General features: G+C 35.4%; 1 pseudogene; it reads left to right on the plus strand.

Moving 5' to 3' along the window:
• Window positions 1-33,235: 33,235 nt before the first annotated feature.
• LOC124520157 (ATP synthase subunit ATP5MJ, mitochondrial-like) lies at window positions 33,236-33,410 on the plus strand (annotated as a pseudogene).
• The last annotated feature ends 38,679 nt before the right edge of the window (window positions 33,411-72,089 follow it).

Here is a 72,089-nt window from a genome sequence, read left to right on the forward strand (position 1 = left end):
GGCATGTTGGGCTAAGGCCCATCCTGATGACTTCATTTTATCTTGGTAGGCTCTATAAAGACCTTATTTTCAAATAAAATTATACATGGAGGTATTGGGTATAGGGATATCAACATATCTTTTTGAGGGAACACAATTCAACCCACAACAACCTCATAGGTTTGTTGTCAGGCTTACATGAATTAGTACACATAGAATGCAGAGCAGAATACCTGGCAAATGGAAAGTAATTTATAATTGAAATCTTAATATTATAACAAATCCAAGAGTACTTAAGGCCTTATATGCTGGTTTGTCAGAGAACTGAGCAGAACACAGATGAGGATAATAGTCTTTGGTATTGGTGTACCTAGCCACTGAGCAGAAAGTCATGATTGATGAAGTAAATTATAAGTGCTTTAATCTTTGAACATAGTATAAGTGCCCTGGAAATCTGTGGATAGTAATAAGGACAAGGACAGTATATCACAGATGGCAGTGACTTAAAAAAAAAAAAAAAGCCAGGGTGTTTTTACTGGGCTCTTACTTATTCAGTTCTATGAATATCTATCCCATTTTGTTGCAATGCTATATTGTTTGTTTACCCAGGATAAACTGCATCTTCATAAGCATCAGGAACCAGGTCTATCTGAGCAAGTGAGGTACCCCCAGTGCCTGGCACATGGTTGTCACTCAGTCTTCTTTTGAGTGACTGTTTGAATAAATGATAGTCACCAAGCCAGGGATATGACAGACAACAAAAACGTTAAAAGGTAGTAAATGCTGTAGAAAAAAGTGTTAAACTGTATAAAGCCAAACAGGCTTTAGTAACACATGGAGATAGGCAGATCTTTTGTAGAAAATGTCAGAAAATTGTGAGACATACAAAGAAAAATAATTTTGTCTGTCAGCCAGGTCAAGTTTCAAAATTTTCATGGATGTTGAAATTTAAAAGAGAAAACTTAAAGAATTTTCTCATATGTATGCAACTAGTTGTAGTTCCTAGGATTCTCTGTTTAATTTCAGACAAAAAAAATTATAAATGAGAAAAATGCATGCCCAAATAATTTATTTTTGTTTTGCGGTATCTACCTCCTATTTAATCTTGACCATATGCTTTGTTTACATGGATCATAGTCATCATTTTGATTGAGTAGCTTGGAGCAAGCTTTTCCCACTAACAATTGTCTTTCAGCCTATAATTTTAAATCAAGATCGCTAAAGCAAGTTATTCAATATTTATTAAGTGTTGATTACTTGCAAACCAATATACTAAGCTATTTGTGAGATAATCAGAGGGAAAAATAACTAATCCTCCACTTAAAGAAATTTAAATACAGTTATAAATATAAAATATACCCAAAACAATTTGGCCAGTGTTAATCTAGAAAGAATTAACTAGAAAGCAATCATATACTTTGAATGTGTTCCAATGTGCCTGAAGACTTCCCTCTACCATCACGAATGATACAAAGCAAACTTTCAAAACCTAAGTTTGAGAGCCTACAAGCCTCTGTCTCAGTCTGTGATTACCCACTGGATATTTGAAAAATGAAAAAATGGTTCTATAGAAAAAAAGCAATATGCAAATGATAAAGTCAGATGAGGAGGGTTTCAAGAAGAAAACAACACAAGGACGAGTTTTGCAGGCTGTAAAGGGACACACAATTTTTGGTGCAGGTAATTCATTGATATTCAGCCTTATTTTCTTACCTAAAAATAGAGGAGTCTGATTACATACTGTCCCAAGCAAGTCTTCAAAGTCAAACTGGGGCGTATATACCCCCATGAATACTTAGAGTCTCTCTAGGAGATACACAAGCATATATAATTTTGAGGAAATCGTTTTCAGATACCAACTTCCTACCTCAAAAAACCTGGGGTCTCTTGGCTCTCTTTTCCAATATTTCTTTTCACAATCGCCCGTCTGCTCTCATTTCACAACACTAAGGCAAATTTTCCATATTGAATACCATTACAGAGCCATCCTAGCGATGGAAAAACCTTGAAGAATGAAGAAAGAAAGCACAATCTGAGAGTGTCTTGCATATGATTGAAGGTCTAGGAAGAGCAAACAAGACATATAGCAGGGGTCAGTGCCTTAGTTCACCCCAAAAATTATCTCAGCAAATTTCCCCATCAAACTTCTGTAATATTCTATTATAAAAATTCATTCAGAAGATGTGAGATGGTTGTCATGGGAGCATGCATTAATAGGTTCTTTAGAAATAAAAAAAATCAAGTCAGACTTTTTTTTTCTGATATGGCTGATTGACCTTAAGAATTGATTTTTCTAATGAGGTTAGAGTGGTCGCTGTTTATAAAAAGAATTAGTGAACTTGTAGTCCTGAGATATGATAAAAATATATTTAAAACACATAAAAATGTACATTATGCTTTTTGCAAATATCTAAATTTATGATAAAAATTTAGTTCCCACTTAAAATGTGCTATGATTGTATATTTTCCCAGAGTTATTTCAAGAGGTCCAAACAAACGCAAAAAATGTTTGAGAACCACAACATCCAGCTTCTTCTCATAGTAATGAAACTGCTATTGTGTTAAGCAGAGAAGGAATGGATACAAACATACTATAACGTCTTTTACATTGAAAAAAGGGGACAGACATGCGGCAAACATTTGAACCCTAAGCCTGCTTTGTCTCTCTCAAGGCATGTGATCTTTTTCAAGTTTCGGAACCACAGTGAAATATATTCATTTCCTAGGTATCTTTATGTTTTATATATTCTTTTTTTTTCCCTAACCAAAAGATTAAAACTAGCTTTTGAGGTGAGCATCCCCAGCAAACACAGGCAGACAGCTGTTGTACATTGACAGTGTTCACTCATTGATGTGGGCTTAGAATAACAGTGATTATATAAAATTTATTTTTGAAAGATCTTGAACTCTGCCGTGCAGGCTGTGTTAATAATAAAGCTGTAGCTACGGAGGCGAACTCATCTAACTTATATGAGAGCCTTAATGTAAACAGCATACCAAGAGAGATGCACAGACATGCAAATATTTGCAGGAGAATTTATTACATTCTCTATGGGAAAACAGATTAAAGTAGAGGAAAATGTACCTAAGCCTTTCAACAGTGAAAAATATTAACTAAAAAACAAAGCTGTCAAAAACCATATTCCCAAGAACTTCGAGGATGATTTCAGGTTCCCAGAGCTGCAAAGTGAATCAAATAAATTTCATTTTGTTATTTAGGTGCTGAGAATGAAGTCCTTCTAGAAGAGCAGGAAGTATTTCCTTCCCTTCGTAAATGTTACCTTCGTTTATATTTATTTGAAGCAGCTGTTGGGAAACAATGAAATTTGGAGCCTAGTTGAAGATAATAGATGTTATTAACCACAAATTTATTTGCATATACTAGCCTAACAGACCCACAAGGGAAATTAGTGAACTAGAAAAGCTTGAACAAAAGAGTGTGTGTAGACATTTGGCTTTGAGATAGTTCATTTCTAGGTATGATACTTAGCTTTGTCATTATTAACTTTCTTGCTAATATAATGATCCAATTTAATTTCGAACCGTCAAGTTAGATGGATAATTGAACTGAGCTGGTTACTCCTCTCATTTCTCTGGAAGACAGTCTTCTGGTTGTGGTGATGAATTCAGCTATGTTTTTTTTTTTTTTTTTTAAATTCACATTTTCATGTAACATTCAACTCTCAAACATGTCCGTACCGCTTTGATCCTTCCAAGACAATAGACAATATTTCAATGCCTAAGTAAAACAGATTTAATTGCTAAACAAGATTTCAAGGAACTGAACTTCATTTTAATCACAAACAAGCTGCAAGGCAATTTTCAATTACAGCAAGCTTTTTATTTTTCTCCAGCTGTGTGTCCCTGCTGATTCCTGAAATTACATGTAAGTTGTCCCAGATTTTGAAGTGGTCTACCTACTGAGGTTTTTCTTTTGTCAGTTGATGAAGTATCTGTGATTAGAACCTAAATAAATTGGCATTTATAAGATGCATTACTCCACCCTGTATATTTCAGGACATGATGATTGAGCTTGAAGAAGGTCTAAGATATCCCCTAGTGACAACAGTGTTCCTAATTAGGCTTCTGGTGTTGCCAGTACTCACCTCTTCCGCGGGAACATCAAAAGATAATGTGGGAACTAAGCCCTAGAAAAAGTAATCTGTTGGGTATTAAACAATCAGGTCAATAATGCATTGTATTTTCAAAGTTCTACAAAGTTCCAGTTTTTAAGGAAGTTTGCCATGTGAGGCCCAGTTTGTATCACCTAATAATAGTCTTACTATAAAGACTGAGGATAGAGGAGGTGGAGACAGATGCCTTAACTTTGGAGGGTTCAAAGAAAATCTGGCTCTAAAGAGAAATCAAAAATAGTCCCCTTTAAAGATACAAGGGGGTAATGCTAATGGAACACAGGAAAGAAAATTAAAAAAAAAGTTTTATTTCAACTTGCAGGACTGATTTATTTTTCTTACTAACCTAATTCATATTTTTCTGTGGTTTCTTTTGTTACTTTATTTATTCACTAATTATTCATTAAATACATAATTGGCAACTCTTGTAAGAAAATATCTTCTTACTTTTGGTAAGTACTGATCCACAAAAGCATACTTATGGAGATCTAAAGGGATCTCTATAGAAGGGGAGAAGATCAAGAATTCCTAAACAAGGCAGAACATACCAAAGATTTCAAATGGAAACAGGAAAATGTTATTAGATCACTCTGAGTTAAATTTCTATATTTATAAACATATATTGGGTGGGGGAACGGCTTATCCTAGGAATGAGGGAATAGCAAAAGGCATGAAAGAAAAAGAAAACAGCACCTGGGTTCCAGGATTATAAGCAATAACTTTTGAATTCATTTTAGAATGAGAAGGATAGTTTGATGTACAGTTGTGAAAGACTTTTTTTTTTTCCTTAGCAATGAAAGCCACTGGAAAGGCTTAGCGAGAGCACTGCACTAACAACAACAACAACAGTTGGAGAAAATTACTGTGGATACAGTATGTGTATCTATTATAGGAGCTAGAAAATGGGAGAAAGGAAGTCACCTGAGGGAAATTTTGCTAACATTCAGAGTAAAATTTCAAAGTGTATATTTATGGGGCACCTAGGTGGCTCCATCAGTTAAACGCCAGACTTCGGCTCAAGTCATGAATGATCTCCCAGTTTGTGAGTTCCAGGGCCCCATGTGGTGCTCTGTGCTGACAGCTCGGAGCCTGGAATCTGTTTCGGGTTCTGTGGCTCCCTCTCTCTCTTCCCCTCCCCACTCACACTCTGTCTCTGCCTCTCTTTCGAAAATAAACATAAAAACTTTAAAAATAAATAAATAAATATTTATTTATTTTTGAGAGGAGGTGGGGAGGGGCAGAGAGAGAGAGGGAGAAAGAGGATCCAAAGCAGGTTTTGCACTGAGAGCAGAGAGCCCCATGCAGAGCTTGAACTCACTAGCCATGAGATCGCGACCTGAGCGAAAGTCAAACGCGTAACCAATCGAGCCACCCAGGCACCCCAGATTCAGAGTAATTTAATGGCTGAGGTAGGCATTGACTTTAAGACTCACTGGCTGCTGTAACGTCTGTGCGTCGTGAGGATAAAGGTTGCAAATTGGAAAGTGTGTAAAGAAAAAACGAACTGGAAAGATATGTTGACAGGTTGGAAAACAAGGCAAATTAAATGAAATTAAATATTAAATTAGATATGGCATTGGCTAAAATTTAAAACTGCAAAAGCCTTAATTATTTTGTTTGAAATAAACTGTTTTGACTGAAGGTTATGAATTTGATGATTAACAAAAATATACAAAAATACATATAACATCTGTGATCTTTCATATGTCATGAATTTGGAGATGCAACAACAAGTAACGATTTTTCCAAAAACTTCACTTTCTATGTCAAGTTTCCCTACTTATTTACACACCATTGCCACCACCGCCAAAAACAACTTAAGAACTACCTGTATCAGAACACTAATAGCAAGATTATTTGAAGATTTACCTGTTCTAAAGAAGATTTCTTAACACTGAAGCCAGCTCAACTAACTTTGCAGAAATGCTTCACATGACTGTGAATTTTAATTTTAGCCAATTCCCTGGTCTTCAAAATGACCCTGCATCATGTTGCACAATTGCTGTTTAGTTTAACTTCATTCTAATTTCCAGTTGACTCTAAATCTTTTTCCTTTTAAATCAAGAATTAGTGACATATGATGTCATATCTCACTATTTATTGAATGTATGTTGCCGAATATTTCTAACTTCATTTGATAATCTCATTGGGTGGTCAAATTATACAAGAAATTACACTTTTAAAAATGAATAAATGGATGGAATATATACTTATATATACATGATAAATGAATATATTTATATTGTATAAATATATGTATTTATATAAATTCCATGTATTCATATATATATGTATGGATTTAAGCATACAACTATATTACAAATATGTGTATGTTTGCACTTAAGATCAATATAGGATGGCATAGTAAAGAGTGCCTTAAGAAACTAAAAAAAAAAAATCACTCATCACTTAGCATACATTTGAATGTTTCAGCTTAATAGAACATCTATGACAAAGCACCTTTTTTCCATATAACCCTAGTTAATTTCTCACTGTCTCCCTAGATCTTTTCAAGTAATCTTAGTTACTATGAATTAATTCAGCTCACAGGCAACTTTAAGCTGCATGTAAAACCTAATAATTAATAAATTGTGATTTGTAAAATAGTGCTCATGGATATTTTATTTTAAAAAACATTGCCCTTTGACATTACTTCATGATTTTCATTTCTTTATTTTATGCTAAATATCACTAAGTGTTTAATATATATTCCACTTCACTCAGGTAGAAATAATGTAAAACTTTAATAGAATAAATGTATTTTAACTAAAGTGCAGGGATTTTTGTTCAAGATGTTTTCTTCTCTCATTAATTTCTGCTCTCTCTGAACCTATCAATTAGGTATCCTACATTTGTGTAATATATATATATAGAGAGAGAGAGAGAGAGAACAGTTAAACTTTGTGTGTCTATGGTAGATATGAAATTAACCTCACAAGAAATAGCTTTGCCTTGAAATGAATATCAATATACTTTATTTTACAAGATCATATTTCACTGATGGATTTATTATGTTAGTGAATATTTTAGCAGCTAATTGTAGTTATAAGTAGTTATAAGTTCCAGTACTTTTAGTAGTAAAAAAAACTCTCTTATTAGAGGCAGGGTGAATAATGAATCACCTAATTTGTTAATTAACTTCCACTAAATCATAGTGCTTTGTACTCAGTAAATAGTAGGTTTTAGGTATTTTATTATTCCTATCAGAAAAGTAAAAGGTAAAAAAAGAGAAAACAACTATGATGTCATAATGAAGATATCATTATCATGGGTTCTATGTTTTCAGTAGGCAAATATAAAGAAATAATGTTAATGTTTTGAATGGAGGTTTGCTATGTCAGTCAATTTTCAGGGTTGTATGCAAGAAAAGTTAACCCTGATTAGCTTAAGAAGAGAATGAACTTGTTGGAAAGATAAGAGCAAGTTTGAAGATTCACAAACTTCAAAAGTAGTCAAGAGCTAAGGGAAAGTGGCCTGCAACTAAAAAAAAAAAAAAAAAAAAAAAAAAAAAGAGGTCAACTCAAAGTTACTGTTAGGCCCCTGCCTACAGCACAGATATTATTCTCCACTTTATTCCAAACACAATCTTTCTACAAGGGCCATGCAATTTTTCTGTCCTTCCTGAGTATTTGAATCACTGCCTCTAGATTCATAATACCTTACAGGAACATCTTATTGGTCACTCCTAGAACATATCCCTGTGACCAGGCTAACCAGGGAAAGGAAATATTTACTATCTTCCTTTTGAGAAATGAGGTCCAGAAGAACACCATATCTGAAAAGTTATACCTACGTAGCATACAAGGATGTTATATAATGGGACACTGATGAGTACGAAGAAGATGAACATAATTAAGAAAACAGGAAAGACTTACCACTTCAGCTCTTAACCAGAGTGTTATTAAAAGGGTATGAAAAAACTTCTGGTTTCAGCTCCAAGGTGTGAAATGTGTAGTAGTCATCAGTCCCATCTTTACGATAAGTGCTGAACAAAGTCAAAATCGATGACCTTCTCTAAGCCATCAGAGAAAAAGTCACAGGACAAAATGCCACCCTGAAATCTGTAGAGAGATGTGAATCCAGAGAGTCACAGATGAGATCTGTTTACCAGAAGAAACCTCTAGAGCCATAAATTGGTATGGACAATTAAATGGCAATCTGGATGAATTGCTGGAGGCAGAATGTGGACCAACAGAAGACTGGGAAACTTCTGGGGCTCAAGTTTCAGAGGACCTCCCACACTTCTGCAGGTTTTACATGCAGAAACCTCACCAAGTCCTGAGAATGAGGAGCCAAGAAAGATCAAGTCTTGGGATCACAGGGGAAAGGTAGAGTAAGAGCTGTCAAGTAAATTCAGAACATTTTCCATAACAAAGGCCCACTCTCATGCCTGGGCGGCTCAGTCGGTTGAGTGTCCGATTTTGGCACAGGTCCGATCTCACATTTCGTGAGTTCCAGCCCTGCCTCAGGCTCTGTGCTGACAGCTTGGAACCTGAAGCCTGCTTTGGATTCTGCCCCTCCCCCGCTTGCACTCTGTCTCTCTCTTTCAAAAGAGAATAAACATTAAACAACAAAAACAACAAAGACCCACTCTCCAGAAACATGTTACTGGAGCTTATCCCACCTGAGGGAAAGCCATTTTTCATACTCTAGCCCTAACTAGTTTTTCTCCCTCATCTAAGCAGATGAGGGGGAGAAAGGAGGTTAAAATACCATTGTGCAGTTCGCATCTCAGGGACCCAGACTCACTAACTAAAATACGTACTCACATTTAATGGCAAGATTAGAGAAAGTTTCAATTTCTTCAAACTTTAACAATGAAACAACAGGGCTCTGGTACAATAGCAGGAAATACAACAGAAATAGCAGCAAGGTGCAAAAATCTCTCAGTGGAGTAGTGCATAGAGAAGCACAAAGTCAACATAAACAAGGACACTAGAGGAAATTGAAACTTCTGTCACCTATAGCTACAGCAAACAGTAAACACAGTGGAAATCTTCTTCATATCAATATAAAACCTCACAGTAAATGCCTATTTACCTCTAGTGATATTGCAACTTATAAGAAATATATACACACACACACACACACACACACACACACACACACACACACACATTTGGTCATTGCCTTCATTTCTGACACAGAGCTCCTAAAACACTTGGAGTTTCCCAAGTAATAAAAACAATGACAGATCTTGTTTTCTTTACACACACACACACACACACACACACACACACACACGGTCATCAAATAGCTCCAGAAGAAAGCCCCTCAGAATGGGGGCTGATTCCTCCAGGATTCAATCAGGTTCACCCTGTAACCTCAGTGGAGGGGAGAACGGTTAGAGGTTGAATCAATCACCAACCACCAATGTATTAATCAAGCATGCTTAGCAATGAAGCCTCCTTAAAACTCCAAAAGGAAAGCTTCAGAGAGCTTCTGGGTTGCTGAACATGTGGAAATGAGGAGAGGGTGGCATGCCAGAAAAGGATATGGCTTCTCACCCCATAACTTGCCCTATGTATCTCTTCATATGGCTCATCTTTTGAATCCTCTAAAATCTTTTGTAATACACCAAGGATCCAGTAAGTAATAAGTAAATTGTTTTCCGGAGTTCTAGCCACTGTACAAATTAATCAAGTCCGAGGAGAGGGTTGTGGGAAACTCTGGTCAGTCTGAAGCATAGATTACCATCTGCATCCTGTATTCGTGATTGGCTTCTACAGTGTGGGGTTGGGAACAGGGAGTGCTGTGGGACTGACGCTATTCCAGATAGTGTCATAATTAAGTTAAATTGGAGGACATCCCTGTGATGTTGCAGAACTGTTTGGTATTTAGAAAACTTGCACATCTGGTGTCAGAAGTGTGGTACAATAGTATCAAAAGTAGGCGAGACACAGAGGAGCACAGTTTTCCTTTAGTTCTCCATCCCCATCGTCCAATACATCATGGGTGATTTTCAACAAAAAATTGTAAGTGATGCTAAAAAGCAAGGAAGAAAAATAGAGTTTGAAGAAGCAAAGTAAGTATCAGAAATAGATTAACATATGATAGATTGTGGAATTATCAGATAGGATTTTAAAACAACTATGATCTATGCTAACAGGATCTAAAGGAAAAAATGGCAATGTGCAAGAACAAACTGGCGATGTAAGCAAAGAGCTAGAGATTCTGAGTGAAAATTCAAAAGAAAATGAGATAACTAAAAAAAAATACCTCAACAGAAATGAAGAATGCTTTTGATATGTATATCAGTAGACTGGACATAGAGAAGGAAAGAATCAAGGAGCCCAAAGATAAATCAATAGAAACTCCCCCAAACTAAAATGCCAAGAGAGAAAAATAAAAATAATACTAAAAAGAATATCCAGGAACTATGGAACAATTTTAAAAAGGATAACAAACATGTAAGAGAGGCTACCTTTCTTTTCAACACTGCATCCTTATTGCTTTAGTAAACAGAATACCCACTGCATCATTCCATCAAAAAGAGTAGTTGGATGGGTTTTGTTAGTATATTTATTCTAATAACCCTACTTATCTGATTCTTATGATTCTTTCTTCTACCATCTGCTATGCATTTCTGGCTTATCAATTTTACTGTGGAAATTTGTTTCTCCAAGATTTCAAAAGTCCTCCTAGCAGGATGTTAGTATCGCTCCCCAAACCCTTGTTGGGGTGTTAAATCCTGTGTGATAAGACAGTGCTGCCATATAAAGACTTTATCCAATTTTATACTATTTCCCAGCATCCTCAAGATCCAATCTGACTTGTGGTCCCCTCGCTTTTGCCAGAACATTTTGGCTAGGTCCTGCTGCTTCTTCAGTGTAGAGCCTCTTTCTTCTTTCATCAGCCTGAACATTTTCTCAGCCAGATTCGATAGTGTCTTGATCCCAGTTCCTTCTTCGGTGGCCAGGAGGGCAGGTGGGACTGAAGTAGTGCAGTTTTATTTTAAAATAGAGATTTTGTATTGTCTTTAAATTTGGGGCGGGGGTGGTGCACTAATATAGAGGACTTGGCCACTTTGGTAGACCCAAAGTATTTCCAAAGAATCAAAGGATTTATGATTTTTCACTGCATCTATCTGCATGCCCCTATTGCAACTTGGACAGTTTCCACTTTTTCTTATAAAACATTAAGCTTGGCATTAACATTTTGCTGGATTTGAGAATTTAAACTGCTTTGACACTTGCTACCCTTTTAACTAAATCCTAGGACTGCTTCTGATTTTTGTTCTGCCCTCTTGCTGAAGGAGAGGATTATCTCTTTATATGCTACCAGTTACTCCCTCTATTTTTCACATTTTGCCATGAACTGGTGATTACTTACCTTCCATCTTTCATTTTCTTGAATGAGTCCATCAACAGGCATATAATTGCATAGTCTATACAATCACTAGTTCTCTTGGACCTTTCAGTGTCCTGAGATACTACACCTGAGAATTCATACACTTACATTGGTGTCTCACCCTATTTTGTCCCCAGTTGCAACTTTAACCTCTGGACCTTGACAACATACCTGGAGCTATCCGTATTCCACGTGCCATCAAAGACCGTGTCCTCATTGTCAACCTGCTGCAAAATCCCATATTATAACTTGCTTCCTCAAATCACTCCAGATACCAATTCTCTTGGTGTGAGTTTCTCAGGAAACAGATGCTCAGGGGTTTGTATACAGTAAACTTACTTGGAAATACTCTTGGGAACAACATCCCTAAAAGAATGAGAGAAGCAGATATTGACAGGACAAGTAGAATTGTGATGCTTTTGCAACAGAAACTTTAGCCAATGTCATAAGTAGCCGTGGAACAAGGATGACCTTTCAGAGTTAGATGCAAATAAAGCCTTGAAGGCCAAGTTTTATAGGATTCTGCATTGACCAGTTACCGTGGGGGGAATGTATTCATAATGTTAATGGTCAAAGATACAGTACTCGTTTACTCTCCATTGTTAACACTCACCACTTTTTTAAGTCTACACAATTAAAAAACAATTACACGTCCTGATTTGCAATGTTTGCAGATTTCCTTGGTGTATATATTTCTATTATTGCCAATTTTAAGCTTCCAGTGAGATGTGGGTGACCTAACACAGGGCTGGAAAGAGTTGGGCAGCAAGGTACCATTACGGACACGCAAGAGGTATGAAGACAAGAGCACAAGTAAGGGAAAAAATTGTAAAATAAATGGGGCGTCATGAGTTTCAAGTATCTAAAACACTTAAAAATCTAATTTACAGAGCTGTGATACATAACTTTAATTTTTAAACATAACTAAGTCTAAAAACTTGTTTACACATTTTCTGAATATTTACAAATCGGCTCTTGCAAGCTGCTTACTACAAGCTGGCTTGAGCAAAAGCCTGCATCCCATCACTGCATTCATATTAAAATTAAAGGCAGCATATTAATTTGCACTTTCCTCAATTGACCACTCATGTTGGAAAATATTAACAAGCCGTAAAACCCTGCTATGGGGACTTTTGAACGCCTCTATGTAACTGAGTGCTTAAGTTTTTTCCTGTAGAATAAAAGTGGCCTGAGAGTCTGCTCTGAACACTCAAACTTCTGTTTAATAATATGTTTTATTGCCTCCTCTCCCTATTTAAAGGTGACACTTGTATGATTACCCTACTTTTTTAGCTTTGGACTCTCTCTGCTTACATCTTAGCAGTAGAGGAGGACACTTGCAGTGGGTCAGGGAAAAAGGCCACCACGGATGAAGCCTGGGAAATGGGCATGAAAAATAAGCGTCATTCCTCTTGTCTGATCTCTTTGATGCCGTAAGACCTTACAGTAATTAAGGAACTACCAAGAATTGCACAACGCATGTTGCAAACATTATCACAATGAATGTTATTATTATCCAAATTCACTCATGAGGATGTGGAAGCACCCAAAACGTTAAGCAAATTGTCCAAACACACATAGTTTTTTGTTGAGTAGGTGAAACCAAGATGAAACCCAAATTTTATGAATTCAGAAGTTTACCAGTTTCATCTATTAATCACCTCAACTAAATATATCTTTTATTTAGGCCTCAATCATGGAAATGAATATGTTTGTAAAACTTTATTTCACATAATTAAAAACAACACTGAGTTAAGTGGTGATGCTTTACATAGAAGCCATTCTTAGTGTATTATAGCTGTCTTAACATTTGGTTGACAGAAATAACAGAAAAGACAATGATCTTTTGGGCTTCTAAGTATTTACAAATAAAGCAAACAGAACAAGTAGCATTTCTACAGATACTATCATGGCAATCAGAGAGGAGACACCAAAGTTAGAACTGGTAAGCTGTTTACTAACCAATGGCTGGGACATTTTAAATAGGTAGCTTAAATAAATTTTGGTTGATTCAGTAGTTTAGGCAATATTCTTGAAAGGTTGGATTAATATCATTGCTGATTTGTTCAATTGCATAAATGGTGTTGATTAATCTTGTTTAAAAAAAAAAAAACTTGTTATGAGGCCGGTAGAAAGAAGGGGCATATTTTTTATGAAGATGAGTAAGACAGACAACTCTTACTTAATAAGCAATTGCTAAGATTTTATTTTGCCCTTGATAGTGTATTTGTGGGCGTATTTTTAGGTACTTGTAGAAATGTGTGCTTTAATTTAAAAAGTGATATATTACCCTTTGGCACATAAAGCACTACAACATTTCACCATAGTGACTAATCAACGTGGTGATGACTTTTGAAACCAGTTAGTGAATAAATGAAATTAAAGTCACACCCTAAGGAAAAGAAAAAAAAACACCTCAAGTTTAGCTTTCCAAGAATTATCTGTTGAAGATAATGAGATGTATGTGAGTATAGAAAACTAAGTAACATTGGGGATTTTTAAGAACACTGCTATTTTATTTTATTCCTTATTCATTCTATCTGTCCAACTATCTGTTTATTGATAAAATACACAGTGTTATCAATGGATCAAGTGCAAATAGATGTCATCAACAATTGTCATCATCTTAAATATATAAATAAATGTTCATAGTATATATGTTTGTATGTATGTTGTATGCACATTCACATAGGTATTTTAAAAGTAATCATTAGTACTTTTCTTATTAAAAAATAGATTCTAGGGGCGCCTGGGTGGCGCAGTCGGTTAAGCGTCCGACTTCAGCCAGGTCACGATCTCACGCTCCGTGAGTTCGAGCCCCGCGTCGGGCTCTGGGCTGATGGCTCAGAGCCTGGAGCCTGTTTCCGATTCTGTGTCTCCCTCTCTCTCTGCCCCTCCCCCATTCATGCTCTGTCTCTCTCTGTCCCAAAAATAAATAAACGTGGAAAAAAAAATTAAAAAAAAATAAATAAAAAATAGATTCTGTGTTAGTAGTGTATGATGAATGGTCTTCTACATTCTTGTTGCACCTGTGGCTCCCTTTTGGGTCAAGGGCTCAGATGCAGTTCCTATTTAAGGAACTTGGATTTGATTTCCAGAAGGATTTCCTCAGACTTGATTGTACTATAGATTGTTGCCTGACCAAATGTCACGTTAAATAAAAGGAAGGCCAGTGGCTTTATGAGAAAGACCGATTTGGAAACTCTGTTAATCTATCCAATCAAATCTCTCGTCTGGGGTTTGATTAACATAAGACATACAAGGAATTTTTTCAGGAAGTTGAGTAGAGCAAAATCCAAGCGCTACCTAGAAAAAGTATTCAGAGCAAATCATTTCACAGTAGAAACCAAAAATAAAAAGAAGTGTGAGAGGAAAGGAGATAAGGTAAAAACAAAACAAAACCAACATAAGGACATGAGAAACATGCATAGATACCATAGCAGCCATATTGCATGAATTGAGTCTTTAGATATTTTGGTGCTGTTAGACCTGACGTAATATCATAAATGTCTTTGCATTTCATCTTAATGCTTTTATTTGTGGAAGATTTTTCCTGCATTTTTTTTCTTTCCTGCATAGTTTTAAAATAAAAAGCTCAGACCAGTAGAGGTAAGCTTAACATACTCCTGTTGCTCAATATCTGGGTCAAACTAACATAATATGGATAGACATACTTTAAAAAAAAAAAACTTTAAAATGTGTACATGTAGATAAGAATTTATTAAGCAATTTACATCCCCTTTTTTCATCTTAAAATGATTATAAAGCACCTATCTTATGTTACTCATTCTTTTTGTTTCTGGAAACGGCTTTAAGGTTCTTTCGAGAAGTTACAAAGACCACAGTTTTAATTTTTTTTTTTTTTACACAGTAAAGGGCAAATAATTAAGTTTCTCTCCCCCAGATATTTATATTTACAGAAACAATTTTCCACAACCTGCTATTCTTGCTGAAATTCCAGGGCTTTTTCTGTTGGAGAAAGGAAAGCCATTATAAAGGAATATTATTGAACCTCATCTCTTCTCCATGGCAAGGAAGAATGGTTCTTTTGATGAGAGAATTAAAAAGCAATGTGAAAGCAAAGAGCAGAATGAACCTTACCAATGTTAACTGGCCCAGGGAATTCAGATTTATGAATACTCTCAGGAGTTTGCAGGAGACTTAGCATTCTGCTTGTGTTCTAACCTACTCACAAGCTTACAGATTATGTACACTCCTCTTGGATTTGTGGGACCAGCACAATCCTGTGATTGTATCAAGTGACATCATGGGAAAATGATCCAAGAATGATGTTTTATAAAGCCTAGCATTTGGAAAGTGTTTATGTCCTCAGAAACCATCTAGGCCAATCTCCTCATTTTTAAGTTGGGAAACATGAGGCCCAGAAACATTCAGTAGCTTAGCTCAAGGTCACAAAGTTATCGATCTGATTATAATCAGATCTAGGACCACAACATGATTTTTTGATTCCAGTTTCAGTTTTTATGTCACTTCCCATATTTTTCCCACCATAGCATAGATTCAATCATGTCTGCCTGGTGATTGAAATCTTCAAACGATATTCTCAAGGTTTGTGTTTGCACTTGATTTAAAATTCCGGCTACTGAGACTTCATAATTCTAATGATTTTATTTAATAAACACTATTTTGGTAATGAGTACTATGTTATAATGCATTACTTCATGCAATTCTATAAAGACAAACAAGAACTCTAAGAAGCAACTATTACCACTTATGCCATTCTACAGAAGAAATTGAGTTTTAAGGAATTTAAATAAATTACCCTTAGTAACAGAGCTTAACAAGCTGGAAAATTGAAGGCGTCTATCGATCTGTTTCATGAGAACTATCTCAGTTGATATGCAGTTGCTACTTGGTTACATTTCTTCACATAATCCACTTTCACTGGCTTAGACTTAAAATATTGCCTTTTTAGTGGGTTGACCATCATTCCTTATTCTGAATGTTTCTGTCCTTTGTACTTTTCTACTGCTTGCATTTGAGGGTGGTTTAGAACAAGAGAACAATAAAAAGTCTCTGCTAAAACTAATCCTTATTAGCACGAAGCTTTAGTATCTCCCAGTGTGGTCTTTCCTCTTTTGTGAAAGGTCTGGTACCTCAAAGTGTTGGGGAGGGTTATAGAATCTTTTATGTAATTAATAGTATGCCTTCTGAGGAATAAATATAGAGTTTGGAATATAAATTCACACAATATGCTGGAGAAGTGATAACTTGATGTGTTCCAATGCATAAATTCTCCAAAAGGACTGAAAGATAAAATTTATGACAAGAAGGAGAAAGAGTTTCTTTTCAGAGTTTATAGTATTGCTTCTCCTTCTCTGCAAATACAATTACATGAATAAATAAATAAAAACAAAAACTCAGTGAAAATATGGCACATTATTTTATTTTGTCAATCATGTATTCAATATTTTCTGAGCTCCAATGTATGAGGAACCTTAGGCTGAATGCTGTAGGATATACGGGGCAGTGGCATTCTGTGCAATGAACTTAAGAGATTATAAATGGGAATTGTAGCACAGACAGTGGTGATATGTGTAACAAGAGGGATGTAATATTTACTGCTCCCCAGTAGAGAAACATTACTGTAGATAGAGCAGATAGTTGACCGTTATAATCAACCACAATTTGAAGCATCCTTCCGTTGTACATGTAGCCTCTTAAAGTCCGAAGGTAAAGATAATAAAACAAGTAACACAGAATGAAATTACATATAACCATGATTTGTATAGGTATTTGGAATGATTTTTTTTTCTCCATCCGTCTTCTTCTATTCTACTTTCTAAAATGATGCATTTCTCTTCTAAGTGATGTTAAAATGAATAACACCTAATAATAACTTAAGAAGAGTTGGAATACTTTATTCATAATGTAGCTAAACATGCTGGATTTACTAGTTTATTCATGTAACTGATTTGTGTGGCCTGTAACTTTGAGGTGATTCACACAATAACAATCAAAATAAAATAATTGTCCTCATAAATACTTAAAATGATGCAAGTATTTTGGTAAAAAATTAGATTACTATGCACTGATAATACAATTCTTACTTACCATCCTATAGTATTTTGGATATTCTTGAAATACAGGAAAAAATGTGATTTCTAGAAATGGAAGGAAAAACGTTGCCTGTATTTTTTTAGAATTATTAAAAATTATCATTATTAGTGTAAATTAGTTGGCTGTGTCTACACAGAATACCTAATGCTTCACATATTTTGTTCCAAATATTGTTTGCAGTGATAAACATATTTATACAAAATTTATGTGGGTAAGCTTTTCTAAATTCAAAAAATCTAATTTTGTATTAATATTATAAAGCATCTCTCCATTGATACTTTTGTATTTTATCTCTCAATTCACATCAACAGGTTATCAAGTAGGATACTCTAAAGCAAAGAAAAATGGTAGTTTATCAATGTGAGCACATCAACACTTCAAATGTGTTCTACATGTTCTATCAACCATTATTGGTTCTATCAACCATTATTCTTTCAATTATTTTTTCCCATTTAGAAATACATGCCAGTTGTCATTTTGTCTCAGATAAAATCTCTTCTTTCAAACAGTGTTCTGTTGTTTGTCATAATTACCCTTAGGGATTCTAATCAAAGGGGGACATCATGAGAAATAAAGCATGCATTAGAACCACACATGTTATTCAGTGTTCAGACTCCTGAATAAGGAACACCAAGCAGATATATAATTAAACACAGTAACAGCTGCATTCATGACACAGGAAGAAAGATGAAAAAATAATCCTCATTATTCATTTAACTTTCTTTTTCTTAGACCAAATATAAATGTAATTAGAATTCTGTGATGCATCTTAATTTTAGAAATACCTTGAAATTTGATGTCAGCATAGCACCTAAAAAGATAGAGTTATAGAAATCAGGGGCACCCTGGTGGCTCTGTGGGTCAGTTATGCGTCCATCTTTGACTCAAGTTGTGATCTTATGGTTTGGGGGTTCAAGACTCGCATCTGGCTCTCTGCTGTCAGTGCAGATCCTGCTTAAGATCCTCTGTCTCTGTCTCTCTCTCTCTGCCCCTCCCGCCCTCTCTTTCTCAAAAATAAATAAACATTAAAAAATTTTTTAAAAGAATCATACAAATCAATTACACACCTGAATATATGATACATTATATAGTTTTGAACATCCATCCATTCATTTATTCATTCATTTTTTCATTTCCTCAATTTTTCAATATTTCCCTGATCTTTTATTGAACAAAAATATACTAGGTATTGTGCTAAATAGGTACAAAAGAGGAACAAGACATGGCCTCTGAAATTAAATAAACCCATTACGGCCAAAAATGCTACAGAGAGAGGCTAAAAAAATGGACATGACTTTCAATATTTGTTTTGTTAATTAATGTTTTATAGTTTGGCCCTGAATTAATTAAATACTTGTATGTTAACATCTAGATTTACTATCTTGTAACATCTTGTATTTGGGGTGCCAGATGAAAATGTATATTTTAGTATTGGCAATAAATATTTTAATAGAAAATCTGCTTTTGGCCAGCACTACATGAGTAAGTAAGATAATTTCTTTGACTTTCAGTTTACTCTTCTATAAAAAAAAAAGAGTAAAGGTGAGAAAAGTCAACCATGTAGTTTTAAATAATACTCTCACTTTCCCTGAAATAAAACATACAGAAACTTTCCAACTTCTTTTTCCAGAGTATGAAAATAATAGAGAAAGTTGCAGGTGTAAATATTCTCAAATTTACCATGAATGATTTGATGTGTAGTTTTTTGTACCCCTTGAACAATGGAAGAAACCTGACTGGTGTGCTTTAAAGAATTACAGTTTTATATGGATTGGAGGTAGGGTGGGCAAAGAAACTAGATGGGTTGCCAGCTTTGATAAGGGGTTCATATGAAAGAGTAGGAGATGATTAATTAAAGAGGACGTGAGGCTTGGAAATGAATGTGATTAGCTTTTAGAACACAGCTGAAGAATTTTAGAAGAGGTCTAGAAGAACGATAAGAACGTTAGTGAAGTCAGTGGGAAAGACCAAGAGATGGCAATGGTTTAATTAATAAAACAAATTCAGATACATTTTTCAGTTCAAATTCAATAACTTTTACAAAATACACAAGTCATACTTACTCATCTAAGAAAACTCTGAAATAAAAAGCATGAAAACAAGAATAAAAGAAACAGTTGTAATCTTATCCCTGAAATATGACCTCCATTATTATTCTCATATTTCCTTTTCCATAGATATTTCTATTCAGTAGAAACACATGAGCACTTTCCCCCTATGTTTTATAAAAAAAAATGGCATCAGTCTTTAGCTACAGTTTGAATTCAGATTGTTTCACTTATTTTTCACCAACCATTGTGTGTGTGTGTGTGTGTGTGTGTGTGTGTGTGCATGTGTATGTGTGCGTGTGTGGCTTAACTTTGCTGTAACTGTCCCTTAAATTCTTTATTGGAAGACAGCAATACATAGCTTTGTGATTTCTGTCAGTGTGTATAATGGAAGTTCTGATATCAATTCTTCCATAAAAAAAAAAAACAACTCTACATTTTAGTATTCAAATATTAACTCAGTCTGTTAACAATCTGATTTGTTTGTTAGTTTGCACTCCAAACTGACCTAAACTAATTTGATTTTCAGATTTATGAGACTACTTGAATAACCTTTGGTAGCTTCCCATGAGTTGGAGCTGAATGTTTTCTCTTCAAAAAAATTTGCTACCACAAGGTATGTTATAATAAAAAGTCTCAAATCAAATTTTGTCAGATTTTTAAGCAAGCATGTGTGCATACATGAAGACCTAGACATATCCATACAACCTTTACTGCAAACCTGGTGAAACCTCTATTCTCTGCCTTTTAGACAATCAGCTAAGTGCTTTGCCTAGAAGGTCTCTTTTCAGGATTTAGTTATCTTTTGGAGAGTATCAGAGGACAGAATTATCTATTATTTGAACAAAGGAGGGGTGGGGTCATAAGCCTTGGACTCCATTCTGAAGTCGACTGTTAGGTACACTAGATTCTTTTCACTCTTCTTATCAGAATGGAAATTTCTACTAGTATTTCTCTATTATCTGAATAATATTACTACTGCTTATTTTGCAAATGAAAAATCATTTCTAATTATCATTGTGTTAATTTACAAGTTCTTTAATGTTGACTGTTTATAAAGGGAGTTCCAGTATTTATACCTTGAGTAGAATTTGTAACTAGGTCCTTTAAAATATCAGATCAGACCAGTATGGCAATGATTTGTATCCGTATCTATTTATCATTATTTATGTCTTTATATCTATATGAATACTGGGCATATACATATGCCCTTTATATTGAAATATTTCACATGGAGTTATAGGTAAAATAAGACTTATGGTTTATTTTTGGTCCTTTAGGACCTTCACTTAAAAAAGTCATTGTTGTCATTCACGTAGTCATACTCTTCCTATGATTTCCTAAGAAGATTTTAATTTGTACTATGGGAAATTCCACTCCATATGATTTACATAAAGAATTAGCATCTTGGGGCACCTAGGTGGCTTAGTTGTTTAAGCGCCCGATTTCGGCTCAGGTAATGATCTCACCATTCGTGAGCCCAAGCCCCGTATTGAGCTCTGTGCTAACACCTCAGATCCTGGAGCCTGTTTCAGATTCTGTGTGTCTCTCTCTGCCCCTCACCCACTTGCACTCTCTCTCTCTCTCTCTCTCTCTCCTCTCTCTCTCTCTCAAAACTAAATAAACATTGAAATAAAAAGAATTAACATCTTATAGCCAACCTGTCATGAACATTGTATAGCAAACCAAGATTCTTATTTAGAAGAACCCTTCTCTAGGTTCTGGACCTACTCTTGGTGAACACCCCTCAGCTGTTAGCTATTTCAAGAATTGGCTCAGGGGCGCCTGGGTGGCACAGTCGGTTAAGTGTCCGACTTCGGCCAGGTCACGATCTCGCGGTCCGTGAGTTCGAGCCCCGCGTCGGGCTCTGGGCTGATGGCTCAGAGCCTGGAGCCTGTTTCCGATTCTGTGTCTCCCTCTCTCTCTGCCCCTCCCCCGTTCACGCTCTGACTCTCTCTGTCCCAAAAATAAATAAACATTGAAAAAAAAAAAAAGAATTGGCTCAGTGAGGAGAGCCACCTTAGTCAAAGGCACACTGCCTTCCTGGAGGTATCCACAACTAATAGACATTAAAAGTTAAAGTCTGTCCCTCTTGCTTCTACTCAGGATATCTCTGAAGATCCATTCTAACCTAGAGCTCCTAGGGGTTGGCTGACTGCATTGGACCTCATTGTTCAGTTTCTCCACCTGAAAAAATTCTGCCTCTTCTCTTTCCTACAGGTGTTGATCCCATGGGCAATTCATACCTTATCTTTTCTTTTCTTTCTTTCTTTCTTTCTTTCTTTCTTTCTTTCTTTCTTTCTTTCCTTCTTCTTTTTTTTAAAATTTCTTTTACTGTTTACTTACTTGTGTGTGTGTGTGTGTGTGTGTGAGAGAGAGAGAGAGAGAGAGAGAGAGTATGAGTGGGGGAGGGGTAGACACACACACACACACACACACACACACACACAGGATCCAAAGCAGGCTCCAGGCCCTGAGCTGTCAGTACAGAGCCTGACATGGGGCTCGAACTCACAAACTGTGAGATCATGACTTGAGCCCAAGTCAGAGCTCAACTGACCAAGCCACTCAGGCACCCCCTACTTAATCTTTTCAAGTAACCCAACATGTGATCTACTCCTTTGCCATCATTACATGTTCATAAACCAATGCATGAGGTTAAAACACTCACATCACTTACAGTATATTGGTATCTGGCTTCTCTGTAGTGCTCTATATCCTTCTCCTGTACGTTACATATTTTTTCCTGAGATCAACACAGAACTTTTAGATGCTTATTTATTTATTTTGATGGGGTGGGAGGTACAGAGAAAGAATCCCAATAGGCTCCACACTGCCAGCACAGAGCCCAATGTGGGACTTAAACTCACCAACTGCAAGATCACGACCTGAGCCTAAAAAAGAGTCAGATGCTTAACCGACTGAACGACCCAGGTACCCTAACACAGAGCTTTTTTTTTTAAAGGTTTATTTTTTATTTTTTTTAATGTTTTTTTGTTTATTTTTGAGAGAGGATGAGCAGGGGAGCGGCAGAGAGAGAGGGAGACACAGAATCTGAAGCAGGCTCCAAGCTCCGAGCTGTCAGCACAGAGCCCGACGTGGGGCTTGAACTCATGGAGTGTGACCTGAGCTGAAGTCCAACACTTAACCGACTGAGCCACCCAGGCTCCCCCTAACATAGAGCTGGGGTAAAATGATTTTTACAGCCCCTGGTGGCTTAATATAAGCTTATTTATTGCTTATACCCAGACATGAATTTTTAATTGCATGCTAATATTATTATTATTATTTCTACTCTGGACATATGCAGAGAGGTTAAAAATTTCTTACAGGTCATCCAGTAAGTTAATATCCGGGCTGGAATAAACAGTATGAAATGCTGTGGAATCAAAGTGGAATTGGAGTAAACTTAGGAATTTTTTTCAAATTGGCAATATCACATAAATGCCCAATTTTTTGTTAAATTATTACAAATTAAATACAAATTCCCCAAATGTTTAAAACACACCTTTCTTGGAAATATCACATAAACCTACAGAACTTGAAGGGTATAAAATTTTCCACTTAAACATTAAAATATCATCTGTGTTATCATTCTCTTTGCATTTGCCATCCTTAACAGGATTATTAATTTTATTTAATTTTACTTTATTTTTAAGGACTTTGATATTTTAACTAAACAAGCAGAAAGTCCTTTTAGCTGAGGATACAACTTTATGTTACTTAGTTAGACAGTGTTATCTGCACAAATACTACTTTTGTTCAGTTTTTTGCTCTTGCAACAAACCTATTTTGCTAGATTTTATGTCTGTCTGGAAGAGAATCTTAGTTGGTATGTCTAATCTACTGTACAGAACAATGAATTTTTATAATGCAATATTAATATTAATAATGTATCAAAAACAAGAGATGTACCGGGAAAGAATAAGTAAAGCAGAATCTGCTCAAGCAGCATAGACCATAGAACAAATTGAAAGTTCATCTGGGGTCAATCAAGGAGAATAGCACCGTCCGGAAGCATGTTCAGGAAGAAAAACCAAAATGGGTACCCTGCCAGAGTAACCACCAATGTGCCACTAGGACCCCAGGTTTTGCTTTCTTTTCTCCTGTTTTAGAAAATTAAGGTATACGATATTTCTGAGAAACTTTGAAATAAAACAACTTAATTGAAATCATAGTAGAATTTAGCATAAAATACTGTAGAATATAAAATACACACACACACACACACACACACACACACGTATACACACACCACAGGACTGCAAGCTTTGAAGCTTTGAGTACACAGTATAAATTATAAAACCAAAGAAAAACATTTTAGTTTGGTGTAGAATACCTTAATAATTAAGAAATAATAAAATCAATTCAATAGAAGTATTTGTGTGCATAGGCACACACACACATACACCACACAACCACAATATACAACATATAATATACATGAATATATGTATGTGTATGTGTGTGTGTACATTTGTATGTGTTTAAGATACTAAAAGTTTTCAAAAAGCATGAATTTTTTCACATAGTTTTGGAATTAACTAATAGATACAAAGCATGAGTAGAGATTATTATCTTTATTAGTGATACATATTAGTTTGAAATATATGGCTCAACGGACACTAAATAAATTTTCTAACCCATTAAAAAACTGGTGGACAGCAGACCAGGCCGTCTATTGCATACAGGTTGATTTTCTTAAAGAAAATGAGAATGGAGCTGATTGATCTGAGCATGCTTACTCTCACAGAGTTTGAGTTTAAGGAATTTTCTTTAAATGGAACATAAGGAGGGGCGCCTGGGTGGCGCAGTCGGTTAAGCGTCCGACTTCAGCCAGGTCACGATCTCGCGGTCCGGGAGTTCGAGCCCCGCGTCAGGCTCTGGGCTGATGGCTCAGAGCCTGGAGCCTGTTTCCGATTCTGTGTCTCCCTCTCTCTCTGCCCCTCCCCCGTTCATGCTCTGTCTCTCTCTGTCCCAAAAATAAATAAACGTTGAAAAAAAAAAATTTAAAAAAAATAAATAAATGGAACATAAGGAGTCAAGTAGAATTGTTTGTGTTTGTGTGTATGAATCTGCACCTATTTTTTAGACATAAAACTCCTCCTAATGTTTTCAGCATTCTCCTTTCTGTTTCAAAATTTCTTATTAATGTGGTTTGGTATAGCCTAATATGAAGGCTTTGTCAGAAAGCATATGCTTGTATATATATTATTTTATGAACCATCTAATATCTTGTGGTCTCTTTTTAGTGTTAATGATGTGAATTCACAGTATTCTTTTTTTTTTTTTTTTTTTTTTTTTTTTTTTTTTTTTAAATTTTTTTTTTTTCAACGTTTATTTATTTTTGGGACAGAGAGAGACAGAGCATGAACGGGGGAGGGGCAGAGAGAGAGGGAGACACAGAATCGGAAACAGGCTCCAGGCTCCGAGCCATCAGCCCAGAGCCTGACGCGGGGCTCGAACTCACGGACCGCGAGATCGTGACCTGGCCGAAGTCGGACGCTTAACCGACTGCGCCACCCAGGCGCCCCGAATTCACAGTATTCTTAAATGATGTTACGAACCACTCTTCTCACTTATAAGCAGATTAAAAGTTAAAAGAATTTCAGTGAGCCACATAACGGTCTTTGTTCATTACCACAGATTTTAAAATGCAAAATAATTTTTGAACAAAAGAAATTGAAAAGATAAAACCTGATTAATTTACACAGCAGGTTCCAGCAAACAGTGACAATTTTAACATCAATATATTTATTTATTCCTCAACAATTATTGATTCTCTGCTATAGGCCAGATACTTTAGTAATTACTAAGACATAAGAATAAAGTACATAGTGAGATATGTTATAGAAATAAAGGATTATAATATAACCTGGTAAATACTGAGAAGAATGCTTATTTTCCTCCTATGTTATAAAAGAAGCCACCTGGGTGGCTCAGTCAGTTGACCATTCGACTCTTGATTTCAAGTCAGGTCATGATCCCAAGGTCATGGAATTGAGCCCTGGGTCAGGCTCCATGCTGAGTGTGAAACCTCCTTAAGCTTCTCTCTCTTCCTTTGCCCCTATCTCCCACGTACACTTTGTCTCTCTCTAAAGATAACAATAAATAAGAAATAAAAATAAAAGGAATGTAATCTACTTCATTCTGAACAAGGAGAATTTTGAAAAGAACATAATCATAGTCTTTTCACCCCTCACTCTTCCACAAAGTAGGAGCAACGTAATCTGAATGGTTAGAATCTAGGGTGTTAACTGGGACGTGTGTTTATCAGCAGATAGGATCACTGACTTGTAAGGTCATGGGTTCTATTACATTAACTCTCCTGCCAGAAACTGGATGCTAATCAAAAGTTCAATACTCCAAGGCACTGAATAGTGGCTAACTGGATTGAATCTACCATGCAGATCAACTTTGCCCCACTTCTCATGGTCTACTTTTTGTGCGTAGAGAAAGAGGCTTTAACACTCTGTGGTCTTTGACCTGTTTTATTAAGAAGCACTGTAGGTTAGGGGATATTGGAAATTTGCCTGTGCAATAACAGAGCCAGTAGTTCGGATTATTGGATTTCATCTTTTTTTTTTCCTCTTTATATTTTATTAGTGAGAAGAAAGCATGATTCACAAGGAAAAAAAAATGTGTGGTAAAGGATGCTAACTAGACTTATTGTGATGATCATTTTGTGATATGTAAAAATGTTGAATCATGTTGTACATCTGAAACTAATAAAACTAATAAGATGTTATAGGTCAGTTATATCTCAAAAGAAAAAGAAAGGAGCAGGAGTGATTTGGATCTCAAATTATAATATACTATGAGACAAACTTGAGAGGGTAAGGGTAATATTTCAATGTGTGTGTCTGTTACTTTAAATAAGGAGATTATTTTTAATGAAGAATCTCAGGTTTGAGAGCCAAAGGTATCTGGAAATGGTTGCAGACCTTGAATGGTAGGCGAAGTATTTTTAATTGTAATAATAGGAATTAATATTCATAAAGTACTTATAATGGGCCAGTTTTTATGCTAAATGTTTTACATGGAATATCTCATTTACTCCTCACAGCACCTGAATAAGGATAGTAATATTAGCAGTGACATTTTAGTGAATGTTTCAAATGTCTTGACTATTCCAAGTGATATACGTAAACTATCACATTTATTTCCCAGAAGAACCCTGTGAAGTATGCACATACTATTATTATCTCCATCTAACATATGAGTCACTGGAGGCATAAGATATTAAATAAATTGCCAAACATCACGCATATATTACTTCTAATATGTTCTGGTACTGAAGGTTCTATTGTAGAATACGATTATTTACAACCTCTCATGAACAGAAAATTGTAGCACGATAGATACTTAGCTTTAGAAATGTCAGTGAGAAAACCAGAAAGTATCAGCAAATGAAGAAAAGCAGGAAACTACTTGGAGAACTTGAAGGCCAAACTAGTCTTATGTGAAAGGAAACAGAAATGGAACCAGAATAATATATCTGGAACTAACAGCTTTCAAATGTGGAACAAGGAAAGAGGAAGATATTTTATTCATGACAAAATCAGTGAGGATTTCTTGGGCTAAAAGAAATCTAACAGAGGGAAAAAGGAAGATCTCAGAGGGTAAACAAAAATGTTTCCCTAGAGGGAAATTCTCTCCAAAAATTTACTGAGAGACTATTTCTTAAAGTTAAGATAGGAAGTCAATAGCAGAGAAGCAACTAAAGAAATTCTCTGACGTGACTGGGATAGTTACATTTGGTATTTATATCAGATCTGAATGGATCTGTGTAGAGAAGACTGGGAATTCTGGTTAGCATCTCTAAGACAACAATCAGTAAATACAGAAGTTGTTGACAAAACTCAGATTTAAAGAGCACAGGGTGAACCAGCAACTATATAACAAGTTCCAAAACTAAGTTAAAATTTGGATTGACTGAAGTGTTCCCACTGTAGACATATACTGCAAAGTCAGTTTATAGCAATAAGATTTGACTAACAGACATTTTGTGTTGCTTTGATTTCATATTTTACATTACAGAAGAATTTATCAGGCGCTTTTTGACTTCATGTGTTATTGCAGCTTGTGTTTTTCTTCTCCTAAAAAAATAAGAAAGATATTTTTTTTAATTTTCTTTTTTTAACGTTTTATTTATTTTTGAGACAGAGAGAGACAGAGCATGAACAGGGGAGGGTCAGCGAGAGGGAGACACAGAATCTGAAACAGGCTCCAGGTTCCGAGCTGTCAGCACAGAGCCTGACGCGGGGCTTGAACTCACTGACCATGAGATCACGACCTGAGCCGAAGTCGGCCGCTTAACCGACTGAGCCACCCAGGCGCCCCAAGAAAGATATTTTCTTATTTAAGAGTTCTGTATAATGAACAAATACATAGATTAATGTGGGTCTAAGGGGAAGAGAGGCCAGTACTCAAAGAGGAAAGGTTGAACAAATGAATCTGATAAAAGAATATAGATAATAGAGGCCTCAAAACTATCAGATATAACTGTCCTACATCTGTACAGATGTTACCCAGAGAAATAGAATCAGCAGGTATATCAGTAGGTGTATACCTACCTATTTATATATATATAATATATATAATACATATTATTATAACATTATAATATGTATTATATATAATATTATATAATACAATATATAATATATAATGCATGTGTACTTGTATTAAAATATGATATTTTATTTATAATATATTTACATACGTACTTATAACAATACATATTAAAGGAGATTTATTACAACAAATTAGCTCATGCAATTATGGAGGCTGAGAAGTCCCACAGCCTGCTGAGCAAGCTAGAGACCCAGGAAAGCTAGTGATATAATTCAGTCCAAGTCCAAAGTCCTGAAGACCAGGGGAGACAATGGTTCAATCTCAGTCTAAAAGCCAAGAAGATGAGATGAAAAGTACAAACTTAAGCAGGAGGGCAGGAAGTTTTCTCTGCTTTTTGTTCTATTGAGACTCTCAAAACAATGGGGGACACCCACCCAATTGGAGAGGGACATCTATTTTACTAAGTCACCAATTCAAATGCCTATATCCAGAAACATCCTCACAAACACACTCAGAAATGTTTGATCAGGAGCACCTCATGTGTAGTCAAGTCGCCACCTAAAATTAACCAGTATTAGTTATTAGTATTAGTATTATTACTGTTAGTTGCTGCTGTAGTAATAACAGCAATAATTGACTAACAAGCTATTCCAAATCTCAGTCGTTTTCAATATAATCCTTCATTCTGCTGATGTGGTTCAGTTGACCTAGGACTGGTTTGACTGGGTTATGCTGCTTTGCACTGTAATCCATTGTCTCCCAGTAGGCTGCAACTGGTTTTGCTCTGGGCTCCAGACTGAAGGGGATGTGGTATCTTGGGCATATGCTTCTCATAGCGGAAAACAAAATCACAAACTTATTCAAGAGCTTTGTTTGGAAAACCTCTATTAACATTGCATTAATCAAAGCAAGGCAAATATTCAAGCCCCAAATCAACAGTACAGGGATGTACTCTGTACTCTGAGTGGGAGACGGAGACAAATGGATTATTTACCAAGCAACAATCCCAACTGTTTTGGGACAATAATTGTCCTGCTCAGACTAGAGATTAAATTTCAAGGATTCTAAGACCATGACTTATTTATTTATTTAATTTTTTTTTTTTAGATTGAATAAACTTTCTGATTAGAGGAACCCATCTCTCAGAAAACAGTCCATGGAGCTAGAATGAATCATGCACTTGAAAAGAGTTGCAGACAGAAGCTATAGAAGACTCACTGATAATATTAACCAATGAATGTGTTCAAGACTAGTTAATTCTTGGATCTCTTAGTTCTAGTAAATCCCAGATCCATGAAGATCATACCGTACTTTGAGTGTGATAATAGGCTAGTTCTGTGGGCTTTAAAATTTCCTCATGTGCTTCAGTTAGCTTAACAGAACTTATCCTGCTGACAAAGAGGATATAGCTTGAGTGAAAGAGAGGGAGACACAGGGAGTAATGAGAATATACAATTAACAGAAAACAGTGTAGATGAGAAATGAGGCATCGTTGGGATGGCATGGACTAAGTTTCTGGGAACCTATACTTTTTAAAGATCTGAAGAAACTCAGTACAAACATATATCTACTTAATAGGAACTTATTTATATACTTGCTTATATTAAAAATAACTTTCACTCATTAAATACACATGTGAAGAGTGGAGAGAGAATCCAAAGAGAGGAATAAAATGGTATTTGTAGCATATGTTATAAAAAAAAAGAAACAAACGAAAGAAAGAAAGAAAGAAAGAAAGAAAATAAGCAAGAAAGAAAATAAAGAAAAAGAGAAGGAAGAAAGAATTAATACCTAGAATATATTGGAATATCACCTTTATGGGAAAAAAAAAGAAACTAAACAACCAAAGAGAAAGATAAAAAAAGAAAAAAAATCCAACCTGTGTTTTATACACACACATGAGTGTGCATACACTTAAGAAAGTAAATAACAATTGAAAACATATCAGTTCATTAGTAATTCTAAAAATGAAAACTAAATCTCAGTGAAATACCATGTTACACTGATCAGATTGAGAAAAATGTAAAAGCCTGACAAAGCCAAATTCTGGCAAAGATGTTAACTAATTGGAAATTTACTACATTATTGTGAGAATTTTTGCAACCATTTTGGAAAATTGTGTGGCATTATCTAGGAAATTTGAAAATGAACATAATACGTAGCCTGGAAATTCCATTCCTAGGTATATGCCATACAGCTGTACTGTCCCTACAACATCCAGTAGCCACATGTGGTGATTTAAATTTAAATAAAATCAAACTAAAAATTCAGTTATATTAACCACATTTCAAGTATTAGATGTTCCTATATGACATATGATGAATGGCTACCATTTTGGACTGCACGCACAAGGACATTTTCATCATTCATATCACTAAGAGACATAAAAATAACCTTTACAATATTATTTGTGATATCCATAAACTGAAATGTCCAACAATTTTAGAATGGATCAGATAGTTGTGCTATATGCATGCAATTCTATACTGCAAGGAAAATGAAAAATTAGAGCTATTCCCAACCAACTGGCTAAATATTAAATGAATACACTTGATAATGATTCCATTTATGTAAAAGTCAACCAAAACCCAAAACTAAGAACCAAAATTGCATTATATCAATTGCAGTGGTCTTAATGAAAATCAAGGAAATCACACACCTACGTATGTGGACACATACACACATATGCATACACAGAGGGTGGGGGGCAGAGAATGAATGAATATGAGAAGGGTCCATATTATCTTAACTTTTCCAGACTCAGAACTATTAGACAACCATCTGGGATAAGGATGGAGGGAAAAATGAGAAGTTTTCATCAGATGTATAATATTTAAGGAAAGAAAAGGATATTCAAATAAAAACATCCATCAGGAAGTTTTGAAATCACAAAGACTGGTCTGGGCTGAAATCATAGATTTAAGAATCAGCCACATAGGGATAACAGTTGAAGCTGAGAGATTAGGTAAAAGTCTTAAGAACCAGGCTACATGGGGAACCAAATGTAAAAGAAGAGAAAAGGAGAAGAAAAGAAGGAAAGATAAATCTTCTTTAATGGACTTGTAGCAGTTTGCCCAAAGCAATTTACCCTGTGTGTATTCTGTGCACAAATGCTGTAGATTTCCCATATTGCAGCAGAATAAATTCATCTGAATTTCCCCTGATTCTGAAAAGAAATCCTGGCATTAAACCTCTGCATGTTCAACTTTACCTATTTTAGAGACAAGAAAACAAAACAAAATAAAACCTCTTTGTTTCTGAAATGTCAGCTAAAACTTCATTTCTTGCGGTAAGACTTTGTTGCCTAGGCCCCCCTCACCTAAATCAGGTACATTGATAAACTCACTGTCTACTTTCTCTTTGTACCAATGAGCACAGACTGAAATCTTAAATCTATAGTTTGTATATGGCTGCTTTATTATAATTACCTTCTCCATTAAATTCTACCAAAGTGAGAAACATGTCATTTTAATTCACCATTTTATTTCTAGTTCATATGCATAAGAGTTGAGAACATGTATTTATGGAACACCTGACTGAATGAATGAATGAATGAATCAATCAATCAATCAATTAGAACCTTGTTCATTTGCACTAGCCTTGCATCTCTGTGCATCATGTGTATAAGTTAAGGGCAGGGATGGGATAAAGTAGACATTTCCTTTATTCTGAGGTCTTTTAGACATTTTCCATAATCATATACATGAAACGTAAAACTCCCCCTTTTACAGGACAGATCACAGGATCGTAAATAAACAAATATCAAAAAGAAGAAAACTAAGTTTAGCTGAACTTGTAAGCTATCAACAAATTGAAGTCAACAGCCCTGCCTCTTGTTTCTTTGCCCCCTTCTCCACATTTCAAGGGTGAGATATTCAGTCTCCAGGTTTCTTGAATACTTTTCCACCCATTGGTTTTCGTAAAATGTTGCATAGTGCTTTCAAGTAAATTTATTTCAAAGTGCTATCAGTCCTAAAGACATTTTATCTTGTATCTTTAATTGTGTAATGGATATGCTAAAACTATCAAGCATCCAAGATAAGCAGGCTTTAAGTTCACACAAAGGATTCTTTCTCTACAAAGTGGGAAAGGTGATATAGATACATTTGAATTCATTCATTATTTTGTCTAAATGGATTCCGAAAAGAATAGACACTGGTCTTAGAATTTTGGAAATGTTCTTCATTTTTTTTTCTTCCCTTTGTATTTTCAGAGTAACTGTTGTTAAATGGTTTGCTAAGCCCTAATCATTAAAGACTTTACACAGTTAAATTTGAGGATTAGGTATTTACCAGTTCCCAGATTTAGATATTAATCCAAGAGGTACATGAATTGAAATTGGCATATACGTGCTTTCTACTCTACCAGATGTTCTGAGAAATCTTTGGAAACTTAGGGATTACTACCAGCATATTGATTTGGTGGAACTCATTTGGCTAGATCTTTCAGAATGAATGGATTCACTCAGCAATACTTGACACAAAGAAATATAGAAACATTCATATAGATGTACCCTGCCTGTCTTTTTAGGCATTTTGACTTCAATTCTTCTAAGATGAGATGATTTTGAGTAGGACATTTCTGACTTTAATTTTGAGATAAAACAGTGTTCAGAATAAGCTTTTTTCTTTGAGATTATATAAATTCAACTTAAAAAGTTTCATAACTCTATCACCAATTTGATGGAAAAAACATTTAAACTTTTGTAAAAGTCTGAGTAAGATTACATCTGGATGGGTAGGCTTTTTTTTTTTTTTTTCAGGAACATTCCAGGTTTCTACAAATTCTAATAAGCCTTGAACTGTCAAATAAAGTTGACTAATAAAAGAGTCAATTAGGTTATGGAAATAAAAATAACATTTAAGACAGAATAATCAGTTGTTGTATTTGTCTGTTGTGAGGATTCAGAAAGATTTGTGGACATTTTCTTAGATACTGGCTAAGACAATGAAGCTAAATAAGGCATTGCAATTTTACATCCTCAAGAGGAATCATATCACTCAATGACGTTTTCCTAGTTGTTGGCCGACTAGATGGGGCGTCCTGAGCCGGAGGTCCTGTGCTGAGATGCTTCAAAGCTTTGTTAAAAATGTTTGGGTCTTCATGAAGTCCTATTATATCCAAATTTACCAGGAGATTTGGATAGGAATGGGGTTGATGGGCTTCATCATTTATAAAATCAGGAGTGATGATAAAAGAAGTAAAAACTTCGAGTCCTGCACCTGTTCATGGTCATCATTAGCCAGTTTTACTTTGGAGTACACATCGGCTGGAACATCAGTCTGGCTGTAAACCTCAGCAAGCTCTGTTAGATAGGAACATGGAGCATCGCTGTGCCCTTGTAGATGTATCGCTTTCATTTTGGCATGTATAAACGTACCCAGGAAGTGAAAAGAAGAAAGAAAGAAAGAAAGAAAGAAAGAAAGAAAGAAAGAAAGAAAGAAAGAAAGAAAGAGAAAGAAAGAGAGAGAGAGAGGAAGGAAGGAAGGAAGGAAGGAAGGAAGGAAGGAAGGAAGGAAGGAAGAAAAGGAATCATATCAAAATTGTGTGCAATAGGCTGGGCAGTTTGCTTCTAGAAGTCCTATTTAAACTATTGGATCCAGTTTTAGGTCATTTTAATACTGAAATCTCTCATTGCATGGTTTCCAGTGGCAACAGGAAATTTCAAGAGAACAGGAGACCTGTTTCTGTACTTATTTGGACATTTTCCTAAGCGCAGATAACTTTGTCCGACCTGAAGTGTTATGCCAGAACCAGAAGTGAGTGTAATACAGGGTTTATTTAGTAATCCTGCTGTTTGATAATTCTTTATGCATTTTGCTTGTATATTTATTTCTAACTTATCTATTTCTAAAAATTGCTTGAGCCAAGATAAACTTAAAAAACAACTTTATAAAAAAGAAGCCTGGAGGACAGCCTAAGAAACTGAGGTAAAAGGTTTATTCTGAGCTTTCTGGTATAAAAGTTAAGATGAAAAAAAAAAATATATATATATGTATATATATGTTTATATAACAAAAGGAGGTCTATTAGCTACTCAGATGAGATCATTATTTTCCAGAGAGATCAAGGAAAAAGTCTCAAATAAATGTTTACATACAAATATTATTAGTGTGTTTAATAATGTTGTTATGTAAGTTCATCAATATGTTAGGTTAATGAAACTGATTTGCAATTTATTGTGGAGGTCTCTATGCTTTTTCATTATAAAGTTCGTTGGATGAAAGGAAAGCAGGCATTATATTCCTTTATTCTGTCTCCAGACCACAAAATATGTTGGGGAATATTAAGTACATACCTAGAGCCTAAAATTATAGAGTGAAAGAGATGATTAAAGGCCATAAGTGTTCATTTCCTTGTTATACCAGGTGTCGAAAACACTTCACATAATACTTGGGATTATTCCTTATGGATATGTTAAATTATTGGCTATGTAGGAAATTTCCATTGGGTCTACTAGGAGATACCTATTAACAGAAAGTAAATCATGGTTGCAGTAATAGTAAGTTTTCTAAATTTTACTTATAAGAAGTAATAAAAAAAAAAAAAGAAAGATCAGTTTGGAATTGTTAACAGAAAACCCCATAGTAGCCTTTTGAAAATTTCAAGGAATTTTCCTTTTAATGTTAGTAACTGAACTGGAACACTCATCAGTTTAGTTTCTTTAGGTACTTGTAATATACTTTTTAGTACTATAGTATTGTCAATGATACAGTTGTTTTTTTTTTATGAATAAAGTTTATTTTTTAGATAAGTTTTAGATTTACAGAAAAAAACGAGCAGATAGTAAAGGCTGTCCATAAACTTCCCCACCTCCCCGAGTATAATTTCTACTATCATTCACATATTAGTGTGGCATATTTATGGCAATTAATGAACTAATGTTGATATATTCTTAACAAAAATACATAGTCTATTCAGAATCCCTTAGGTTTTATCTAATGTCCTTTTTGCTCCAGGAACCCATCCAAGCTACCATATTTTGATTCATAAACTGGTGTTCTTTGGGGAAAATAAACTGTTGCTCTTTCATTAGCTTTTCATTTAAGGGATTATCTGATATATTTATTCATTTTTGTATTACTCATTACTCTTCATTTCTGTTTGGGAAAAAAATATGTAATTCTTATTCAATTTACATGACTTTGTGGGAATGCCCTAAGTATGTTTCACTTACATACCTGTTATTTTTTCCTATCTTGTATCATTTTATTAAGTACCATTAATTGTGGTGAAATGGTAGGTAGGTAATGGTTTTAATATGTTACGTGCATTTGTCTTTCTGATGTGCTTTCATTGTCTGTTGGGAAGCTCTTCTGTTCCTTACTCTCTTTCTGCAGTATTTTTATGTTATCTGACATCATATATATATATATATATATATATATATATATATGTGTGTGTGTATTTATTTATTTATTTATTTATTTATATATTTATTTATAAATAAATAGTAGTTTTCCCAAACTTATGCAGGTTGCACAAATTCAGAATAGCTACCTCCTTCCTCCTTCATTTCCTCCTCCGGCTTCTGTTCCTCCTCATTTGTCTTTTCAAAGCTTCCTCTTTTGTGGTTTTCATATATATGGCAATTTTTTTTGCTTTCTAAGGTCTCTTGGTTATGTATCCTTCTCCTAATTTTCTTCCTTCCTTTTTTCCTCTTTTATTTGGACCTTAAAATTTCTCCATTCCTATCATCTTTATCCTGATTAATATTTATTCCCTTACCAGAAATTTCTCTTCAGTGCAAGGCCTTGTTAGTAAAGAGAATATAGTTGGTTGATTTTAAGGATTCACGGCGGTTAGACTCAACATTTTGGGAAGGTTCTTATGAAGGCAAAATGATAATAATAATAATAATATTAATAGCAATAACAACAATGTATTTCAAGTCTGGAAGTGGATCCTAAATAGAAACTCATTCTTCTGACTCTATGAATTAATAATAAGAGATTTTAGCAAGTTGTGTACTAGATAAGATTAAAAAGTAAGATTTGGAGCATCTGGGTGTCTCAGTGGGTTAAGCATCCTACTTCGGCTCAAGTCATGTTCTCACAGTTTATGAGTTTGAGCTCCCCATCAGGCTCTGTGCTGACAGCTCAGAGCCTGAAGCCTACTTCGGATTCTCTCTCCCTCTCTCTCAAACAGGATAGTTACAGACATTTGTATATGTGATTCAGACATTTCCAGTGAAACAAAGTCTATCACATAAGAGAGATGCTCTCTCTCTAAAAAATAAATAAACATAAAAAAAAAAACTTAAAAAAAAGAAGTAAGATTTACTTAAAATCCTCTACCCATGAAGATAGGATAAAGAATTCTATTAATAATGTCAACACAGGGGCGCCTGGGTGGCTCAGTCGGTTAAACGTCCGACTTCAGCTCAGGTCACAATCTCGCGGTTCATTTCCAGCTCCGCTTTGGGCTCTGGGCTGATGGCTCAGAGCCTGGAGCCTGATTCCGATTCTGTGTCTCTCTCTCTCTCGGCCCCTCCCCCGTTCATGCTCTGTCTCTCTCTGTCTCAAAATTAAATAAATTAAAAAAAAAGCTGCTGAGGATTCAACTCAGTTTAAAAAAAATTATGTCAACACAATATATTAAATTCGTAGTAACAAATTTAATTTAAGGTCACCACAGCTAAGTGATAAAACATAATCTTACCATAGAATATTAAGTTATCTGAACTAATGGAATGAAGACATTTCTTATTGAATGGGTAGGATATAGCATTTATTTTTTTTAAATGTAAATTTAGTATAACTGCAATCAAATTAAATATACCATAATTAAATAAAATATCCTAATTTTTTCATACAAAAAATAAATCAGAGTTTACAGAATAGCCATTAAAAGTGTTAAAACAAATAGACTAGTCAGAGTATAAGATTTACCACATATTAAAATATAAAGTCATTGAAAAGAAAACAATGCAGTCTTATTATAGAAATGGACAAATACAGGGTGCCTGAGAGGCTCAGTTGGTTAAGCATCTGACTTCAGCTCAGGTCACAATCTCGCAGTCTGTGAGTTTGAGCCCCGTTTCGGGCTCTGTGTTGACAGCTCAGAGCCTGGAGCCTGCTTCTGATACTGTGTCTCCCTCTCTCTCTCTGCCCCTCCCTCATTTGCTCACTCTCTCTCTCCAAAAATAAATTTCTCTTAAAAAAGAAATGGACAAATATACTTGCAGAACAGGAAAGACACACACACACACACACACACACACACACACACACACACTGGGGGGGAGGGAGAGAGAGAATTTATATAAAGATATATAAATAGAATTAATTATTTTTTTAAATCGCGAAACTGTCACAATCACATTTTAATATGCCACATTTTTTTACAGAATTTCTGAAAAAGATAAAATATATTAAGTTGTTGTTTTCAGGTATTACCAAAAAAAATCTCTTTGAAAAGTTTTCATTTTAGGTAGAAGGACAATTCAAATTAGAGGGACAATTCTTTTCATTTTTATATTAAATAGTAAGAAAACAAGGAAAAAAATTTAGCAAAGTTAAGTTTTAATTTCAAATATCAATCAGCTTAATTGTCAAACTCTTTTTATAGATCCTGGGCTATTAAAACGCTTGCACTTTCTAGATAGATTTCCATAAGTTTCAAAGGAATCTAGGAAAATCAATATTGTTAATTGAATCCAATGTTGCTTCCCAAAATATTATAGTACTATTGTAAAGATTGGAGGGGATAATTAATATTTCTTTGTCAAAAAACAGTCTGCCTCCTTATGTTATTTTAAGATTACCAACTTTGGCCATATACTTTCCATAAGGAAGTTCTAGTTCTTACATAGTACATTTCAAGCTAGGCAATAACCATTTCACATTCTATGGCAAAATTTCAAACAGGATAGTTACAAACATTTGTATATGTGGTTCAGACATTTCCAGTGAAATGAAGTCTATCACATAATTTAAGGAAGATGGGAGTTCATCCATTGTAATATTGGAGAGGAAGATGAATTAACATTGTTAGATAATTTATTCAGTGAATGGAAACACTTAAAAATGCAATTTTGGAGAAACAAAGATACATTTTGCTTTTTTTTTTTTTAGTATAAGCTTAACATGCATAAATATTGCATATTTGGAAAGCAGCAAAATACCATGTTCAGAAATTTGTAACTCTTTTCTATTATTTTAATCATGGTAGTACTCAATCTGTGTCTGGTCTGAAACAATGCTATCATTCTTAGCAATAATTAGGTAAAGGTTGATCAATTAAATGGACATAATACTTTTTGGAGAAAGTAATGTGAAAAACAGGAAGAGAAAGATATTTCTCTAATGATTTAGCAGAATATAGCTATAGGCTAAACAGTAACTTGTGTTCTATTGGAATGGCTAAAAACATAGATTCACATATAAAGAAGCTGAAGGTGACTGTGATTCGCCCTGTCTTTTACTCTTCATGTCAAATACTCATTTGCTAGAAGTGCATTTGGTATTGTCGTGACAGAGTCTTGCACCGAATTCTAAAGGAGGCCATCTTGTTCTTGAGACATACCCACTCCATTGTTTCCTCTGTTTTCACTCACAGGCACTATAACAGAAAGTAGAGATAAAAACTGTGTCACACTTATATGGCAATTTATCAGAACCCTTCATGTCTCCACTTTTTTATTACCAAGCCCAGAAGTGAAATCACATTAAATGGCATTAACTCAGGTCAATTCATTAACTTGGGAGGCTTAACAAACAGCAACACGTTCTTAACGTACAGAAAGAGGAATGCCCACTTTAGCCATTCCAGATTATATAGTCTTTACACCCCATAGGTATGAAACGATATATACAAACAACAAGCTAGAACATATTGCAGACGGTGGCTTTCTTCAGAGCACGGAAAAATAACAAAGACCTTTCCTGTTCCCATATTTCCGCTTGCAGAATAATAGGTAAGGGAAGCTTTTGTGTAATAATCTATGACTCTGGGGTAGCTGGGATTGTATTTACGCTTCTTTCCTCTCTTTACTCTTATTCAAAGGCCAATAGTTAGCAGATTTGATTTGAGCTGTAGGGCCTTAGTAATAAAATGTCTTTGGCTGGTGCCCCTTTTGACATTTATGACATGCCAAATCAAACTAGAGTTTATTAAAGCCTTCATGCTCACTGCTTTTATTTTATTCATTTTCTCCATTTTTATAATTTCAGTATTTACAAAAGGCACTTATTTAGTAGAGTTTCTTGATCCATATCTCAACTGCTCAATTTCGTTTTTAACTTCTGACTTGATGTGTTTTTATGGTGTAGATACAGGTGACACATCACAAGAAGTTTGCCACCCCCACTAGGATTTTCAATTTTATGTGATTTTGATAAACCAGAATTACTTTCTGTTATTCCGAAACTGCCCAGCCATTCAACCTCCCAGGGATTTTGCCAAAGAAAAGAGTCACTCTGCAGCTTTCTGCTCTTGTAACCAGGGAGAATGATTCTAACACAACAGGAATATATGCTGCTATTGTGCTTTTGACCAAATCAGCCCTCTCTCTCCTCCTTCCCTCCCTCCCTCTTTCACTCTTTCATTCCATGAATTATGGTTTCACATTTTCCATTATATGTTAGAATTTTTTCACAGGATGCCCTACAAACCTACAAATCTTCTCCAAGCTATCTAAATTGAAACTCATTTTGAAACATTCCAGGGTGCCTGGGTGGCTCAGTTGGCTGGGCATCTGACTTTGGCTCAGGTCATGATCTCAGGGTTTGTGAGTTCGAACCCCGTGTGGGGCTCTGTGCTGACAGCTCAGAGCCTGGAGCCTTTTTGGATTCTGTGTCTCCCTCTCGCTCTGCCCCTCCCCTGCTCTCACTCTGCCTGTCTCTCTCTTTCAAAATAAATAAACATTAAAAAAAATTCAAAAACATTCCTTAGTCTTTTCCTAATCCTGTGGATTTTTGTTTCTGTTGATGGAAAACATGCCCATGGATCAAAATCTCAGTGCTAACCTTGACTCTCTCTATTACACAGACTTTGAAAAATCATCTCTGACCTTATCTTCCAACCTCTCCATCCCAATACCTTCTCACAGCATGAATTTTACCCAATGAAACCTTACTACATGTGATATAGTTATATGGGCACAAAGACAAATAGGGAATTTTTAATAAGATAGGAGGCTTGAATACAAATTATGTTTTTTTGTTCCCATTGTATTAAGTGCATTTACTTTATTTTATGTGGAAGGATTTCCACATTTCTTTTATTTATTCATGTAACAAATAGCTATTTAGTAGATTACTATTTACTAAACTTACGGTTTACTCTGAGACAATCAATGAAGAGCAAATTGGCCAGATTACTGCCTTCATGGATCTTACAGATAATGGGAAGAAAGACATTAAATAATATTACAAAATTACAAAAGAATAGTAATTGTTGGAAAGTTACAGTATAGGATGTAGCACATGTGACATTAACGTCGGTTCTCATTTTGGAAGAAATGGCTAAATTAAGGCCTGTGTGATTAGACTGCAGTGTTAACCAGGCAAAATCATTTATATGAAGGCCTCAAGGCAAGAAAATTCTTGGTATCAATCGTCACTGATCACTGATGGCTGCAAATGGAATGAGGGTTGGAAGTTTTGTTTCAGTTTCATTTTGTGTCCTTGGAGTTTTGAACATTCTTGTGAGTACAGATCCTCTTAGATGATCTTATCTGAAAAAAGAAACTGTAGTCCATCACAAAAAAAGCAAAACAACAACAACAACAACAACAAAACAAACAGCCCCCCCAAAACAATTCATTAATCTAAGAAAAAAATCTTACTTAAAAATACAGTGGTAATGGTACTTTAAAATTTTAAATCCTACTGAATAATTCAATGTAAATTTACAAAGATTTTGCTAAATATATACCTATCTGAATCCTGACACTATTGCAGAGAATCTTTTGGAGTACCTAAACGTATGTACGATGAGACTAGTTTGCAGTACGTGAAGACACTTTACAAACATAAATTTGGAAAAGAGACTTCATGGACCTGTGCTTTCAAAATAACTAGTTTTATGTGTCTACCTCCATAAAACAACTGATGGCTCAGTGCTAAATATAAATCTCAGGTTTCTTGAATTTCTTTTGTCAGAATAGCTAGCGTAAATGACCCACTAAATACAACCCCTGGAAAAAAAAACATAGATTGCATACTCACACTGGTAAGCGCAGTGTTTGTTTAGTAATGGAGCCATGTTGATTAACTATTATGACTAATATTTTTGGGAATCAAATTGTTTAAGTGGATCATTGGGTTCTCTGCAATGTGATATTCTAACCGAGACATGAAATGCCTACTCTGTCCTTAGGTTTTGTTATTGCCTTAAAAATGATTGTTGTGATAGATGATGACTCTCAAACTTCTGTAAATTTGATGTGATTTTATGTATTGATGATTCCTTTTGACATCCCTAATTCTGCTGAGTCTCAGGATCGTTTATATTTGTTTTCTAAAAATCTGTAAATTATTTTTAGTTACATATATTTCATCTACAATTCCATACTTTTTAATATACCTTTTTATGCATATCAAAAATTTCAGATTTCTGTCTCTACTTATAAATATTTTTAACTCCTTAAATGTGAGTGCATTATACAAACACTGTATGTATAAAAATAAACAGATATGGCATTTATCAACACTTTATTTCCAAACACTAGGCTTAGTATACTTTAGGGGCATGTACATTCCCATTAGATGTCAGAAGCAATTGAATCCAAATCACAATAAAAATACATAGAATAAGTTCCAGATCTTGTGTGTGTGTAGTTGGATGTTTTTATTGGAGCTGAATATTTAAGGACTTAAATGGAATCAGTTTGCAATTTTTTAAATGCAACAATTTAATAATGTGTTTGTCTTAATGTGTAATTCCAGTTATAAGATTAATGTATACAAATAAACTTGAGAAATTCTGGTCTTTAGTTCTAGCTTAAGTTTTATTTATCAAAAGATTGGAATTCTTTTGTGCTTTTTTTTTTTTTTTGATGTTTAAGGAGAGACTGAGGAGGAAGCTATGTCTTAGCTATGTCCTTTTTTTCTTTGCTCATGCAATTATCCAGAAGGATACAATGCCCACAGATCTGTGGAGTGCTGAACCATCAGTATTTTTTGTCTTTTATGCATGATCAATTACATAAGCTAGCATAACATAAGCTCCCACAGAATTAGCAGGTTCTGTGAAAGTGCATGATTCACTATACAGAGTAGTGTATTAAGTTTGAAGCCGCTCTGCCCTTCATCCTGGATTTGTCCTTCTGGTTCTTTGTATAATCTAGGACAGCTTGTAACATGCATTTGCTGGAACATTCACAGTTATGGGAAGGAACTGCTCTTGTGGATGCTTTATATACTATATGAACGTTTTATAGCATAAATCTTCTAGATTTGCAAGATTAAACTAACTCATCATTAGTAATTATGTGTATTTTCACTGTTGCTATTACTTTCATTTTTATGATCATGAATATGCATTTAAATAGCATAGCCTAAATTCTCAGAATTTCTTCTAATATAGTGCCTATGGATTCTCATCCTTATCACAAGGCCTACGGGTTACCCAAACTACCTTTCAGTATCAAATTAAAGCTGTACACTGCTATCACATTTGTTAATATAAAGTGTAAACAAGACCATAGTTAAGGAAGATTGTTACTACTCCCCCCCCCCCCCACCGCATTCGCCTTTTATGTGCTTCCCAAGATTCCCATTGATTGCAGCATAGAAATCACCTCCTCATGTGACAAAGCCATTCAATATCTGGTCTTTATCTTCCTATCTTATCTTTGGCAACTTCTGCCTTATATTAGAATCTAAATAGGCCTAAACTACATATGTTTTCCCAAAGATTCCATCATATTTCCCATTTGCTGATGCATTTTTAGCTCACTGGAATGTCTTTTGCTTCTGCTTTATTTTCTGCCTCAATTGTCAGATGTCATCTCCAAGATTTCTACTTGACCGCTTTGCCTGAGTCAAATGTGCTTTCTCTATTCTCTTTTATAGGAGCTTTTGCCACAGTATGTTAAATTCATCTTCTTAAGTGAAAATCCAGAGATAGCATTATTATTCCATTTACCAAAATCAATTTTGAAGCAAATATTCCCTACAGGGATCTACTATATAGACTTCGTGTAGACGGGGATGATTCTTTATTTATTCTGGTATAATCCTACATTGAGTAGCTACCTAATAAATGACTCTGAATTGAAATGAATTGACTGATTGTGAGACATTAGTCAACTAATGCCTTTGAGCATGTGGAAGAAATAAATATACTGTTACAAACCCATAATTAATTAAAATGTTCTACTAATTGAATTGTCTGGTAAACTGAGGTTAACTAAACAACTCATTGCTTTGGTCTTCCTAATGAAATTTTTCTAAAATATACACAATTCTTTTGGATGCTTTAGTGTATGTGTATTATGGACCTAATAATACCTTTCTGATGACTTATTGTTGATGTTGTCATTCATGTCTGCACAACTTTGATTACATGCTGACTTGAGTTGTTTGTTTTGTTCTTAATTTTATTGGTCCAATAGATTGAAGATATTGAAGGGAATGAAAATTTTCCTATATTAATCCTTCATTTAGTCAGCAGTCTTAGTCAAGAATGGCTCACTACAATGTTCATATTTTAAAGAAGAGAAGTAAGAGAGTAAAAAGAGGGCATGTCCTGTGAGCAAATGATTAGGGACAAAATCAGAAGAGTCATATTTTATCATAATTACTGCTCTGCCCATATTTAACAGGAAAGGATTATACAGGATGCATTCGCCAGGAGGGTGGGAATCGTGGCAACCATGTAGAATACTGCCTACCTCACTTTTCATAAAGCTTTACCATAATTATAGACTATAAAGGAGATTAAACTAAGTGTTTATTCCACTTAGGGCAAAAAAATTAGCAATTCATTTTAATATATGCCTACCCAACTACATTTTTGTGATGGTCATTTTTCTCTTAAATTTTATATCTCACACGTAAATTCAAGTATTTATTTATTTATTTTTAAAGTTTACAGAGTTTTTGCAATTCCAATTACTTCGATTTTCTGAAAAGAAACTAAAGGTACTAGTGACTTTGGTGACATTTAATTTAATATTGAAAGGGAGGTAGATTTTCTTCAACTCACTATTTCTTTCAAAAGGGCAAAATCACCTGAGAAATATCTAATTTTCAATTTAAAATATCATTCTTACCAAACAGCTCTGAGCTTTCAGTGGATAGGATGTTTTATAAATCACTTGAGTCATTAAAAAAATTTCACCAAGGCCTGACAGTCCTTTTTTCATGTCCTATTCTCAAATAATGCAATTCTTTTCAAGTACTTTAAATGGCTCTGAAGCTAATAATCATGTAGAATGTCCTCCTTTTTTTTTTAAACCTAAAGAATTATTTTAAAAGGAATAACACAGGTCAGTTGTATTTAAATATTTTGCCATGTATATATGTTTTCTAACTCTAAAGCAAATGGTACCATTTTATTTATTTTGTTATATCAACTGAGTATTTGTAGAGTGCCAATGTCTGATTTCAAAGTCAAATGGAAACTTAGTGAACATTTCAGATTAGAACCTCTATATTTGTTAATTCTATAAGTAGTTTTATTTTTATCTCCTTTCCCTAGAAATCTTCAAAAGATGTGGGAATGATAACATATAAAATACAAGCCATTACTCAAGTGTTCACCTAAGCAGAAAAGAATCCTTTTGAAATTTGAATTACAATAATTTTAGCTCCAATACTGCAAAGAGTATATACACAAACACTACCATTCAGAAAGAGCAGTCAGTGATGTCTGCATGGGATGAGGAACACTATATTTTACTGGATAATGCCTTCTAAAAAATTTAAAAAAAAAAAGAGGAAGCTGGATGGTCATAAGGGCATTTTCTAAGACAACACACATAGCTGGCCTGCATCCTACGGATTTTTAATGCAAGCATCAGTCATTTTAGACCTACCTGGAATTTGATGGTGCTACATGTATTAAATTTAGCCCATTAACTATGACTTATGGACTAAATAGTCTGAGCACATGGACTGGGTATTCTTAACATTAACTTAATGCTAAATTATGTCTGTTTAGCCAAACTTTGTGGGGAAGATTTAGATTGTCTAAGCACGTGACTAGAAAAATTGAGTAAGCCCACAATTATTGACACCTATAAGCCAGCACTGTATTAATGTCTTCCATGCGTTGTCTCATTAATGCACAAAACTCCATGAGGGAAATAGTGTTATTATTCTCATTTTGTAGATAAGGACTATAGTAACAAAAAATCATTTAGCTACTGTTATAGGTGGAATTTGAACTCTGAACCATCTGCTTTTTAAGAACGTTCCTGGGGGGCGCCTGGGTGGCGCAGTCGGTTAAGCATCCGACTTCAGCCAGGTCAGGATCTCGCGGTACGGGAGTTCGAGCCCCGCGTCAGGCTCTGGGCTGATGGCTCAGAACCTGGAGCCTGTTTCTGATTCTGTGTCTCCCTCTCTCTCTGCCCCTCCCCCGTTCATGCTCTGTCTCTCTCTGTCCCAAAAAGAAATAAACGTTGAAAAAAAAAAATTTAAAAAAAATTTAAAAAAAAAAAAAGAACGTTCCTGGATCTACTACAATTAGCACATTTGTGAGAAGCAACAAATAAGTGAAAATCCAGAGACAACATTATTATTCCATTTACCAAAATCAGTTTTGAAACCAATATTCCCTACAGGGGTGAATTTTCCTTCAGGATACAGAGGAAGCATCAGGCATCATGGGGACCATATAACTTTTCCCAATTAAAACATAGAATGAAGATTACACCAGATTTTCCTTCAGCTGGATCACAATGGATCTTTGAATCTTGCAAGACCTATACCTTCAGGGAAGAATAGAGCCATATGTTTGGTTTGTTCTGAATTACCTATCCAATATAGGGTCTTACTTTTTGGAGTTTTACTCAACCAGGTTAAAGTCGCTTACCAACTTTTTCACACCTTCAATCCACAGTAGGGTTGCCCAAAATAATATTCCAATATTTGGAGTAGTCAAGTGTGGTGCTGTATTGTACTCCCCCGTTTGGATATTTAAAAACCTAGCAGACCCCATAGAGAATATTTATGTGTAGATTTCATTTCAATGTAAAACATACAGAACACCAATAGAAGTAAAATTCAGGTAATCATCAGAGGTCTCAGAGACAGTCTTTGTGCACTTGAATTTAAGAGTCTCTGGCTAAACTGCCAAGTTTGTATGAGGAATCGCAGCTTCCAGGGAGCACCCTGGAAAAAAACTTTAGGTAGTTCCTCACATGGTCAAGCCAGGCGCGTCAAACTGTTTGAACCAGTTGAGCTCTCAATAAAGAAGCTAATCTTGTGTAGGACAAGATCACTAGGAGAATTTTGGGCTTTACACAGCACATCATAAAACCTATTCCCTTTATCTTAGACAAGAGTCAAAAAACCAGGCATCTCCAGATATAAAGATAGACCTTTGCCTTTCCAGCTATAAATCAGCTCTCCTTACGTGCCCAGTCTTATATTCTGAAAGCATTTGTTAAATCTCATTAGTTAAGTTTGGGATATGTCTGAGGTTGTGCACATTTAATAATGTCTACATTTAAGACCCTTTAGAACCAGCCTGAATTTGAAAAGCCTAGGGTCGCACAGTTAACAGAGGTACATAGACATGAGAATGGTTCTTGTCTACCTGATGGGCCTAATTGATATTTGCTCATCGTATTTCAAACATGGATCACACACATGTGCTCTATGGTGATTCTAAGATGCAATATGTAAAAAAAAATGCAATATGTAGACTCTAGGTCTAATAAACCTACTAGATATTTATCTGATCCTAATTAAGCATGAGGATTAGGCATAATGTCTTTAAAGACATATTGGAAAAAAAAAAAAAAAACAACATTTGAATCCCCAAATTGTATATCTGAAACTAACATTGCAGTGTTTGTTAATTAACAGGAATTTAAATAAAACAAACAAAAAAAGTGGAAAATACATTTGACTGAAATGCTGAATCTCCTTTTCCACTCCCCAAGAAAAATTCCAGACTAAGCTCAAATATTTAACATGCACTCGTTTCTTGCTTTGTGTATATTATTCTTGCATTTTCAACTTGAATTTAAATCTAATAAGAATGAAATTGTCATGTGGTCATGTTGACCAAAACCTAGCATAAATCTAAAATTCAGCAGTAAATATTCAAAAGGAGTCTAAATGAGTACCTTTCCCCAAATGTGATGCTAATCATACCAGGTCAAAACAGATAGTAATCTCATTACTATTTGAATAAAATTTAATTAGACATCAGTCTTCACAAACTAATAATAGGCTGACATACAGTTAAACTGGAGTTCACGAACATTGGAGAAAGGAGTTACAAATATGGAGAGGGAGAGAACTAGAATAAAGTCCAGTGTGTGATACATATTGAAGGGATCTGCACAAACCTGTAGGCTGGAATAGAATTTCTAGATATGGAATCAGATACAGATATTTGTGTGTGTGCCCTTTTCTAGCTCTGTCTAGAGCACTTGGAAATAGAGAAACACTGATACATTGAAATTACCGAGCCCACAAATCTTGTTTTCTAATATAGCATTTTCTAGTGTTCCTTGGAGAATGGCTGCTATGAAAAATGCACACAAACAAATACAGATTCATGTTTAAAAAGGAAGAAATAAAGGATCAGAGAGGCTATATTACTTCCATAAAGTCACAAGTAAGTGCACAGATTTCTGGTTCAAAGAGAAACACTGCATTAGACTGTTTGGGTTAAGATCCGCAAATCCTGAGGTGCCTGGGTGGCTCAGTTGGTTAAGCATCCCACTTCAGTTCAGGTCTTGATCTTGCAGTCTGTGAGTTCAGCCCCGTGTCAAGCTCTGCACAGACCACTCAGAGCCTGGAACTTGCTTCAGATTCTGTGACTCCCTCTCTCTCTGTCCCTCAAGCACTCATGCCCTGTCTCTCTCTCTCTCTCTCTCAAAATCAATAAACATTTAAAAAAAATAAAAAAAAAAAAGATCCCAACATCCTTCACTTACCAGATTTGTGACCTTGGGCAAGTCTGTCAACCACTAGGCCTTAATTTCTTTGCAAGTAAATCTGTATAATAATAGTAATAAGGACTTCCTGAAAGGGTTGTTGTGAGGAACTAAATGAGATAATGTACAAAACCCTCTCTATACTGTCATTACTATTGGTGTTTACTTTCTGTTGCTATCAATTTTTTATCGCGATGACTATTATAGGCAACCATGTCTATCTGCCTTCACAATATATGTACTTTTGGAAGAAAGACATAGAACTAAAGCAAGTATGTTACTGATGATGAAAACTATGTCAGAAAATGGGTTTTAAAACTTCATGGTGTATTTGTGAGTCAGTGAAGAAAGTGGTCTAAAGAGTACGGAATGTAGAAGATTGGGGAAGAGTGGGAAGCATGGTTTCACAGAGATGTCAGGACCACATTCTACTGCTCTGTGATATTGAAATGCATATGACCTTTTTTTCATTATTTTTTGAGTGTAATAGATGCACAGTGTTACATTAGTTTCAGGCATACAACATAGTGATCGCGTAAGACTTTTCTTTGATAGAACATTTTTTTGGAAATTTGGCTTTGCCTCAGTGTGCAGTTTGTTTTGATATAGGAGAGAAAAAGGAATTGTCTTTATGCTGTACACGGATAAAGGATAGTCACTGAATAGTTAATATGCCTAAATTGCATTGGGAAGAAAATAACATCATAAATTGAAAATAATTGGAGATGAATTCAAATATGAACTAGGAACATGTCATAATTATGGAATATATAAATTTAATTGATTCTAACTTAATATAGTAATGTAATAAATGATTTCACAAAGACACTCTGTAGGGAATGATTTTAATTGATACGTATCTAATTCGTAATTATTAAAAATCCATAGTTTCATATAAATAATATAAATAATTGATGTGCTAAAACTATTATGTTTCTCCTACTAGGTATGTTTAATTGTTTCCTTTGGAACCTCCATCCTGTTAATTTACTCAGCTATTTCTTTTGGTGGCAATGCAAGGATCAGTCCACAAAGACAAGCCAAGTGATCAAAAATTGATGTAATTATTTTTAAAAAAGTAGAAATGACAACACAATATTCATTTGTATTCTGTATTTCATCATTTTCCCTCTTCATTTTCTGCTGGCACAATGCAAAGTCCAAAAATATTAGGACAGGGGAAAAAGAGGAAGTAAAGGTTAGAAATAATGAGCAAAATGGACAATCACTCCTAGATAATTGACAGTGAACTCCGTATCTCTGAAAGTAAGGGGCAACATCATTATCCCTATATTCCTGCAAAAACATGTGTGGGTCACTAAGCAGTATTGCTACCCTTACTTATTAAAGCATAAACCACTGGTATCTAGAAGAGCATAGCTAACTTTGGGGGTTTAATGAAGGTTTAAATGGGAATGAAACTTGACAAACCTTGCATGCGAAACTTCACTTGACCCAGAAGCACTGTTCATTTTGCAAAGTCGACGAAAGGTAAAAGGAAAGGAAAGAATGCATTACTATCCATGAACTGGTCCATTAGTTTTCTTTTTTGCAATTCATGTTATTGTATTTCAGCCTTCTTTTTACGGTAGATGTAATGTCGAAGACATTACTGATTAAAAGTTCTGTAGTAGTCCGATCCCCGAAAAAGATCACTGTAAAGTTAGGGGAAAAACCCTAAAAGGATGAGAGATAGCTGTTATAATACAAACAGAACGTACTTCAAAAACATTATTTTTTTTCCGTTGCAAACACTGATTGACTAATATGGTTATTACTAAGTATGACTATGGTTCCTTAATGTTGAGTCATCTATCATCTATAACGCTTCTGTGCCCTCCTCTCATATTTTCACTCTGGTTTAGTCCTCAGAAAATGAGGTGAACCAAATTCCACAGTTCCAACTATAACCATGAATGCTATGTGAAAAGTAACATATCTTCCAGAATTTTTCACTCGCCTTCACAATGACACATACAAATAAGAACTTTAATCACCATTGATATTTTCACCCGTGAGGTGCATCTGTGTGAACTTCCAGCTAAGGAGACATAATTTATATAAAACACTAAGTCACTTCAGGTGGTCTTCTTCCTATTTTTTTCTCATGTGTAATAAGAAACTTCCAAAAATCACCTGCACTGTGAAGATATTTTGAAAGAAGGTCATTAGAGATACAAAGGGGAATTTGCCTCAATCTGTGTTGAGCTACTGAGCCAAACAATAGAAATAATTTTGAAGTAGTGTTGAAAAATTCAATCTAGGAAAAATCAGTTTTGGTAATTTTGGCAGAAAAGTGAGACAAATTTCTACTTGTAAAGTGGAAATGAATATTTTGCTAGTTATCTAAAATCTTTTCCTGAGATCCAACTGTTTGTGGAAGATTCAGTTCAGTCCATAAGCCCCTCTTATCCCACCCTGTCCCATCCTGTTCCATCCTGTCCTGCTTCACTCAAATAAGTAATCCAAATGCTGGGCTAGGCTTGGGAATACCGAAACAATGAATAAAGCCTTCCTTTGGAAGAACCATCTTGTCAAGTCAACTAATAAAAACAACGATAAAAGCCCCCAACAAAACAGACCATGACAAAAAAGTGGGATGACAGTGATACTCTTGTTAGCTACCTGTGTCGCGGGAACATGGGGGTGGGTGGGTGTGTGGTTCTCACGTGCCATAGAAAACTTTGATAGGGAAGGGGGAACCCGAAGCCTGATGGGTAAGCAGATATCAAAAAAGAGACACAAGGAAAATTGCTAGGCAGAATGGCTTGCATGCCAAAGATCTGTTACACGAGACAGCAGGGCGTGTTCAGAACATTTAAACTTTTTGGCTGCAGGTCGGAGTGTTTTCACATATATTATCTTACATGGTTTTCAAAATAAACTCACGGGCAGAAAGGGTGTTCTCCACTTCCCGCATTTCTAATGTCATAAAATAACTCCAGGAGGGATTTGAATGTTATAAAACTCAAAGGCAATGGTGGAGTTTGAATTCATTTTCTTCTATTAGAATAAAACATGCAAAACTTGGTAATAAATACTGAGACATGTAAATAAATAAAAGAGTAATAAAAGCTGACCCATAATGATGATTTTATGCCAGGTGCTGATAAGAGCTTTCCACATGTTATTCAATTCATCTGAACCTTACTACCTATGAAGTACTATAATTATCACCACTTTGTGGATTGGGATACCGAGGCACAGAGAGATGCACTGTCCCTGATTTCTTATGACTGGTAATTGGTGGAGCTAAGGCATGAATCCAAATGGTTTAGACCCAAATCCCACACTCAGCCACTTTTCACTATTTTACTGTTTTATTTCTGCGAGAAGACAATGAATACAAAGCAGTGTAAAATAATCACAATAAAGGGGGGACAATTTTTGTACAGATGTGATCTATAAGATTTAGAGAGGAGAGGCTGCTAATTTTGGGCTGAAATATCTGGTTTAGAAAGAGAGAATTAACAAAATAATTGACAATCCTGATGCTGTGGTGGTTTGCTTAGATCCTTCTTCAGAACAGAGGTACTCACTCTACCTTCCACACTGAGTGCAGCCTGCTACAGACTGGGGGTCACCTCCTTCCTCAGAAATTGCTCAGATCTGGGGGCGCCTGGGTGGCTCAGTCGGTTAAGCGTCTGACTTCGGCTCAGGTCATGATCTCGAGGTCTGTGAGTTCAAGCCCCGCATTGGGCTCTGTGCTGACAGCTCGGAGTCTGGAGCCTGTTTCGGATTCTGTGTCTCCCTCTCTCTCTGACCCTCCCCCGTTCATGCTCTGTCTCTCTCTGTCTCAAAGATAAATAAACGTTTGAAAGAAAATTAAAAAAAGTTGCTTGTATCTGAAGGGAACTGCTTCACCTGAAAGTATAGCTTTGGAACCCAAAAACAATGACTGATTGATGAGGCATACAGACAAGTTAAGTAACTTACCTAAGGTCGCAAGGATCCAAGTGGAGATTGTGATCCATACTTGTTTGAGTCAATGTCTAAGACATTCTCTTTTCACAACATTTCCTCCTATATCTATACTTTACAGAGCAAAGTAAGTATTTTATAGGGACTGAAAAATTTATTCGTGTCTACTTCAAACAATCTTTAGAGCCCTGCCATTTCAATGTGCCCTCATAAATAAGTTTGCTTTAATATTTTTAACATAGACCAAAATATAAAAGAAACTAGGAGCAATATAAAAAGAGCAAACTATTTGACATTGAAACATGGGATTATAAATGGTATCCTGTATTGTATATTTAATATATGTACATAAAAGCTAAATATATATTGTAGCCTAAGAATATGTGCTTCCTACTATGGAATATAAAATACAGTAAATCTGTGTGTCCTAGAGATGAGACACATCCTTCTTGTTGATTCTAAACATCCAAGCTGCACTTTGTAAATAGTAGGACTCAGTGGCACTCCAATCTAGGTTTTTATGTGTCATTGCATCTTTTACGGTTGCTGAAAGAGCTGGGATGTCTGTTATCTGAAAGACTGTGTGTAACAGAAAGTATATCGGTTGCATTTCAACTGACTCTAATAGAAAATCTTTAGTATATTTCTAGGTCTTTACACTTAAGGTTTTTTTTTCCAGAATTTTACCCATAGTGGATTCAAGACATTTCCATGTTATATTCAACAACTAGTTAGGCTCAATATGGTAATAGTTAGAGCAATTGAAACCCCATGTGGTGTGTTTCTTGCTGACAGTATGAATTCTGGCTTGAGGGCATGTGTCTCTTAAGCCACATGTTCTGATCAAAGTGGTATTCACTGCAGTCATGATGGGAATCCCTGTTTATAGAATTGCTGCCCTGTGCAATATTTGCCTAGGTCAAAGATGATTAAAAGAGCTAATGTCAATGAAGGTTACCTTTCAAGGCCCACTGAAATAGAACTGTGCACGTGGTAGTGCATTGCCCCTCCGTCAAGGGCACTGAAGCACTGGGCTAAAAATCTATAGCTAGATGTATAAGTCGTAAAATAGCCAATCTCCCTGATTCAAGTTTGGCTTCTAAGGAACATCTTTATCAGCCAAGTAGTACAGTGAACACAACTTGTACAATACTCATTAACTGCCCCCCGATATCAGTCAATTTTGGAAACTTAATTGGCAAGTCACATATTTATCTGACATATTTGTTATATTAAAAGGTGAATAAATAACAACCCCAAAAATTCTTATACTTTTAAAAATATTGTCTAGTAGTAAAAATTATGTTTGCAATCATGTCATATTTAGCTATATAACCTAAGAAAAAATTGCATGTATCATGGTCCTTGGAATAAAATTATGTTGTTGAAAGCTTTATTCTTCTTATTTGTAGAGATGATGAAACATATGCCTGCAGTCTTTTAGACAAAAAGTTTGGTCTTTTAGACAAAACTTATATAAATAATTATTCTTGCTTTAATACTGAGTTTTATTCTTGTGACTGCATATCCTTAGAGGAAATACCACCATGACATAATTATATCAGTTAGAGTTTCCTTATCAACAATAGTGTAGCTGTTAATATCAATCAACCAATATATATGCAGTTTGCACTGATCTTCATTAGATTGCTATTAGTGCATATGTTGGAAATAAGCATCATTAAGTTATACGCACACATAAAATATACAATATATTCTATATCTTTGTTATAGTGACACAAGACTCTTAGTAATGCAATGCATTATTTGACTATTTGTCTAAAAAGTAACAGTAGCTAGCATTCTTTGAAATGCTTACAATGTGGCAGGCCCTGATATTTTATATAAATTAACTTGATTTATCTTCAACATCTATAAGGTGAATACTATCATTTCCTACTTTGTAGCCAAGATGACTGAGACTTAACTGCTTTGCCCCTGAAGATTAAGTGAAAGCTAATAAGTGATGGAGAAAGGGTTAGAAGGTGACATTATCCCACAATTCTAGACCAGAATCTAGACCCTGTATTACAGTCCTTTGTTGATCCTCAATCTTGGAAGCAGGGGACTCGCTGAAGTTTTGGTGCTATCTCTAATAGATCCTGCTAGAGCTACCTTGGCTAGTCAGTTAGCTTATTCAGTCTAGATTTATTTTATTTTATTTTATTTTATTTTATTTTATTTTATTTTTGGTCTAGATTTAAATAGATGTCAAGTAAAGGGATTAAATTGGATACTTTGCCACGTTTCTTTCTCTTACAAGATTTTAGAATTTAGAACATAAATCTCTCTAATTATGTAATAATCTATGCCAATGGCTAAAAATGCCAACCTAATCTCTATACATTCTAGACATTCATGTAGCCATACCTATCCAATATCGATATAGCCAATATATATGAAGAGCATTAGCTATGAGTTATCACTTGCCAGAAGTTGTTAAAATTAATAAGATAAAGATAGAATGAAGAAGTGTGGAGCGGGGATGAGGGCTGTAATTTTAAATAGTGTAGTTAGAGAAGGCTGAACTGTGAAAGTGCTATTTGAGGACAAAACTGAAGGAAAAGGAAGGAAGCAAGACATGGAAAATATCTACAATGAAGTATGTTAGTGGAGGGGAGAAGAACTCAAATGGCCCAGGGCAGGGGTATGTGTTGTGCACTGCCATAACACTGAGAAAGCCAGTGTACTACAATGGAAGGAATGAGCATAGCAAAAGTTGGATTTAGGGAATTCACTGGGGACCAGATTGGATAAAGCTTTATAAGGGAATAAGATTGAAGCCGTTGGTTCTGAAATGCTTAGCAGAAGAATAGAATCTCCTGACTTCAGTTTTGAAATTACCACTCCGAGTGTTTTGTCAAGAATCGATGAAGACTTTCTGGAGGCAGGACAACCATACATCAAACATAGCAATATCCTGAGAGTTTTTAATGGTCAAACACTGGCCTAGACTATCAGAAATAAACCCTTGGCTTGTATAAGAATATGGATTGTTGAGACATCACAGACAAATGCATCGCCTTCACTGTAATAAATATGATTTGTGTAAAGTATGCAATATCAATGTGTAGATATCACATTCCTTTATATTTTGACACGTTGCTTGCAGAATCCTTAAGATACTGTATATTTTCAAATGTCTATTTAGAAAAAAATATCAATGGCCATTGTAGCTTTCTTAAAGTATAAAACACAAAATGTTTGATTTCACTATAAGAGAGGATACTTCAATTCATACTCCTATAAAAATGCCTTGGACTAATCAGAGCAGAGGGGAATTCCAACAGTAGATGGGCCATTTCAAAAACAATGTTGAAGGTAGATCAATTGAAAAAGGGAGGCAGCAGTGATTAGTGCTGATCGTGTCTAATAAATTAAGTCATTTTTACTCATGAAAGAAATCTAAGTGGAGAAGAGAGGTAGATGTAACACAGGTCAAAAATTTAAGGAAGTTTATATACAGGGAGTGAGTATGTAAAGGAAAAAAATCAGCTTTGCTTGTGAACGAACTCTGCCTTTAGCCTTGTTAGCTCATGAGCCACCTTTGCTTTCTTTTTGACACCATCATTTAATTGCAACAAATCAAATTTGTCGGATAGCACTGCCTGACAGGAACCATAAGTAACGGCCAGGAGGCCCAGCGGCAGCTGTGGCCTCCCCTATAGCACACAGTTGTGCTGTGTCATTTGAATTTGAGCTTCAGTGCATCTTTAAAACATTTCTTCTACATAACCTGATTAAAGTGGTGTCCCGTCTGTTCACTTGACTGCCAATGCCTAAGAATCCTACTGCTGACACAGTCCACAAATTTTAACTCCTGCGGAAATATTTTCCAGAAAGAAATACTTGGCAAAATAGACGTTTCTCACAGCCTCGTTTTATTAGCCCCCAGTATTTGATCGCCAATATCTAAGCACCTCTGTCGACTCATTTTGGTTCTTATGAAGCTGTTATTCAAGGAAACATTCCGATAATTTCTTTGTCATACCCCCTCCTCTGCTCTAATGCATGGCTTGTAATATTTTGATTCACACTCTTTGTATGGTCTTCTGAAGGGTCCTCTAGCAGCCACATGGACTTCCATTTTATATTCTCAACAAGGCTGTCAACTGCCTTGAGGAAGATTGAAATATTCACAAAATATTTGGATAGTGGGTATATACTGGGGAAACTTGGGAAATGGGTTTGTCATATATCATCTACTTTCTCACAGACGGGAACCACAATTGGTATAGATAGCCTCATACATTTAAAATGTTTTACATGGGGAGTTCATGTTTTCTAGGCCATAATATTTCAGTTTCCCTGTTTCTTGTGTTAGTGTTGGTAATTCTCTCTATTACCATTCATTCTGTCAATAACTAGCCCTTAAATTCCTGTGCCTCCCCCTACTATTTTTGTTGTTGTTGTTGTTGTTTCATTCCAAATTATTCTCCTCGTCAGTATGCTGCACAATTTAACAAGTTTTTCTTTTAAATTTAAGCTCTCATTCAGATTGCTTCCATCACTTCAAATAACACACTAAATTATTTTTTTTTCCTGACAAATAAAGTGTTCTATTTCTTTGCAAAATAGCACATCATCAAACAGTGAACATGTGTTCTTGGAGGCTAAATACGATTGCTTGGATCATAACGGCTCCTTTTGAGGATTTTCTTTGGTGTATAAAGCTGAAATAATTTTTTAAAGCTGCTTCTCTTTTAAAATCCTTGTTTTTGTATCCAATCTGAAGGTTCAGGCATTAAGTAGGCTTTGTTTTAGAAGAAATATTTCAAAAGCTTTTTGAGGTGAGAAAAACTATTTGGAAAAGTTAAGTGACATGTCTAAATTAAATGACACATTTAGTAAATATTGAAGGCAACAAAATAGGCAAAACCATCAATACCTGTTTTAACATAATTACTTGTAGATCAACAGAAAAAAAAATAGTATTAGCACCAAAGCATAGCATATTTGGAAAACGATTTGGCAAAGTAGTTGAAAAATAGTCTACTGGATAGGGACAAATAACCTTTTATGTCTGGGTCTTGTAGGAGGAAGATGTATATGAAAATATCCATAGGAGTATCATTCGAAGATAAAATCCTTCCTAAGGACTACTAGAACTTCACTGAAGATAGGCATATGCATTTATTTGAATAAGATAAATAATCATTTCATCTGCTACAACTAAAAAAACAAGTGGCAAATGCTTTGCTAAGAATGATGCAGTACAGTTGATTTAACAGTGTCTCAGATCTGGGTAACCAAATTGTTAAATTGGAAAAGATGATGCATTTGAGTTTGATTTGAGAAGTTGCTAACTTGAGTGCTTTCTACCAGTCAAACCTTGGTCAATCTACTAACAAAAATCTGTATTTATATTACTCATCAGTAGGTCAGACTCAGCCAAACAACTCACTTTTGCTTTCCAATTAATATTCCCCACTGAGTGGCAGACTTTTCTTAAACACAGAGCAATCATTACGATCCTGCAAAATAAAGAAAGCACAGACAGTAGCAGATACTTGCAGTAAAATAAATGACACAGGATTAGTATCATAAATATAAAAAAACCCACATAATTAATACTAAAAAGTAAAAAAAAAAAAACCAAAAAAATAATATAAATTCATGGAAGAAGTTTGGGTGGGAAAATAAATAAATAAATAAATACACAAATAAATCAATCAATCTGGATCTGACTACTTTTCAGAGAAATGCAAATTATCCATAAGATCAATTAAAATGGTATCTTAACATTAACCACAAATATTGCAATAATTTAACTTGCAGAAATATTCTAAAATAAAGATATAGGAAGTATGTTCATAGTGGTGATGGTTAAAATATTTAAAAAATGGGGGGAAAACAATTGTCCTTCAGTAGAGAAATAGACAAACAAGTTTGTAATTTGCTTATAAAATGTAGAATTACATAGCAGTTGAATAAATAAAGTGGAGCTACAGGTCTCAGAATATTTTTAAAAGTTTAATGTTGGAAAAAAAATTTAAGAAGAGTATTATATTGAATGATAATGTTGAAGTGACATATCATTGTAATTTTCATTTGCATATCCTTGGTAATTAATGCTGTTGAGCATCTTTTCATTTATCTGTTGGTCATGTGTATGTCTTCTTTGGAAAAAATATCTATTCAAATATTCTGCCCGTTTTTTAAATCAGATGATGATGATGATGATTGTCATTTGTTTCAATTCTTTATATATTTTGGATATTAAACCCATGGGGGATATGTGGATTGCAAATATTTTCTCCCATTCTGTAGGTCACCTCTTCATCCTGTTGATTGTTTCTTTTGTTGTGTAGAAGCTTTTAAGCTTGATATAGTTCCAGTTGTTGGTTTTAGTTTTTGCTTTTGATGTTATATCCAAAAAAAATCATCGCCAAGACCAATGCCAAGGAGTTTTTTCCCCCTGTTTTCTTCTAGGAGTTTTATAGTTTCAAGTCTTACATTTAAATCTTTAATCCATTTCAAGTTAATTTTGGTGAGTGGTATAAGACAGGGGTCTAATTCTATATTTTTTTCATGTGAATATCTACTTTTCCAAAACTGAAAAATTATCTTTTCCCCACTGAGTATTCTTGGCTTCCTGTCAAAATTTGGTTGACTGTATAAACATCGATTTATATCTGGGAGCTCTATTCTGTTGGTTGATGTTATTTTTATGCCAGTACCATTTTTTTAAATTATTTTTTTAAGTTTAATTTTTATTTTTGAGAGAGTGACAGAGTGTGAGTGGGGGAGGGGCAGTGACAGAGAAAAAGAGAGAGAGAGAGAGAGAATCTGAAGCAGGTTCCAGGCTCTGAGCTGTCAACAAGAGCCCAATGTGGAGCTTGTACTCACGAAACGTGAGATCATAACCTGAGCTGAAGTTGGTAGCTTAATCCACTGAGCCACCCAGGCACCCCTGTTTTGATTACTATAGCTCTGTACTACCGTTTATTATTTTTTTTATTTTAATTTTTTTTTCAACGTTTATTTATTTTTGGGACAGAGAGAGACAGAGCATGAACAGGGGAGGGGCAGAGAGAGAGAGGGAGACACAGAATCGGAAACAGGCTCCAGGCTCCGAGCCATCAGCCCAGAGCCCGACAGGGGGCTCGAACTCACGGACCGCGAGATCGTGACCTGGCTGAAGTCCGACGCTCAACCGACTGCGCCACCCAGGCGCCCCTGTACTACCGTTTAAAATCAGGAATGTGATGCCTCTAGCTTTGCTTTTTATTTGTTTATTTCTCAACATTGTTTTGGCTCTTTGGGATCTTTTGTGGCTCCACATGGATTTTATATATATTTTCTTCTATTTGTGTGAAAAATGCCATTGGAATTTTGATGAGAATCACATTGAATCTAGATCGCTTCAGGTATATCTGCTCCTTTCTTATGAATTTTCTGTCTGGATTATTTATCCAGTGTTGAGGGTGGCATATTGAATTTTCCTAGTATTAACTTATTGCTGTCCATTTCTCCCTCAGGTCTATTAATATTTGCATTAAATATTCAGGTGTTCCAATGCTGGGTATGTGTATATTTACAATTGCTATATCCTCTTACTGAATTGATTCCTTTAATACTTTGTAGTGACCTTCTTTGTCTTTTGTAACTGACCTTAACTGAAAGTCTACTTTCCCTGATATAAGCATAGCCGCCCTTGTTGTCTTGTGGTTACCATTTGCCTAGAAAGTCTTTTTATATCTCCTCATTTTCAACCTATATGTGCCCTGAACATGAAAGTAAATCTCTTGTAGGCTGTCAAAATTGTTAGATATTGGTGTTTTGTTTTGTTTTTAGACATTTAGGGAGTTTGTGTTTTTTGATTGAAAAGTTTAGTTCATTTTGACTTAAATTCATTATTGATAGGTAATAAGGATATACTAGCATGATTTCATTAATTGTTTTCTTTAAAAGTTCCTGAATTCTTTTCTTCCTCTCTTATTGTCTTCCTTTGTTTGTGTTTTTCCTCCCCCGCCCTCAATGGTATTCTTTGATTCCTTCCTATTTACCTTTTAGGTAACTAGTATCTGTTTTCCTTTGCTGTTATCATGAAGCTTACATAAAACTGAAGGTTGTCTATTTTAAGCTGATAACAATTGAACTTCAATTGCAAACAAAAACTCTAAACTTTTAGCTCTCCTCCTCCCACATTTAATGCCATGATGTTACACTATATCTTTTTATATTGTATCATATTATTGTATTTATATTATATAGTGTATTTATATAGTATATATTCTATTGTATATATATTGTATATTTATATTGTATTATATTATATATTATACATTCATTAAAAATTATGGAAGTATAGTCACTTTAAATATTGTTTTTCAACTTTTATAACTAGATGTAAAAGTAATTTATACAGCATTTTGCAGTATTAGGATAATCTGAATTTGTATATTTCTTTTTTTAAAGTTCTTCTTTAACTGCAGTTAGTTAACATACAGTGTAATATTACTTTCAAGTATAGAGTTTAGTGATTCATCATTTACATACAATACCCAGAGCTCATCACAAGTGCCCTCCAAATACCCATCAGGTATTTATCATGCCCTCATTCACCAGGCCTCCAGTACCCTCATCTTGCTCTCCATTGTGGAGTCTGTTTCCTCATTTACCTCTATTGCCCCCCATGTTCATCTGTTTTACTTCTTTTTTTCTTAACATTTATTCATTTTTGAGAGATAGAGAGAGAGACAGAGCGCAAGTAGAGGTGGAGCAGAGAGAGAGGGAGACACAGAATCCGAAGCAGGTTCCAGGCTCTGAGCTGCCAGCACAAAGTCCAATGCAGGGCTCAAACCCACAAACTGTGAGATCATGACCTGAGCTGAAGTAGGACGCTTAACCGACTGAGGCACCTGGGCGCCCTTCATCTGTTTTATTTCTTAAATTACACGTATAAGTGAAATCATATGATATTTCTCTTTCTCTGACTTATTTCACTTAGCATAAAACTCTCTAGCTCCATCCATGCTGTTTCAAATGGCAAGATTTCACTCTTTTTTATGGCTGAATAATATTCCATTGCATTTATATACACACACACAGATACACACACACACACACACACACACACACACACACACACACACAACTACCACCACCACCACCTCTTTATTCATTCATCAGTCCATGGACATTAGGCTTTTTACATAACTTGGCTATTGTTTATAATCCTGGTGTAAATGTTGGGGTGCAGGTATCCCTTCAAACCAGTGTTCTTGTGTCCTTTGGGCACATACTTAGTAGCACAATTGCTGGATCTTAGGGCAGTTCTATTTTTAACTTCTTTGGAAACTCCATACTGTTTTCCAGAGTGGCTGCACCAGTTTACATTCCCATCAACAGTGTAAAAGGGTCTCTCTTTCTCCACATTCTCACCAACACCTATTGTTTCCTGTGTTATTAATTTTAGCCATTTTGACTTCTGTGAGGTGATATCTCATTGTAGTTTTGATTTCTATTTTCCTGATGATGAGTGATATTAAGTATCTTTTCTTGTGTCTGTTGGCCATCTGGATGTCTTCTCTGGAGAAATGTGTATTCATGTCTTCTGCCTATGATAATTTTTTATTTGGATTATTTGTTATTTGGGTATTGAGTTGTATCAGTTCTTTAAATATTTTGGATATTAAACCTTATTGGATATATCATTGGCAAATATCTTTTCTCATTTAGTAGGTTGCCTTCTAGTTTTGTTGATTGTTTCCTTCTCGTGCAGAAACTTTTTTTTTTTCATGTAATCCCAAGAGTTTATTTTTGCTTTTGTTTCCCTGACCTCAGGAGACATATTTAGTAAGAAGTTGCTACAGCCTATGTGAAAGAGGTTACTGCCTGTGTTCTCCTGTAGGATTTTGAAGGTTTCCTGTTTCAGAGGCTTAGGTCTTTCATCCATTTTGAATTTGTGTCTGTGTGTGTGTATGGTGTAAGCAAATGATTCAGTTTCATTCTTCTGCATGTTGCTGTCCAGTTTTCCCAACACCATTTGTTGATGAGATTTTTTTCCATTGGATATTCTTTCCTGCTTTGTCAAAGATTAGTTAACCATGTAGTGTGGGTTCCTTTCTGGGTTTTCTATTATGTTCCATTGGTCTATGAGTCTGGTTTTGTGTCAGTACCACACTCTCTTGATTACCTGATTTTTATATAACTTGAACTCTGTAATTGTTATGCCTCTAGCTTTGCTTTTCTTTTTCAAGTTTACGTTGGCTGTCTGGGGTCTTTTATGGTTGCATACAAATTTTAGGGTTGTTTGTTCTAGCTTTGTGAAAAATGCAGCTGTTATTTTGATAGGAATTACATTAAAAGTGTAGATTGCTATGGGTAGTATAGACATTTTAACAATATTTGTTCTTCCAATCCATGAGCATGGAACACTTTCCATTTCTTTGTGTCATCTTTAATTTCTTCCATTAGTGTTTCATAGTTTTCAGAGTCAGGTCTTTCACCTTTTGGTTAAGTTTATTTGTAGGTATCTTATGGTTTTGGTGTAATTGTAAATGGGATTGATTCTTTGAATTCTCTTTCTGTTGCTTCATATTGATGTATAGAAATGCCACTGATTTCTGTACATGGATTTGCATCTTGCAACTTTACTGAATTTGTGTATCAGTTCTAGCAATTTTTTTTGTGGAGGCTTCTGGGTTTTCTTTTTTCTTTTAATATAATTTATTGCCAAGTTAGCTAACATACAGTGTATGCATTGTGCTCTTGGCTCAGGAGTAGATTCCCGTGATTCATCACTTATATACAACACCCAGTGCTCATCCCAACTAGTGCCCTCCTCAATGCCCATCACCATTTTCCCCTCTATCCCTCCATCAACCCTCAGTCTATTCTCTGTATTTAAGAGTTTATTATGGTTTGCCTCTCTCTCTGTCTGTAACTATTGTTTCCCTTCCCTTCCTCCATGATCTTCTAAGTTTCTAAAATTCCACATATGAGTGAAATCATGTGATATCAGTCTTTCTCTGACTGACTTTTTTCACTTAGCATAATACCCTCCAGTTCCATCCACGTTGCTGCAAATGGTAAGATTTCATTATTTTTCATTGCTGAGTATTCCTTTCTATATATATATATATATATACACACCACAGATTCTTTGTCTATTCCTCAGTTGATGGACATTCGTGCTCTTTCCATAATTTGGCTATTGTTGAGAGTGCTACTATAAACATTGGGGTACATGTGCCCCTACGAATCAGCACTCCTGTATCTTTTGGGATAAATTCCTAGTAGTGCTATTGCTCAGTCATAGGGTAATTCCTTTTTTTTTTAATTTTTTTGAGGAACCTCCACACTGTTTCCCAGAGTAGCTGCTCCAGTTTACATTCCCACCAATAGTGCGAGAGGGTTCCCTTTTCTCCACATCCTTGCCAACATCTACTGTTTCCTGCATTGTTCATTTTAGCTACTCTGACTGGTGAATTTTCTATATAGAATATGGTTTGTCTACAAAAATGAAAGTTTAATTTCTTCCTTGCTGATTTGGAAGTCTTTTATATCTTTTGGTTTTCTGATTGCTGAGGCTAGGACTTCTGGTACTTTGGTAAACAACTGTAGTGGAAGTGGACATCCTTGTCTTGTTCCTGACATAAAGGAAAGCTCTCAGTTTTCCCCAATGATAATGATATGAGCAGTGGGGTTTTCATATATGGCTTTCATTATGTTGAGGTATGTTACTCTTATCCCTACTTTGTTGAGGGTTTTTATCAAGATTGTCTGACATATTGGCTTATAATTTTTCATAATATTCTCTTATAACTGTTTGTATTTCTGTTGTGTTGGTTGTTGTTTTCCCTCTCCCATGTGTGATTTTTATCTATTTGGGTCTTTTTTACTTTTGTTGAATTTGGCCAGGGGGTTGTCAATTTTATTACTTTTTTTTTTGTTTTCTCATGAAAATGTTTTTAATATTTGTTTTTGAGAGAAAGAGACAGAATGTGAGCAAGAGAGGGGCAGAGAGAGGAAGTCAAAGCAGGCTCCAGGCTCTGAGCTATCAGCACAGAGCCCAATGTGGGGCTTGAACCCATGAACTGTGAGATTGTGACCTGAGCTGAAGTCAGACACTTGACCAACTAAGTCGCCCAGGTGCTCCTATTAATTTTTTTTCAAAGAACCAGCTCTTGGTTTCACTGAACTGTTCTTCTACACTGGGGTTTTTAGGGGTTGTTTTGTTTGGTTTTGTTTGGTTGGTTGGTTTTGTTTTTTTGTTTTTTTGTTTTTTTGTTTTCTTCGGATTCTGTATAATTTATTTCTGCTCTAATCTTTATTATTTCCCTTCTTTGGCTGGCTTTAGCCTTTGTTTGTTATTCTTTGTCTAGCTGCTTTAGGTGTAAGATTAGGTTATTTATTTATTAGGTGTAAGATTAGGCTATTTATTTGCTTTTTAAGGTCGGGCTGATTTGCTATATACTTCCCTTTATGACTCCTTTTCCTGCATCCCAAATGTTTTTGACCATTGTGTGTTCATTTTCATTTGTTTCCATGCATATTTTTAAATTTCTCCTTTAATTTCTTTATTGACCCATTCATTCTTTAGTAACATATTGTTTAATCTCCATGTATTCGTGGTCTTTCCAAATTTTTTCTTGTGCTTGACTTCAAGTTCCATAGCAGTGTGGTCAGAAAATATGCAGGGTATGGCCTCAGTCTTTTTGTGCTTCTTGAGGACGGATTTGTAACCTGTTTTGTGACCCATTCTAGAGAATACCCCACATGCACTTGAAAAGAATGTGTATTCTGCTGCTTTTGGATGAAATGTTCTGAATATATCTGTTAAGTCCATTTGGTCCAATGTGCCATTCAAAGCCACTGTTTCCTTGTTGATTCTCTGCTTAGATGATCTGTCCATTGGTGTAAGTGGGGTGTTAAAGTCCCCAGGTATTATTGTAATGTTATCACTGAGTTCTTTTATGTTTGCGATTAATTGTTTTATATATTCAGGTGTTTCAAATTGGGGGCATACCTATTTACAGTTGTTAGATCTTCTTATAAGATAGGCCCTCTTATTATGATATAGTGTCCTTCATCTCCTGTTACAGTCTTTGGTCTAAAGTCTAGTTTTCCTGATAAAAGTATTGCTATTGCAGCTTTCTTTTGACCTCCATTTGCATGATAGATGTTTCTCCGTCCCCTCATTTTCAATCCACAGCTGTTTTCAGGTATTATTTCCCCAAATAAACCTCTGCCCCCTTTTTTCTCTCTCTCCTTCTTCTGGGACTCTTATGATATTAATGTCATTACATTTGATGGAGTCACTGAGTTACCTAAGTCTACTTTCGTGATCCATAATTCTTCTTTCTCTTTTGTTCAGCTTCATCATTGTTCATAATTCTATCTTGTTTATCACTTATTTGTTCCTCTGGTTCTTTCATCCTTGTGGTCATTATAACCAGTCAGGTTTGAATCTTAGTTGTTGTATTTTTCATTTCTCACTGATTGTTTTTTTTAACTCTTTTATCTCTTCAGTAAGGGTCTCTCTGATGTCTTTCATGCTTTCTCAACTCAATGAGTATCCTTATGATTGTTGTCTTAAATTCTCTATCAGGTGACGGAGAATATTTGTTTCAATTAGATACCTATCTAGGACCTTTTGTTCTTTCTTTTGGGATGAATTCCTCCTTTTTGGCATTTTGTTTAAGTCTCTATTTTATTCTCTGTATTAGAAAAGCCTGTTATTTCTCCTGATCCTGAGAGTAATGGCTTTATGAAAAAGAGATCATATAGTTTCCAGGGCCTGATGCTTCAGGAAGTGTCTCTGGTGTGTGTGGTGTGCACTATGCTGTTGTGTTTGTTGCTCTGTCCCTCAGGTCAGTCATCTGCAGAGGTTCTTCTTGCCTGCAGTGGGCAGTGCCTGGACCTTGGCCAGAGTGTGGCTTGTTTTAACTAGGTGTGCTGTGGTCTATTTGTGAAGTGAGACCTGGTGCTACCTCCACCAGAACTGAAGCTTTGCAGGACTCTGTGGTGTGTGTGAGGGTTTGTGCTGTCTTCTGGAAAAAGGGCCCACAATGTTTCATTAGGCACTAGAAAAGCAGTACCAGCAGAGCACAGGGGGTGGAGGGCTTCATATAAGCAGGTTAAGCAGACAGTGTTGGCACAGTGCTGTTTACTACAGTTGGCTTATTTTGAGGGGTGGGAGAGGGTAATTACACCAGCTCCTTTGTCCCTGGAAAGGAGACTCTGTGCTTGCTGCTCTCGGGGAAACATTCTCAGAAGAGTGAATAATTTTCCCTCTTGCATCGCAAGCATTTTCCAGATAACTGTTTTCAAACTGCCTGTGACCAGATTGTTTGCTTTCCTGGAGCAATGCAGTACACTTTGATCTCTATCCCAGCCAAAACTTGTGACTTTTAAAACTCCAAACTTTAGGGACCTGGTATGGTGGGGACCTGTTCTGGTCTTCTGGTGGAGGGTCTCTCTGCACTAGAACAGATGCAGGTTTGACGGGAAGGACAGTTGTGCCAGAGCTCATGGGTGTGGGATTTGGAGCAAGTAGGCTAAACAGCCAGTGTCCAGGTTAGCCACCCTCAGCAGGTGCTTCTGTGCCTATGCAGAGGGGTGGGGAAGGGAAATGCCCACTGGCTCTTGTGTCCCTGAAGAGGCATCTCTTAAAACACCACCTCTCACAGATGTGCTCCAAGAAGAGGGAACAGTTTCTCCCTGCAAACCTTAGGTGATCTCAGATCATGCCATCTGCCCCAGGATGGCTTGCTTGCTTTCTCTCTAGGAGTAGAACAATGACCTCAGGCCTCTATTGCAGCCATGCCTGCTGACCTCTAAAACTCTAGTCTTTGAACCCTGCTGTTTGCAAAAACTCGTGAAAATCAGCCCCTCTCATTTTCCCAGCCAGTGACTTTGGGGAAAAGTTCTCCTTGTTGGTATCCCTCTAAGCTCTACTTTCTTTTGCTTTGCTCTGTAGCCAGAGGTGCCTACCCTCTGTAGCACCCATGATCTGTGACCTGTTTCTCCCCCAAATCACGTCTCCATACTTCCTACCATCTTCGATGTGGCCTCTTCTCTCCTTCTAATTGTGCAGTTTGTTCTGTCAATCCTCAGGTCAATTTCTTAGGTATTCAGAATGATTTGATAGTTATCTAGCTGGCTTCACAGGATGAGGAAAACCTAAGGTCCTCTGACTATGCTGCCATCTTAGCTCCCTTCATGGTATATTTCTCTTCACCAGTAGGTTTTACACTTATACATTCATGTTATTACTTGACATCCTTTCATGTCAACTTGAACAATTTCCTTTAGCATTTCTTGTAAGGCAAGTCTAATGGTTATGAACCCTCTTATTTCCATCATAATCTGGGGATTAAGTTTGCGTGATTTCTTTATTATTATTGTAGAATTCAGCTCCCCAGTGTCCGTAGGCCTCGTTCCCACCACAGGCTGGGTGGGAGCTGGGAGATCAGCTATTAGCCCCCAACTAGAAGGCAATGCTGAGAGGATCCAGGCCCACATCTATGCAAAACAAGTAAACAAATTGCAGAGGGGATGAAGAGATTATTTTAAATTTGTTAAGGTATGTTTTGTGGCTCAGATGGGGTCTATCTTAGGGAAGGTTCCATGTGAGTGTGAGAAGTTCGTATAATCTGTTTTTTGGATGGAGTATTTTGTAAAATACATTAGACTTGGTTTTCTTTTTGATTGTAAGAGCTTAGATGTTGTCATTCTTGTCATTGCAACAAGTGAAAAGATGAACACACTAAAAGTCAACAACTCTTAGTACATACATCAAAGAATTGAGTACCCAAGACAAATTGCTGCCTTCCCTGAAAACTGAAGAGAAAGGCAGAAACAAAACCTTCCAATTTACTGGGAACAGAAGCACAGAAGCAAAGCATGTAGCTGGAGCCAGTATTAGAATGAACATTTTAAACTACAATTGATGAATTGCAGAAGGTTCAATGTGTACTAATTTGAGCATTAATAATTGTAAAAGGACCCAGTCTTAGGAAATATCAAATAGGTTCTTGGGTTTTACTTCCAGGAACTCTAACATATTCTAACATATTCTCACTGTGAATATCCCTGTGTGTTTCCAGCAGGAGTTGGGACAAGTAACCATTTTGAAATACACCTACGTTTTTCATTAACAAAACATGTCCTAAAGAGAATCTATTTTATCAAAGCTTAATTGACTGGGGCTTTACTAAAGCCTAACTGACCCACTTATAAACGGGCAACAGGGTTTATATTAAATAAGTTACCATTTGGAGAAACTCCAAGAGCTTAGACTCAAAGTACCCAACTCAAAGGAAGGGGAACATAAGTACTAGACCGTTCTAACTGCCCATTGCTGTTTAATAAAACTACTCCCAAACTCATTAACTTAATGCAATCATTTTACTTTTTAACAGACTTACTGAGATTTGATTGACATGTAATAAACTATATAACATTTAAAACATGCAATTTGATATGTTTTGACATATGTATATCCTGTGAAAACATCACCGAAATTAAGAAAACAGACAGATCCACTCATTGGGATGAGCCCTGTGTATGATATATAAGTGATGAATCACTAAATCCTTCTCCTGAAATCAATATCATACCATATGTTAACTAAATAGAATTAAAATACAATTTTGGAAAAAAAAGAAAACAGAACTTTTACTTTTGATGTTTTTTGTACCACTTTTTAATTTTCAAAAAAATTTTTAATGTTTATTTATTTTAGAGAGAGTGAGAGACAGAGAGCAAGCAAGGGAGGAGCAAAGAAAGAGGAAGACAGAATCTGAAGCAGGCTTCAGGCTCTGAACTGTCAGCAAAGAGCCCGACACAGGACTCAAACACAGGAACCATGAGACCATGACCTGAGCCAAAGTCGGATGCTTAAACGACTAAGCCACCCAAGTGCCCATTAATTTTCAAATGCTAAACCAACTTTTCTATATTATTGGATACCATTGGAGGAAATATTATTCACAGTTTTTGCATCTCTACTAACAATAGATGTTGATCTGTAGTTTTCTTTTTTTGGCAAAGTCTTTTTCCCCTGCTTTTATTATGAAGTTAATGCTGGCCTCATAGAATCAATTGGAAATATTCTCTATTTTTGAATTTATTTGGAAGAATTTGTGCAGAATTGAAATTTTTTCTTTCTTATGTGTTTGGTAAAATTTAACAGTGAAGCCATCAGGGCCTAGAATTTTCTTTCTGTTTAGGTTTTTTCCCCTACATATTTAATATCTAATATCTAATAAATTGATATTAGACTATTAAGATTATTCTCTCTTGAGTTTTTATAGTTTGTATCTTTCAAGAAATTTGACTATTTCATCAAATTTGTTGAATTCATTTGCATAAAATTATTTATAATTTCCCTGTATTTGAAGAATTATAGAACACACAGTGACTCAAAGGGAGTAAACATTGAAGCATGAAGACTAATTGGATACTTCTATCCAGTTAAAAGTTAGTGATGAATTGAGCTAAGGGGAAAGGGCACTTGGGTGGCTTAGTGTTACCATCTAATACCATGATTAGTTATAAAGAAAAATTATTGGGAAATATATATTTAAGTTGTGGGGTACCCGGTGGCTCAGTTGGTTAAGTGTCCCACTTCAGCTCAGGTCATGATCTCACAGTTCTTGAGTTCAGGACCCATGTCAGGCTCTGGGCTGACAGTGCAAAGCCTGCTTCAGATTCTCTGTCTCCCTCTCTCTCTGCCCCTCCCCTACTCGCACCCTGTCTCTCTCAAAAATAAATAAATAAACATTTTAAAAAAAGAAATAAATAAGTTGCATACTATTCTCTCTTGAAGAAAGGAGGACATCTGTTCGGTGGATATTTTATAATACATTATTTTAAGCATATTATATGCCAACTGTTATGTTCATTGTTCTTTTTACTTAAAAATTATTAAGTTTTATTAAAATATATGAGGACTTAATGCAGATTTTAGCTAATGATGTAGAATATTCTTTTAAGATTTAGTTGTTGTCATCTTACGTTTATAACTTGGATCCTCTAGGAAGAAAACACAAACTGTATTAAGAAGTACAACAGATTCGTTGAGATTCATTGGGACAATCCCTGTAAAATATAAGGGATACAGAATGTGGGAATAGGCAGGGGAAGACTTCTGACTACAATAAAGGTCTGACATCTGTGAAAGAAGAGTATGAAGGAAAAAGTGTTGACTAGGAAGACGCCCAGATGGTGGGGGCTCTTGAGAAAATCCTTGCTAACCCAAGAGGAATCTTCAATGCTAAGATGTCTTTTAAACACTTCCACGTGGTCTAGAATGTTGAACCCTTGTATCATGATGATGCTCAATCATTGGATGCGGTATAGAAATTCTGTCATGTGCCATCGCACAGATACATGGCCTCAAAGCACCTGCAGTTAGAGACTGTCAGCTAACTTCCCTGCTTCTAGCAGCCTTCCTTCCTCTTGAATAGAGTTCAGAAAGGCACACGATAAATGGCTGACCTCTAACTTTTTTTTTTTAACATTTATCTTTTTTTGAGAGACAGTGAGAGCATGAGCAAGGGAAGGGCAGAGAAAGGGAGACACAGAATCCGAAGCAGGCCACAAGGGGCTGGAACTCACCGTGAGATCATGACCTGAAGCTGAAGTCTGATGCTTAACCGACTGAGCCACCCAGGTGCCCCTGACATTTTCTAATACTGAGAAATTAAATTATTACGGAAAATTCTAAGTTATATTTCCTTAACAAAGAGACTAAAAAATATTTTCCAAAGAGTGTCACGTTACATATTGTGCCATGGATTAATGACATGGATTAAAATATTATATGAGTCCTTATTAACTATTTACTGATTTTTTCTACTAGATTTCTCTGTATTTATAGAATATATAAATCTTCCATAAGTTCTAGTATTACTAAAAATAGCAATAGACATTTGTTATTCATGGGACCCTATTTACCAACCTCAGTTCTCTTCAAAGGGAAACGTTTTGAGACTTTTGTGTATTATAAACAACATATATTGTGATTATTCACCCTAGTTAACTAAAATTCACAACGTCCTTATCATCATCAGACCCTAAGAATTTTGCTACAACATCGATTAAGAGAATTTTACCTTTGTATTTGTCAAAACGACTCAGTGACACTAAAAAAAGGATAATGTGGTTTCAATAACATCCAAAATGCTAGGTTTTGCAAGGCAGTGTTGGCAAATACAAAGTATTTTGGGTTAAATGCCTAAGTTTGAGAAGACAAAAACGTTAAGAATGAATTTTTTGATTAAGAAGTAACACAACATTTACCAAAAATTTTATATCTGGAAATTAAAGAATTACTAAAATATTGTTTCATAATAAAATTAATATACACATCCATGTACATATATATATATATATACATACATAAGTATGGATACATACATATTCAGTTACAAATGATGCATTCATTCCCCACCCTGGGAAGGTGCGCTGACTTCAGGAGGGCTGGTTCACATATGCTGAAACAAAACGCTAAGGTTTTTATTGGGTTTATAACTGTTTTCCACAGGGGGGATAACCATAAGTAAATTAGATTTTTAAAAATCATATACCTATTCTCATATTGGCCTAGTTTTGAAAATGGTTTACTTTTGTTTTATGATTGTTCTTTTTTTTTTTAATTTTTTTTTTTAACGTTTATTTATTTTTGAGACAGAGAGAGACAGAGCATGAACGGGGGAGGGCCGGAGAGAGAGGGAGACACAGAATCTGAAACAGGCTCCAGGCTCTGAGCAGTGAGCACAGAGCCCGACGCGGGGCTCACACTCACAGACAGTGAGATCGTGACCTGAGCCGAAGTCGGATGCTTAACCAACTGAGCCACCCAGGCGCCCCTATGATAGTTCTATAATTGTCGATGTCTCTCCATATTTTGATTAAAGTTTCTCAGATCCCTAGCTGCTAATTAATGGGCTCTTGAACGGAAATGCAAGATGATTTTTC

Source organism: Lynx rufus, unplaced genomic scaffold, assembly GCF_022079265.1.
Source record: "Lynx rufus isolate CCGP_SWC_20201006 ecotype Redwood Valley unplaced genomic scaffold, mLynRuf1.p SCAF_3, whole genome shotgun sequence".
NCBI classification, from domain to species: domain Eukaryota; kingdom Metazoa; phylum Chordata; class Mammalia; order Carnivora; family Felidae; genus Lynx; species Lynx rufus.